General features: G+C 57.1%; 1 protein-coding gene across 1 annotated transcript; it reads left to right on the top strand.

Annotated features, from left to right (window-relative positions):
- The first annotated feature begins 11,860 nt into the window (after positions 1 to 11,860).
- On the top strand, positions 11,861 to 33,507 carry FGD2 (FYVE, RhoGEF and PH domain containing 2). Its single transcript, XM_004619352.1, has 16 exons — positions 11,861 to 11,928; positions 16,371 to 16,560; positions 18,039 to 18,119; positions 19,431 to 19,579; positions 20,539 to 20,695; positions 20,803 to 20,941; positions 21,554 to 21,612; positions 21,750 to 21,896; positions 22,412 to 22,504; positions 27,190 to 27,269; positions 27,341 to 27,371; positions 27,927 to 28,016; positions 28,809 to 28,940; positions 32,009 to 32,155; positions 33,015 to 33,161; positions 33,292 to 33,507. Exons 1-16 carry the CDS (start codon positions 11,861 to 11,863, stop codon positions 33,505 to 33,507), a joined length of 1,926 nt encoding a protein of 641 aa, XP_004619409.1.
- The last annotated feature ends 27,441 nt before the right edge of the window (positions 33,508 to 60,948 follow it).

Here is a 60,948-nt window from a genome sequence, read left to right as displayed (position 1 = left end):
TTCCTTCTTTCTTTCTTTTTTTCTTTCTTTCTTTCTTTCTTATTCTTGGGCCACATCCAGTGGTGATCAGGGCTTACCCTATGCACTCAGGGATCACCCCTAGAGCACTTGGGAGCCAATATGAGGTGCTGGGAGAGTAAACCTGGTTGCTGTGTGCAAGGCAAACACCCTCCCCACTATACTATTGCTCTGGCCCCAAAATTGCTGTTTTCAGTCCTCGTGATGTGTGCCGGTCCTCCCAGTGTGAGATGGTAGCTCCTTGTTTTGGCTTGCATTGCCCTAATGATCAGTGATGCAGAGCATTTGTTTATGGTCATCTGTACGTCTTCTTTAAGGAATTTTCTGTTTTTCTCTTCTCCCAATGTTTTAATGATTTTTTTCTTGTAAAGGTCTACCCATGTGTTATATACCTTGGATATTGTGGGTGGGAAAATATTTTCTCCTAGTGTGTGGATTATACTTTTATTCTGATCAACATTTCTTTTGCAGTGAAAGTTTGATGTAGTCACATTTTTTATCTTTGCTTCAGCAATGTCATTCAACCAATGACATTGAATGATTCAAGATACCACTGGATTCAATGTAATATTGAATATAATTTGCTCCTATAAGTCCATAAGGGCCGGAGCAATAGTCCAGTGGGTAGGGCGCTTGCCTTGTAAGTGGCTGACCCAGGTTCATTCCCCGGCATCCCATATGGTCTCCCAAGCACCATCAGGAATAATTCCTGAGTTCAGAGCCAGGAGTAAGCCCTGAGCACCGCTGGATGTGATCCAAAAAGAAAAATATATAAGTCAATAAATCTATAAGTCAATCTCAATTTGATTTATAGACTCACATCTTATATTGAGGTCTTCAAGAGAATATTTGGAGAGGTGTTGTGTGGAGAGCCTCCATGGGACCGTGCTTCGTGAACACCTGTTTCTTGTTGGTTGCACCGTGCTTTGTGAACAACACCTGATAGGGAATCAGGATGTCTTGTCACGCTCACAAGTTATGGCTAGTTTATCAGCTGCAGACACTTGAGGGCAAACAAGCAGGGAGAGGTAGATAAGGAGGGAAGTCACCTAGCTAGTCGGTTCCCCCCATGCATCCCCCTTTCCTCCTCCTCGTTCCCCCTCGTTCCCGTTTCTTCCCTAATGCATGAGAAAGTTCCTGAATAAATCGCAGCCAGAAGGATCTCCGAGTTGCGTGTTTCTTCGCTGGTCGAAGAGGCGCGAGACAGTGTTGGGCCACATTTCGCAGTGCTCAGAGCTTGTTCTGGCTCTGTGCTCAGGGCTCACTTCTGCTGGGTCTTAGGGGACCATATAGGGGACCAGATCAAACCAGGCTGGCTGCGTGCAGAGCAAGTTTCCTGCCTCCTGTACTATCTCTCCAGCTCTCTTTAATCCATTCTGAATGAACTTCTGTACATAGTATGACATAGGGGTCTGATTTTTAAATTTTTTTATATGTAATTGACTAGTTTTCGCAGGACTGTTATTTGAAGAGGCTTTCCATGCTCCATCACACGCTCTCAGCTTCTGTATTGAAGATTATCTGACTGTATGCCTGAGCATCTGTCTTTGGGCTCTCAATTCTATTCTATTGGTCTGAGAGTCCAACTTTATTCCAGTACACAGTTTTGATTACTATAGTTTTGTAAGATAATTTAAAGCTGGTGAGGGAAAAGCTTCCCATCTTTTCTTTTGCTGAGACCTTTGTGACAACTCCCCATTCTGTCTCAGCCAGAGAGGATGTGAGAGTACAAAAGCCCATGTCCAAGAAGTGTTGCGATGTAGCCCCTGACAGCCGCTGCTTATTTCCCCCAGGATGGTGACTGACTGGGGCTGCGGCGGCTCTTACCTGGTGCCACAGAGACTATTGCGTTGTTTGTGTTGCACCATCTACATTAGCCCAGTTCGAGATTCACATTCATAGTCTGCAGCATCAGGCTGGAGAGATCAGACAGCAGGTAGGGCTCTAGTCCAGTGAGATTTGGAGTCAGAGAGATAGTACTAGGGCTAAGACACTTTTCTTGCATGTAACCGACCCCAGCCTAATGTCCAGTACTATGTATGATCCCCAGGCACTGCTGGGTATGGGCCCCCAGAAGCCCTCAAATTCAAACATTTAAATAACCTTTCAGGTGGGGGATCCGAGAGAGTACAACGGGCAGGTCAGTTGCCTTGCAAACCCACCTGAGTTTGATCCCCAGCACCACAGGAGAGAGCCCTGAGCACAAAGCTGGCGTAAGCCCTGGCGACCACTGGGTGTTGTCCCCAAACAAAACAAAACAATAATGAAAAAGCTTCAAGTGAGGTTTTTTTTTTTTTGGTACAACTGATTGGCTGAGAGCTCACTCCTGATTCTGTGCTCGGGGATCGGTCATGCCTGGCTGTGCTTGGGGGACTGTCTGTGGAACCAAGCTGGGACTGGCTAAGCTACTCATGCCCCTGCGCGCTCTCTCGGACCTCTTTGGGTGGGATTTAAATAAAATATCTGTGGGCTTCTTCAGAAACATGGAGAAGAACTTAGAGAAGGGGCTGCTGGCTGTGACTGGTGAAATCCCACACAGAACTCCTGCTTTGTAGCGGGGCTGGGGAGTGGGTCACAGGCGAGGCACCAGTGGGCAGCGTGGCTGGCAGCGGACACATCACAGAACAGTTTTCGGCCTTGGAAAGCTGTCTCTCACCCTCACTGCTGTGATGCCACCCGCAGCTGTGGAGATGAAAGGAGGCGCCACCGGGTGAGTGCAGGCCGCTGGCTCCCTGCAGGCGCATCCCTGCCCAGGCCCCTTACTCTAGTTCTGTGGGAGCCCCTCCACCCCCCAGAAACACAATCCCTGCCCCTCAGGCACAGCCCGGCATCCAGGCCTGCTGCCCTCTTCATGCCCAGGACACCTCCCCTCACCCCACCTGGCACCACGTGTCCTTCCTGAACCCTGGGGTGGCTGCCAGGACCTGGCACAAGCCTCTGCCAACCCCCAAGAATGCCAACTCTGACACCACAGTCCACACGCAGAGAAGAGAGGGCTGTTTCTGCTCCACACAGACGCCGTCCCACCACCCAGCCCCGCAGGGCTGACCCTGCACTGTCTTGTCGTCCACCATCTGCACACCTGGAGGGCAACCCCCAGCCCCCATGTGCCCATGCAGGGCGCTGGGTTTTGCCTCCTGTGTGCCTCACGACACGGAAGGGCTCTGAATAACGCCCTCCCTCCAGCTGACAGCACAACACCAGGCCAGAGCTCAGCGGCCACAGCGGTGAGGTGTGGAGCCGTTGTGGGAAAGCCAAGGGCAGGATGGCCAGGGTCGCCGAGAGACCTCCCTCGCCACTGCGAAGGGGCAGGTGGCAGCAGGCCCAGAAGAAGGCCCCGGGAGTGGGGAGCTTCTGCCAGCAGAGGGAGAGAAGGACTTGCTGGCCGGTGGGACACGCCAGCACCGGAGAGGGAGGCCTTCTTTCGCCAGCGCAGGTCACCCCTCCCTCGGGCAGGGCTGGGTGGCCTTGGGAGGGCCCCAGTCACTAGCTGGACGGTCCCTCACCAGGGCTGGGAGTCCTGCAAGAGGCGGTGTTGGGGAGGGCAGCAAAAGCCCCACCAGGACAGGAAGTTTCCACCAGATGCCTCGGCTCCCGAGAGCCATGACAGCCCTGCCTGCATGTCACGGGGGCTCTGGGGTTGGGGCCACCCCCCCCATCACACACACACTCACAACCACATACCACACTCGACATGCACCTCTCACATGCACAGCTCACACACAGCGCATGCCTATACACACCATACACCTCTCACATGCACAGCTCACAGTTAGCACACACCTATGCACAGCACACGCCTCTCACATGCACAGCTCACACACAGCGCACACCTATGCCCACCACACACCTCTCACATGCATGGCTCACAGTTAGCACACACCTATGCACAGCACACGCCTCTCACATGCACAGCTCACACACAGCGCACACCTATGCCCACCACACACCTCTCACATGCATGGCTCACAGTTAGCACACACCTATGCACACCACACGCCTCTCACATGCACAGCTCACACACAGCGCACACCTATGTACACCACACACCTCTCACATACATAACTCACACACCACACATACATACACCTCTCACATACATAACTCACACACCACACATACATGCCTGACATGCTCATAAATACACTATGGAGATATACCACTTTGTATATATACCACACATATACACCATACACATATACACACATGATCCATATACACAAGTCATATAGGACACATACTATATACATATGCATACCACATGTGCACACCATCAAAACACATTAAGTCCATATGCACTCACAAACATATACCTTACACGTTCACATATTGCCACATATATACATACCACATGCACAACATACTCACCACATGTATATACAAACCACACATACAAAGCCCATGCACACACAACATCCCTGACACACAAACACATATATATACCTGCAGTATTCAGGCCCTCAATCCTGACAGTCCCTAGAAGCCCCTGAACGCGCCCTGCTGCCCCACGGCTCTGATGGGAGGCCCCGGAGCGTCCAGCCGGTAAAGCCTTGTCCTCCAGACTCTGAGTCGGGGCCTGGCGCTAAGGCAGGAGCAGGGGTGTAGCACCAGGCGGCTTTAAGTCACCACCCCTGGAAGAGGTAGCCAATCAGAAGGGAGAATGGGATGGCCGGGGGGTGGGATTTGGCTACATATAAAAGAACGACCTCCCCCCACACCGCACCAGCTCACCCCCTTCTCCCTTTCAGAATATGAGTTCCCTGGACCCCCTCTCTATGGGACCCCCCCTCTATGAGACCCCTCTCTCCCCAGGACCCCCCTCTCTCCACGGGACTTCCCCTGTTTCCGGGACCCCCCTCTCTCTCCACAGTACTCCCCTCTCTACGGGACCCCCCTGTACTGACCTCCCCCCTCTTCGGGGACCCAGATCAGGTAGGGCTGCGTGAGCCGAACAGGGCCCAGTCCAAGCAGGCGCCAGGGGCCAGCCGGTCTTGGAGGCCCTGCGGGATAAGGCCATGCGCTGGGGCTCAGCCTCCACCTCGGGCTGCTGCTGGAGGGCGGGAAACCGGGACAGGCAGCAGGAGGTGCTGGGTGCAGGTGGGCAGCACAGGGCCCTGCCCAGGGAGAGGACAGTGTGGGACATGAGGACAGTCATGGGAATCGGGCAGCACAGGGCAGGACCTGGTCATCGGTCACGGTAAAGGAGACCCTGCACCTCTGGGGAGGGACCGTACATCTTTTCTGTGCAATAAACTCATGCTCAATCTTCGAGCTCTGTATGCAAATCCTTCAGACAGTTCTCAAGAACCCACCAGTGCAGGAAAATTCTCTGACACGAGTTCCAGTGTGTCTGTGCCTGCGGGAGCTGGCAGGTGTAGCCAGAACAGCTGACCACTGACCACAGGCCACACCACCTCCCTCAACAATAACAACCTGCAAAATTCACAAATTTAGCCATCAAATTAGCTTTATTTAACAATCCCTGAACGGGACCAGAGTGACAGTGCTGAGGGTCAGGCATTTGCCTTGCATGTGGCTGACCTGTGTGGCCCCAGGCGTGCAGTGCTGGGGACCGACCCCTGTGCTGCCAGATGCAGAACACACCGCCCTGCCTGTGAGCATCTCCACGGGCCGGAGGGGCCTCCTGACCCAGCCTGGAGCTTCCCGAGTAGCAGAGGTGATGTGGTGCGGCCTGGGCTGGCCCTGGTTCTGCCTCGCTCCCTGCGGTGCCTTGCTGCTTGCTGGGTAGTGTGCTGCCGTTCACGAACTGTGTGTTTGTTTTTGAGCCACACCCAGCAGTGCTCAAGACTTACTGCGCAGGGCTCACTCAGTCCTGGTGGGGCTCAGGGATGCCGGGGATCGGACCTTCTCAGACACGTGCCAGGCAAAGGACTGCTACTGCTGGACTATGGCTTCAACCCCCGCCATGGTCAAGAGCCCAAGTGGACCAGGTATGGGGACCCCCAGCTCCAGGCACTCTCCCAGCTGTGGTACACCAGCCCGGCCCTCCAATCTCTGTCTCGCTGTGCCCGGTCAAGAGGACTCCCAGCCCCGGGGGTGGAGGGGGATGTGCAGGAGACTGTTGGCTAAGACGTGGGGACCCTGGCAGGTAAAAGCAAGTTGGCCAGGCGAAAAGCAAGCGGGCTGGCTGGGGAGGGCCAGAATCCAGGAGGCGACCCCCTTCCTGCACCACGCAGCTCTTCAGCCAGGGGCCTCCTGCTGGCGCCTCTGCCCTGCCCCACCCTCTGAGAGGCAGGTCCTGCTGAGCCCTTGCTGGGTGGGGACACCCAGGCCCTGTCCTAGAGGGATGCTGCAATGTGGTGGGAGGCTGAGGAGGGAGGTGGGCGCTGCTTTCACAGAGCCCCCAGGAGGGAACCCCCAGGCTTGGGAGGACAGCCAGGAAGAAAGACTTAAGAAAAGATTCCACTCAAGGTCGGGTCAAAGTGGGCAAGGAATGAGGCAAGACTCCACGGGCACTCGACGCAGGCCCACCCCGACTCCTGGGGGGGGGGGGCACACAAGGAGAGTGACGAGACCCCCAGAACTTTAGAACACATGGAGCTTGTTTGGATCCTGATGTTTATTTTGATTTTTAATCATGATGCATCGGTCTGCTCAGGCTGCCATAACAAAATACCACAGACTGTAAGGCTGAGGCCACAGAAATGTGTTTCTCACAGGTTTGGAGGCTGAAGTCCCACACCATGGTCTGGCAGGTTCTGCTTCTGGCGAGGATGCTGCTGGCACAGAGATGGCCTCAACTGACCGCACATAGCCCTTCCCCGAGAGTGCTTCACGTGAGTGTGTGTGTGTGTGTGTGTGTGTGTGTGTGTGTGTGTGTGTGTGTGTGTATGCATGCATATCAGAGGGACAGGGACAGAGAGAGAAAGGAAGAGACAGAGAGGCAGAGAGAAAGAGAGAATGTGAGTGAGAGAGCACTCTTCAATGGCCCTGGGGTTTGGACCCCATTTTCATTTCTTTTAGCCTTAATTATTCTGAAAGGAACTACTTCCAGACACAGGTAGGTTGAGGGTGAGGAATTCAGCAAAAATGGCAGGTGGACACACCTCAAACCATAACGTGACATTTATGAGAAATTGCCACTTTGGTGACTAGATACTTACTTATGTTGAGAAATTATTGCTAAATTTCTTTTGGGGTATGTAAAGGCACTGTTGCATATATTATATGTATATATGTATTATGTCATAAATCATATGCATGTAAGTAGATATAGAAAATAATATTACCACTATATGTACTCATCTCTATATATACCATTATTATTTTTGCTCTGTTTTGTGAGAAACTGTGGGATTTTTTTACTTAAAACCATTAAAATGAATATGAAAATTTATTTATTTTGAATTTTGCCATTACTCAAAAATCTTTTTAAATTTATTTTATTGAATCACCGTGAGATATAGTTACAATCTTTCATGTTTGAGTTACAATCACACAATGATCAAACACCCATCCCTCCACCAGTGCACATTCCCCATCACTAATATCCCCGGTATACCCCCCCCTTTCCCACCTTCCCCCTGCCTCCATGCAAACAATACTCCCCACACTCTCTCTCTACTTTTGGGCATTATGGTCTACAATACAGACACTGAGAGGTCATCATGTTTGGTCCTTTATCTACTTTCAGCACACATCTCCCATCCTGACTGATTCCTCCAAGCATTATTTTCTTAGTGATCCCTTCTCTATTCCAGCTACCTTCTCCCCCAGCTCATGAGGCAGGTTTCCAGCTATGGAGCAGTCTTACTGGCCCTGGTGTTCTGAAAGTCTACTGTCCTTGGGTGTCTTGTGTTAAGTTATTTTATACTCCACAAATGAGAAACTGTGTTTTGTGAGAAACCACATTTCTGTCTCAGTCCCCTAATCTGTGGTATTTTGTTATGGCAGCCAATTCATCATCATTGAAAATAAAAAATAAGGACCTAGTGATTCTTAGGCCTTAAGATCTCAGTGCTCAGAGGATCATTCCTGGTAGGACTCTGGGTGTGGTGTCAGGGATAGAAGCAAACCTGAGTTGAAGTGGCCACACAGAAGGCAAGGCTTTACCTCTAGTACTGTCCCTCTGCCCCATATTTGATCTCTTACATACACACCAGAATATTTATGGACAAAATCATCTGATGCTGGGAATCGGCTTCAAGCTAATGCGTGATGGGGAGGCGGTGTGGATCTGGCCGAGTCCTGGAGGCCCTGGTTTTGGTCCATCACCCAAATCCCAGACAAACACAGAGACAAAAAACCTAAATTGCTACTCGGGCATGGTGCGCATGGCAGTCGATAGAGCAGGACTGACCGTGAGTTGAAGGACTGGCGGGATCTGTCCAGAATCACTGTATCGCTGTCATCCCGTTGTTTGTTGATTTACTCAAATGGGCACCGGTAACGTCTCTATTACACTTAGCAGCCTCTCCTTACTCATCTTTTCCAACATTTGGAGGCTCTTTCAGGGTCAGGGGAATGAGACCTATTGTTACTGTTTTTGTCATATCGAATACGCCACGGGTAGCTTGCCAGACTCTGCCGTGTGGGCGGGATACTCTTGGTAGCTTGCTGGGCTCTCCGAGAGGTGTGTATATATTTGTTACTGTATTTGGGATATGAATACACCTCGGGGAGCTTGTCAGGCTCTTCCGAGCAAGCAATAGATTCTCAGTAGATTATCAGGTTCTCCAAGAGGGAGAACTAGGCTATTAGATTCTGGGAGCTTGGTTTTACAATCTCTGGATGTTGGCCGTTGATGGGATTACATGGCACCAGGGACGGAATAAGAGGGGAAAAACCAAGCAAGAGGCGAGGGTGCCTATTGATGAAGCTTTGCACAGAGGTCTTGTTGGCATTCACAAACATGTGTAGAGAACAGATTTGAATTATTGTGAATTTTGAGCTGAAATAAACGAGTTCTCAGGAAAATCAGCATCCATGTGTCTGGGCAAGTGTGTGCACGGACATGCACGTACAAATACTCTTGTTTTCTAGGTTGAAAATGGCAAGTGGGTGCAGCACTGAATTGCTGACTGGTGTTCTGAAGGAAAAAAAATAGCTGTAAGCTATCTTATAGTTGTCTTTTATTTTGTGGGGTGGGGGGGCACACCCAGTGATGCTCAGGGGTTACTCCTGGCTCTGCACTCAGGAATTACTCCTGGCGGTGCTTGGGGGACCATATGGGATGCTGGAGATTGAACCTGGGTCAGCTGCATGCAAGGTAAACGCCCTCCCCGTGCTATCATTCCAGTCTCTCAGCAGTTATCTTTCTAAGAAGATGAATTGTTCTACATGTGCTAAGAGCAGAATTTCTCAAGTATTGAATGTATTGAATACATACCTATAAATACAACTATAGCATTTGGAAAGAACCATTGGGGGAAATTATGAAGAGAGTTAAAAGGAATTACAAACTTTACACAAAGAGTATTTTCACATGGAAAATAGTCCAATAAAAATTTTCCTTCTTGGTGCTGGAGCAATAGCACAGCGGGTAAGGCGTTTGCCATGTGGCCCACCTGGGTTCAATTCCCAGCATCCCATATGGTCCCCTGAGCACTGCCAGGGGTAACTGCTGAGTGCAGAGCCAGGAGTGACCCCTGTGCATCGCCGCTGTGACCCAAAAAAGCAAAAAAAAAAAAAAAGATTTCTTCTTTTAGAAATGTAATAATAATCTATAACAAAATAAAGATTTCCATAATCTAGAAATCTAGAATAAGAGCATCTAAAGTTTCAGATTCTAGGATTTAAACCCTTACCACAATATCTTCTTTCACTTTCTTATTTGTATTTTCCATTCAACTGTGTTATCTCCAAAATGAGATATATTTGACATATATTATTTTCAAGTGTACAAGAAAATTAACATATAGCACACTAGTTTCAAGTGTAGATGATGACCTAACATATGTATGTGTGATGAGAGTATTTTCTGATAAAACTGTCTGTAACATCATGTCATCTGCAAATTGGTCTAATATCCTTGTTTTGAAGTGATAAGACCAATTAAAAGTGAAGATAGACATTTTTGATTAGCATGTTTTTATTTTTAAAATTAAAATACTGTTAAAATATTAGAATAAAGGTATTAATTTTTAAAAAAAGAAGACAGGGAAGTCTGTAAGGCCTGGGGGTGGAGGCCCCGGTGTCCGTAGGGAGGGAGGTGGTGTGCCTGCACAAGTGCCGGAGGCCTGTGACGAGTTTCTACCCGAAGCCGGGACAGAGTGGGTGGACAGCAGACTCGAACCTGAACGGCGGGTCTGTGAGGCTTCCCAGGGGCCAGGGCCAGGTCTGCTCTCTGGAAGGGTCAGGAAGCCGCTTGGTAGAGGAGGCACCAAGCAGGGACGACTCCCGGCTGGGGCTGGGGTGGAGGGTCAGGAAGCCTGAGACAGACAGCAGGGGTCCGGGCGGTGCCCGCAGGAGGGCTCTGACATTGTCTGTGCGAGTGCCACCAGGAAAAAGGAGACAGGGGCCAAAGTGAGTACAGGGGGTAGGGCACTTGCCCTTCATGCAGCTGACCAGGGTCCGATCGCCTGCATCCCTTCTGGACCCCCAAGCCCTGCCAGGAGTCATTCTGGGGGCAGAGCCAGGAGTAGCCCCTGAGCGCAGCTTGGTGTGGCAAAAGGGTGGGGGGGTGAAGGTCCTCTGGGGCTCTTACTAAATCTTTGGAAGATTTCTAGAACTTTTTACTTTAAACTTTTTCTGTTTATTTTTACTTTGAAAATCTGAGTACTGCTATGTTCTTGTTGAGAGATTTTGGGCAAGTTCCTCTACCTCGCCGTCCTCCGTTGTCCTGTGGAACGGGGCCGCGGGCCAGAGAGAGTCCACCAGGCTTTGCATACAGCAGGCCCAGGTCCGAACCCTGGCACCACATACAGGCCCTGGGCACCACAGGCGGGAGTCGCCCCGAGCATTGCTGGGTGTGGACTCCCAGCAGAGAAATAGCAAGAAAGAATTTCCTGAGAAGACGGTATTCAGCGCTAAGATGAGAGCACAGAGCCAGTCTCGCTACAGGCGTGCCAGGGAGGAACTGAGAGACAGACGAGGCCTTCTAGATGACAGACTTCTAGACCCCTGGGGCCGTCCCTGGCTCACTGCTGATGGGGCCACAGGGGCCACCGGGATACACAGTACTGGGCATCCAACTCAGGGCCCAGAACGAGCCGGCTGTGTGCTCGGCCACTTGAGCCACAAAGCCTGTTCCTGGGATATTTTTTGCTGTTGTTGCACCACATCCGGCTGTGCTCAGGGCTTACTCCTGGCTCTGTGCTCGGGGGACCACATGTGATGACAGGACCAAGGTGGGTCAGGTGAGGCCAGGCGAGCACTGTCTGCCACACTCGCTCCAGCCCCTGTAACCTTACGTGAGTAAAGAGCCACTGTTGACAACCCTGCGCCGGCTAAGACACAGGGAAGCTGTGGCGAGGATGCGGAGACCTGGGTTCAATTCCCACCACCAAACAGCCCCCGGGGCTCTGGGAGCAGCCCTCCAACACCTCCAGATGTGGCCCGAAACCACACACAAGGCTTGTTGAGAAGGAGCCGGTGTGGAACCCTCCGACCGTGGAGGAGTTCAAGCATGGTCGGCCGGAGACACTCGGGCGAGAGGTCACCGTTGGCAGAGGCAGAGCCTGCTGGGCGACCGCAGAGGTCTGCTCCCCCACCCGGGGCGGGGTCGTGCTGCTCCTCCCCTCTGCCGGGCCCAGGGCCCACTTCCTCCAGCCAACCTCTGAGGCAGAAGCAGCGGCAGGAGGTTCCAGATGCCCTGGCAGCACCGTGCCCTCGGGTGGGGCAGGGGGAAGGCCGTCTGAGGGGCCTCCGTGGCGGATCCGGAATGGAGTGGACAAATGAGGAGAAGGTGGCCTCGGTGTCCAGACTGGTGACCGAGTTTGAGAGCGGCAGGTACAGGGCGGCTGGGGAAGGGTCACTCTGATGGGCCAGTAGCGTCACCCCAGCTCCTGTGTGGGGGGGGGGGGCTCGGACAGCACAGGTGCCCCCAGACCCTGGCGGAGGCCCCGGCCGCTCCCTCTCCTGCCCACATGGTTCCAAGTGCCATCCCGGGTTCCTTGGGCAGAAGAGGGTGGTGAGGGCTGACCCGGGCTTGGTCGTGGGGTTGAGCTGCTGGGGGCGGCACGGGGACAGCTGCTCGCAGGGATGATGGCGGGTACTTGTCAAGCCTGAGCTCGGACACACTGGCACGGACCTAAGCTAAGGCCTTTCAGGAGTGGGGCGGTGTGGGCGCCAGGGAAAGCGACACTGTCTCAGCCCCCCGGGCACTTCTGGAAGTGTGTTTGTGCTTTCACTTCACCAGGCCGCAGCTCCATGGCCGCTGCTGTTCCCATCTTACGGGTAGAAAGTGGAGGCGGAGGGCGGGGGTCCACACTCACAGGCGGAGGGCCAGTGCTGGGCCGCTGGACTGACCTGTGGAGGGCCTTGGTCTGTCAGGGAGGGGCGGGGTTGTGTGAGTGTGTATGAGTGTGTGTGAGTGTGTGTGTCTGTGTGAGAGTCCGTGTGTGTATAAGTGTATATTTGTATGAGTGTGTGTTTGTAAATGAATTTGTCTGAATGTATATGTGAGGCTGTGAGAGTTTGTGTGTCTGTGTAGATGAGTGTGTGTGTGCACGTGAGTGCATGAATGTTTGTATGAGGCATGCTTGTGTGTGTTTGCATGTTTGAGTGTGTGTGAGTGGTTGTGTGTTTGTGTATGTGAGTCTCTGAGAGTTTGTGTGAGTGGGGGAGGCGTGAACCCACTCTTCAGGCATTTCTCACTCCAGGCTGAGTTGGGAAGTGTCCTGTGAGGAGACTGGGAGAGCCTGGGGACGCTTGGAGCAGGAATAGCTCTGGGCAGGGAGCATCTATTCTGCTGCCATTTGCGGGGCGGCCAGGGCAGCCCTGGACTGGGAATGCCCCCTGCTGTCCCACATTCACTAGTCCTCGGGGAGGAGGCTCCCTTCCGGAAAGGCGCTGCCCAGAGAAGGTGCAGCTCTGCCCCTGTGCAGCTGGAAGGGTGCGCTGGTCTTGAAAACTTCTCAGGGAACTGTGATGCAGGGCCCACTCGAGTTATCCCTCTGGAGTGAAGGCACTGCCTTGCATGTGCCTGACCCCCGTGTATGGTCCCCCGAGCTTCATCAGGAGTTAACCCTGAGCACAGAGCCAGGAGTCAGCCTTGAGCACTGCCAGTGTGCCCCCAAAGCAAAACACAAACCAGAAAAAGAATGATTCCCGTGGGCCAAAGAGGCATCTCAAGGTTGAGCAGATACTTTACACACAGGAGGCCCAGGTTTGACCACCAGCAACACACAGGCCCCCGAGCACCGCCAGGAGTGATTCCTGAGTGCTGAGCCAGGGGCAACCCCTGAGCATTGCTGGGTGTGACCCAAAAGAAACAAAAAAGAAAGCAAGAGAGAAAGAAAGGAAGGAAGGATGAAATGAAGGAAGGGAGGGAGGGAGAGAGGAAGGAAGGGAGGGAGGGAGGAAGGAAGGAAGGAAGGAAGGAAGGAAGGAAGGAAGGAAGGAAGGAAGGAAGGAAGGAAGGAAGGGAGGGAGGGAGGGAGGGAGGGAGGGAGGGAGGGAGGGAGGGAGGGAGGAAGGAAGTTGCTGTGAGAATTTTTGTCTGTGATGGAAAGGTGCCACGGTGCCAGTTCACGGACGTGATCCCCTGTGAGGGGCCCAGATACCATGTGAGGGCACCCAGAACAGAGAGGGCTTCCTGTGGGCTTCCTGGTGGAAGTGTCAGGCTGGTGGCCCTAGACTAGTTTCTGTTTCCAAGCTGGTGCCTTAGCCACACTGCCCCTCCGAGACCTTTGTGGGCCAAGCTCTGTTCAGCACCGGGGACAGCTCTGGGTACCCCTGCCAGCCGCCAGCCCCCCCCACACACACACAGAGAGGGCGCCGCAGCCGACAGCCCAGGCTGCTGGAGAGGAGCCCCTCAGCATGTGAGCCCCAAACAGGGTAGGCAGCCCGAGGGCCAGAGAGAGACGGAGAAGGTGGGTGGGGAGGAAGCGTGCCACCCTGGACAGTTGCTCGGGCAGCTGCATGGTCTCTGCAGCTCAGCTGGTGTGAAACTGGGGTTGAAGAGGAAATAGAAGCCTGCCCGGGTAGTGGAGAGAAATGCAGAAGCTGAACCCAAATGTAGAACAGAAAGCCAGGGGCCAGCGCCCGCTGCGAGCATCAGCCCTGGGCAGGCGCAGGGATGGGAGTGCAGAGGGCTGTGCGACCTGGGGCGGGCCATGCGGGTGCTCTGCTCTGCCTCTACTTGGCTCAGACGGGGAGGAGCAGTGAGGGGTCCAGGCTCAGGGAGTCACCCTGCTGTCTGGACCCCAACTGGGTGACTTCCTAGGTGTAAATTACTTTTTCACTCTGGACCTCAGTTTTCTTAATGGCAAAATGGGGGTAACAGAAACCATTCTCACAAGAGCTTCTGCCCTGTGCTGCCCATGCCAACATATCCATACTGAAGACAGAGGGGCATGGTCCCTGTCATTACATAGGCTCAGAGCAGGAGAGACTCAGTGTGGGAGAGACTATGTGGGAGAAACGCTGTGTAGGAGATACGCTGTGTGGGAGAGACTCCATGTGGGAGAGACTGTGTGGGAGAGACTCAGTATGGGAGAGACACTGTGTGGGAGAGACTCGGTATGGGAGAGACTGTGTGGGAGAGACTCTGTGTGGGAGAGACTGTGTGGGAAAGACTCTGTGTGGGAGAGACTGTGTGGGAGAGACTGTGTGGGAGAGACTCCATGTGGGAGAGACTGTGGGAGAGCCAGTGTCAGAGAGACTCGGGGTGGGAGACTCGGAGTGGGAGACTCAGGGTGGGAGAGACGCTGTGTGGGAGAGACTCTGTGTGGGAGATACTGTGTGGGAGAGACTCTGTGTGGGAGAGACTGTGTGGGAGAGACTGTGTGGGAGAGACTTGGTGTGGGAGAGACTGTGTGGGAGAGACTCTGTGTGGGAGAGACTGTGTGGGAGAGACTCTGTGTGGGAGAGACTGTGTGGGAGAGACTCTGTGTGGGAGAAACTGTGTGGGAGAGACTGTGTAGGAGAGACTGTGTGGGAGAGACTCTGTGTGGGAGAGACTGTGTGGGAGAGACTCTATGTGGGAGAGACTCGGTGTGGGAGAGACTGTGTGGGAGAGACTCTGTGTGGGAGAGACTGTGTGGGAGAGACTCTGTGTGGGAGAGACTCGGTGTGGGAGAGACTGTGTGGGAGAGACTCTGTGTGGGAGAGACTGTGTGGGAGAGACTGTGTGGGAGAGACTCTGTGTGGGAGAAACTGTGTGGGAGAGACTCGGTGTGGGAGAGACTGTGTGGGAGAGACTCTGTGTGGGAGAGACTCCATGTGGGAGAGACTGTGGGAGAGCCAGTGTCAGAGAGACTCGGGGTGGGAGACTCGGAGTGGGAGACTCGGGGTGGGAGAGACTCGGTGTGGGAGGCCTCTCTTACCTAAGCCACATAACTGTCCTGTGGAGCTGGGATAAGGAGAAAACTCCTTCTGAGCATGATGCTGCCCCACACTGGCCCCAGACTCACCCAGTGTGCTGAGGCCACAAACCTCACTAAAAAGCCAAACCATTAAGTGCAACAAAACAGGGGCTGGACTGATAGTACAGTGGGTGGGGGGAAGCGTGTCATGCACAGGACCAATATAGGTTCAATGCCCTCCACCTCATATGGTCCCCAGAGCCCTGCCAAAGAGCAAAGATCCAGGATTGCACCCTGAGAACAGGTGGGTGCAGGCAAAACCCAAACCCAACAACAGCAAATCAGCTTTTGCCGGCCAGCCTGCAGCTGCAGGCACGGCTCCCACCTTCTCTCCAGGTCCAATTCTAAGGTCTCAGCCTCGCCTGCTGCAGGTGTGAGCATGGGGGAGGCTGCAGAGGGGAGTGACCTCCTGGACAGGGACCTCAGTTCTGTGTGCGGAAGGAGGGGTCCTCACCTCCCCTTGGTGTGGCGCTCACTCAGCTGTCACTCAGCAGGCTGCACAATGCTGAGGCCCAGGCCCCGTCTAGCCCTGCTGGGAAGTTGAGTCGGGGCCCTGTGTGTGCCAGATTAGCCCTCCGAGCTCCCTCCGAGCCCGGCTCACTTCACACGAAACAGAGAAGTAGGTGGTTCCCCAGAGGGAGGCGTCGGTCCACACTGACTCATTTTGGAAGCTGGAGTTCCCGCTAAGGAAAGGGTCAGGGACAGAGGGAGCATTCACCCGGCAAACTCCCCTCATGGCAGCCACGCGGGCCCTGGCACGCAAGGGATCTGCCTCAGTTTCCCCCAGGCCCCCACCAGGGAGCCCCTATTTCATTCCCCACTCTGCAGACAGACGGGAAGCCCTCGGGTCTGCTCTGTCCTCAGGACTCCTGGATTGGCCCCTCAAACCCACGGGCAGGAGGCCGGAGCACCCCAGCCGGAGCAGCCCTGGGAGCAGCTTGGCAGGCAGCGGACGGTCAGCAGGATTTACCTGAACTCCCTGAAGAACAAGCTGTCCGGCGGGGCCTGGAGGAAATCATGCCAGCCTGAAACTAGCCCCAGGCCGGGGCTGCAGGTGCCCGAGGGCGGGGTGGTGGTCCCCTCGCCCATCTCTGAGTGCACTTCCTCCCTGCCAGTACCTGTGTAGCCCCAGGGCTGGGGCAGCAACGGGCTTGGACGGTGCTCCCCCCCACACCCCTGCCCATGTCCCTCCCTGGAGAAGGCCGCACAGGGCAGGGGACTCGACTGGCTTGGACCCGGCTCACTGTGGGAAGCTGGTCTCCTGCCCAGCCTGGCCTGTTGACTCGCTGAATGGGCGCAGGCGCCACCTCCCTGACATGGACACCCCCCCCCACACACACACACAGGGTCCTGTCCTTCCTGGGGGCTCCTGGCACTCACAGGGTACGTCCTGCTCCCTGCCTTCCCGTGCCTCAGTTTCCTCATGTGTAAGCAGGGGCAGGGCCTGTTGCAGTACGTCCTGGTCACTGCCAGCTGCATGGTAGACCGGCCCCCGTGCCCCCACTCCCCAGTGGTCACTCTCAGCTTTCTATTTTTTTTTTTTTTTTTGGTTTTGGTTTTTGGGCCACACCTGGTGTTGCTCAGGGGTTTTTCCTGGTGGTGCTCGGGAGACCCTAGGGATGCAGGGATCAAACCCGGGTCTGCTGCGTGCAGGCACACACCCACCCCGCCGTGCTGTCGCTCCGGCCCCGTGCTCGGTTCCTGGCATTCACCATCCGTGTACTGGCCCCACGAGAGACAGGTGTTTGGTTGGGTCACCTGGGGACTATGCCCGTCAGTACGGGCGGCCACAGCAAAACGCTGTGACAGGGTGGTGTCAGCAGCAGATGCTGATTTCTCACCGTTCTAGAGGCAGGGGGCAAGACAGAGGTTGGCTTCACATACTGATCAGCACCACGCCCCGAGGTGTCTCTCGGAGATGGTCCTTTCACTGTGCTTGCACCTGACCTCTGCCTGGGACATAGTGCCTGGGACCTCCGCACATCCGTGTTCTTGGTGTGGAGCCTCCCAGCAGTGCTCAGGGCATCCTGCAGTCGTGCTCAGACCATGACGCAGTGCGGGCCCCGAGGCCAGAGCCAGCATGCTGGGGGGACCACGCAGAGCGCCTGCCAGGCCTGTACCCCAGCCCCCATGCCCTCCTGGCCTGGGAATGTGGTCCCCGTCTCAGCCTAATGTCCACCATCACCCCGTTTGAAGTCCAGCATCCCCGACCACAGTCATGGTGTGGCCAGGGTGTCCGCGCAGGGATAGTGCCTGGGTGGGTGCGTGGTGCCAGGTGGGCAGGAAGCCTGAGTGCGCGCAGTCACCTGCTGCCTGGCCGTAGGGCCCTGGCTCTCTCCATGTTGTCCTGGAGTCTCTCGTTCCCCAGGGGCCTCTCCACGGGGCCTCACCCCGAGCGAACACATATGGGGCCTTCCAGGCTTCTTCAGGCTCAGCCAGAACAGACCTGCCTGTCTTCGGCCCGGCCGGCCGTCGGTCGTCTGTCAGGACCGCTCAGACGCTGCCTCTCTTCCCCTCTCCCGCCTGCCACAGGAGCCTGCGGAGAAGAGGGTTGTCCGGGAGCTGCTGGAGACAGAACAGGCCTACGTGTCCCGCCTGTACCTGCTGGACCAGGTGACCCCCCCTTCCCGCCTCGCTGGGCTCTCACACCACTCCCGCTCTCGGACCCTCCCCAGAGTCGGATTTAGGACCCTGGGACTCGGCAATGGCTGGGGCAGGATCAGAGCCCAGTGCAGGGTGGCTGGGCTGTGCCTCGCACATGTGAAGTCCTGGAGAGAGAAGAACCAGGCCAGGCCACCAGTGGTCTCCCCTGGCTCCACCCCGGGCCTGGCTGGCTTCAGAGTCAGAGTCCTCACCAGCCAGTCCCTGCCCCCACAGGCCCCACCTCCCCTGGCACGTGTCCTCCAGCACCTAAAAGCCAATTATTGGGGGTGGAGACAGCACAGAGGTAGGAGTTAAGGCACCTGCCCTGCACGTGCCCTCCCATTCCGACCCCGGCACTGCATAAGGTCCCCAAGCCTTCCAGGCATGGTCCCTGAGCACAGCCAGGAGCACTCCTGAATATGCCCAGGTCCGGCCCAAAGCCCCCCAGCATTTTATTTTTAGGGTTCAAGAGATAGCTCAAAGGTCTCTGTGCTTTGTATGAAGTGGGCCTGGGTTTGGTTCCAACACCACCCGGTCCCCTAAGCACCACCCCTAGGAGGACCCTGAGCACCAGGCCAGAAGTCAGCCTTGAGTGCCACCAGATGTGATTCAAGAACCCCCTCCAAAAAAAAAAAACAAACAAAACAAAACACCACGAAAGTGTCTGGGGCCAGAGTACAGTGTGTAGGGCGCTTGCCTCGCACGCAGCCTATCTGGGTCCGATTCCCTGAATCCTAGTGCTGGGTGTGGCCCCAAAACGAAACAAATACATTTTTAAAATGTACCTGGAGCGCCAGAGCCATAGTCCAGCGGGTAGGGCATTGCCTTGCATGATCGACCTGGGCTTGATCCTCGGCATCCCACATGGTTTTCTGAGCACTCAGTAATTCCTGAGTGAGAGCCAGGGGTAAATCTTGAGCACTGCCGAGTGTGACCCGAAAGCAAACAAGCAAGTAAACAGAAGTACCTGAAGAACCTGGCTTTCCTTCAGGGCCGTGGTCGGGAGCCCACTGGACAGCCGCATCAGAGCGCGTGCGCTGGCCTTCTGAGCCGTGCCCCGGCCCAGAGTGATACTTTTCCTCAGGCCTGGAGAGACGCCACAGGAGCTGTGCGACCCCAAACAAACAAAACCCCAAACCAAGTGACCCAAACCCCAAGTGCCACACTTCCTGCTGTGGTGCTGGGATTGAAAGGAACCGCCTCAGTGTCCTGGGCGAGGGTGGCCTCGAGAGAGGGAAGCAGCAGGGCCACAGAGGCCGCGGGCTGTGACCCCGGGCGCAGGTGTTCTTCCAGGAGCTGCTGAGAGAGGCCCGCAGCAGCAAGGCCTTCCCCGAGGATGTGGTGCGGCTCATCTTCTCCAACATCTCCTCCATCTACCAGTTCCACGCGCATTTCTTCCTCCCTGAGCTGCAGCGGCGGCTGGACGACTGGTGAGTGCCGGGCGCCCCACTGGACGCCGAGGATCCTGTGTGTGAATGTGTGTGTGTGCGTGTGTGCGCATAAATCATCCCTGGGAGGGTGTGCATGTGTCTGTGTGCACGTGCGTTCCTGTGAATGAGTGAATGTGTGTGCATGTGTGGGTGTGTATATGTGCTTGTGTGTTCACGCACATGTGTGTATTCGTGTGTGCATATCTGTGCATCTTTGTATACGACAGTTTGCAAATCTGAGTGTGTACGTGCATGTCTGTGCTGCGTGTGTGCATGTGAGTGTGTGTGCATGTGTGCATACGTGTGAGTGTGCATGTGTGTGTCTATGAGCACATGTGTGCATACATGTGCATGCATGTATGTGACTGCGTGTGTGTGCATGTGTGTGTCCTTGATAAGAAGCAGGGGTCCTCACTGAGCCAAATGATTCTGGGGACTGCGGGAACAGAGGATGAGAGCTGAGTACCTGCCACCCTCACACCCGTGGCCATCACCCACTAACATGGCCCCCCGTGATGAGGTGTGCGTCATGCAGGAGGTCCTTTGTTTCCAGAGGTGCCCTGTAGGTACCAAGGGCCTCCCGCTCTGTGAGTCGCTGCCCAAGTGCTCCACTGCTCAGTGCCTCAGGCTTACTGAGGCAGAGAACGGTGCTCAAGTATTTTGAGGCAAAATTTCTTTAGATATTTTGCCAAGGATACAATGTCTGGGATGTCTTTTAAAATTGTCTGGTCTTCCCAGATAGGGGCTGGCGAGATAGTGCTCTAGTTAAGGTGATTTCCTTGCACACAGCTGACCTAGGTCTACTCCCAGGCATCACATATGGTCCCCAAGCAGAGCCAGAGTGACTCCTGAGCGCAGAGTCAGGATAAGCCCTGAGCACTGCCCGGTGTGGCCCCCAGATGAAACAAAATAAAAAGAAAAGCAGCATCTGCAGCTGAGGATGGGCCTGCCCCCTGCAGGACCAACACGCCCCGAATCGGGGACGTGCTGCAGAAGCTGGCCCCCTTCCTGAAGATGTACAGCGAGTACGTCAAGAACTTCGAGCGGGCGGCGGAGCTGCTGGCCCTCTGGGCTGACAAGTCCCTGCCCTTCCAGGAGGTTCTCACCCGGATCCAGGTAGCGGAGCCGCAGCTGCCCGAACCAGGCATCTCCAGCTCAGGGGTGTCCCCTGCCCAGTCCCCTGACACCCCCTTGCTCACCCCCCTCCTGTCCCCCCCCACCAGAGCAGCGAGGCCTCGGCCAGCCTGACCCTGCAGCACCACATGCTGGAGCCCGTGCAGAGAATCCCCCGCTACGAGCTGCTGCTCCAGGAGTACCTGCAGAGGCTGCCTGCGCAGGCCCCCGACAGGGCGGACGCAGAGAGTAGGGCGGGGGCGGGGGGACTGGGCAGGGCTGATGTGCAGAGTAGGATTGGGGGGACTGGACAGGGTGGACATGCAGAGTAGGACGGGGTGGGGCCCAGGCGGGGCGGACACGCAGAGCAGACAGGGGCTGGGGCGGGGGAGGGGTGGGGCATCGGTCCCTCCCACGTGTGAGCACTCACTGGACAGCAACGGGTCAGTAGCTGGCTACGTGGATGCAGGCCTGGGGGACACTCTAGCAGTCCTTACAGCCCAAGCCCAGAGGGTCCAGCTGCTTCTTCAAGGCCATCCCATGGCAATGGGCAAAGTGAGGCTGTCTCTGCGCCCGCGTCAGCAGGAGACCCCCCGCACTTCCTGCCTCGGCTGGGCCTAGGGAGCAGCGAGGGGCCGGGGAACCAAGGCCCAGGGCCTGTTTTGGGGGGTGGTTTGGACTGTTCCCGTGGCAGGAGGATGGCCCCTCACACCGTCTGTCCTCGGGCCAGGCTGGCCAGGCAGGAGGCTCCCGGGTGCTCATTGGGGGTCTCCTTGGTTAAGCCTCAAAGACCCCCTGCCCTGGCCTGCAGCCCCGGCTGCCAGGGCTAACTCTGGCCCTTCCCCCCACACACACCCTCAGAGGCCCTGGACATGATCTTCTCGGCTGCCCAGCACTCCAACTCGGCCATCTCTGAGATGGTGAGCTGCCCCCCTGCAGCCCCAGGCCCTCCCCACCTGGGCCTCAGCCCCCTCTGTCCTGCTCGGCCAGCCCTCCCCCTGCCCACCCACACCCCCAGCCCCGCACCCAGCCAACCTGCCCAGCCTCGCCTGTCCAGGAGCGGCTGCAGGACCTGTGGGCAGTGTACCAGCGCCTGGGTCTGGACGATGACCTTGTGGACCCCTCCAACACGCTGCTCCGTGAGGGCCCGGTCCTCAAGATCTCCTTCCGGCGCAGCGAGCCCCTGGAGCGCTACCTGTTCCTGGTGAGGATGGCCCCCATTCTGGGATGGAGCTGTGGGGGGAGGGTGGGGGATGGGGAGGAGGGGCCCCTCCTCAGCCCCAGGGCTGGGCCCTGCAGCCGCATCCCCACCTAGTGAGAGGGGCCAGGCCGAGTAGGGGTGCCCAGCCCGCTCAGAAAGTCCTGGCCGCCCTCTTTTGCCCATGCACATCCCGTCCATCTCCCTTCCCGTCCCCTTGTCTGTCCTCCCTGCCCACCCCCTGTCCACCTCTGTCCATCCCTTCTCATTCCCTGTCCATCCTTTCATCCACTCCCTCCCCAGGCCCCACCCACCACCCCTGTCCATCCTCCCTCCCTTCCTCTGTCCATCCCGTTCGTTCCCTTTCCCCTCCCCTAGTTTGACCCCCTCCCACTCCCATCCATCTTTGTCCATCCTTTCTCATTTGCTGTCCATCCCCTTCCTATCCCCCCTGTCCGGCCCCTGACCATCCGTGCCCATCCCCAACCCACCCTCCATCCCCCTGGTGTCTGTCCCCACAGTTCAACAACATGCTGCTGTACTGCGTGCCCAGGGTCATCCAGGTGGGGGCCCACTTCCAGGTGAGGACCCGCATCGATGTGGCTGGGATGAAGGTGAGCAGCACCCAACCTTCAGAGCGGGCCCACTGGGAGGGTCCTGGCTCTGGTCCCGGAGCAGGTCCTGGACGGGCGGGGACGGGAGTTTGGAGGCAGCTTCCCCCTGCTCTAGCCCCCACTGGGCCCTTCCCAGGCCCTGCTCAGCTGACCGCTCCTTGGCGCATCCCTGGGGCTCCCTGGTCCGAGGGGCTGCTTTGGGAGCGGCTCCGGGCTCTGGGGCCTGACAATGGGATGCTGCTGGCGGTAAAGAGAAACAAACTAGCAAGTCAAGCAAAGACAGGCAGGAACGGTGATAGGAAGAGAGCCAGTCTGGAAACCGCTGACCAGCTTTCGGAAAAGGCAGATTAGGGGGACAATTAAGGTCAGCTCGGAGCACATCACCAGCCTTCATCAGGTCCTGGGAGGGAGGGAAGGACGGAGAGAAGTAGGGCGGGAGGGCAGGTGGAGACCAGCAGAGAGATGGACAGGCAGGCAGGCCAGGAGCAGGATCACAAAGGGCAGAGACAGGGGTGGGTGACTGCTGGGCTCCCCGATGGCCCCCTGAGCACCCTCAGAAGTAACCCCTGAGCACAGACCCAGGAATCAGTCCTGAGCCCTCTGGGTGTAACCCCAGAGCCCCAACACAGACACTGCCTAGTGGGGGCGGAGTGCCCTGGCCCCGGGTCTGGGGTGGGGGTCCCAAGGCTCCCGGACACGTGGGCTGGCCTGTGCGTCCCCGCGTGTGCCCCACCGCTGTGGTGGACCATGGCTTACGTGGCCAGCCCCTCCTGGGGCAGCCGGGAGGTCTCAGCTCCATTCTCCCCATGGGGTCCTAGCGGGCCACCCTGCATGGCACCAGCCTGGGACGGGACAGGAAGGGCGTGCACCCAGGCCGGGGGCTCCATGGACAGCTGTGCGTGCGGAGCACTGCAGAAGCGTGCATTCCAGGGATGAGCAGAGTGCAGGGGGTCCGTTGGTGCTCGCACTGGACGGCAGGGGGCAGCCACGAGTTTCCTGCCAGTGAACACTGCCCACGCGTTCACCAAGAGATACCATAAGGGTTTGGAGCGAGGGGGTCCCGCTCTGATCAGGGAGTGCCGGAGAAGGGCCTGTCCCGAGAGCCCCCACCCTCCCCGCTTCCTCGCCCCGACCCTCCACGGATGCAGTTTCCACCTGTGTCCCTGGAATTTCCTGTTGAGCAAAGCTGCTCTAAGGCCCCTCGCCGATCCAACCCTCTGCAGAGCAGTGTGTGTGTGTGTGTGTGTGTGTGTGTGTGTGTGTCCTTGTGTGTCTACGTGTGTCTGTGTGTCTGTCTGTGCATGTCCACATGTCTGTGTGTGTCTCTATTGCCTATGTGTGTCCGTGTGTCTGTGTGCCTGAGTGTCTGCGTGTCTGTGTGTGTCTGTATTACCTGTGTGTCTGTGTGTGTCTCTATTGTCTGTGTGTGTCTGTGTGCCTGTGAGTGTCTGTGTGTTTGTGTGTGTGTGTCCTTGTGTGTCTATGTGTCTGTGCGTGTCCACGTGTCTGTGTGAGTCTGTATTGTCTGTGTGTGTCTGTGTGCCTGTGAGTGTCTGTGTGTTTGTGTGTGTGTGTGTCCTTGTGTGTTTATGTGTCTGTCTGTGCGTGTCCACGTGTCTGTGTGAGTCTGTATTGTCTGTGTGTGTCCATGTGTCTATGTGTGTCTGTGTGCCCATGAGTGTCTGTATGTGTGCCTGTGTGTGTGTGTGTCCGTGTGTCTGTATGTGTCTGTGTGTCTATGTGTATCTGTGTCTCTGTGTGTGTGTGTGTGTGTTTCCCTCAGAGACCCTCATCACCTTCCTTCCTCCTTCTGTTACCCAAACCTTTTCTCTTTTCTGACCCTCTCCGAGTTCTGCCAGGTTTCCTCCGGGCGGGCTCCTGCTGCCCCTCCTTGCTGGCCTTGGGGCCAGTGCCCCATCCAGCTTCTCGCGACCCTGCCCTTCACTTCGCATCCCTCCTTTCGCCTGACCCCCAGGTCTCTCCTGCAAATGTGCAGCTTCTGCCCTTGCCCAGGGCCCTGGTCCAGGCACATCCGCCAGGCTCCTCCTCGAGGCCACAGTCTGGTTCTGAGGGCCCAAAGGGTGGGCCTGGCCCGCCTGGCAAAGGAGGTGCTACATGGTGCTTTGGGGCAGTGGCGTGCAGGGCTCAGGAGGCCTGAGGGGCCGCGTGAGCAGGGCTCGGCCAGCAGAGGGCAGCAGTGTCCGTGCTAAGATCTCTCGGACTCCAGATTCTGGTCTCAGCCTCCTTTGTGGCTCTCCATTGGCCTGCACTCCCAGGGGGATGGAAATGGTTTTTTCCCACCTAACACCAAAACCCCAAGTGTGGATGCACATTCTGTTCTTTATTTCTTAATTTTAATTAAAAAGTTGTTTTAATTGAATCACAGTGAGCATTCTGCTCTTCAAGTGCTGCGCAACCTTAACCAAGTATCTTGCCCTCTCTGAATTCCCATTTTTCCCTTGGGACTTGAGGGTTATAAACAGGTGCCTCCCAAGATTGCTATGAAGACTTCTCTCTGCACCCTTTCTCTCCTTTCCTCTTCTTCCATCCTTTCTTTCATCCTCTTTTTTCTTTTATTCCTGTCTTTTTCTGTGCTGCAGCTGCAGTGCTCAGGGACTTCCACTTGCAAAGCACGTGCTCAGTCCTCTGGGCCATCATCCCCCCCTGAAGGTTTTCCTAACTTTGATGTTGCACAGTTACTTTGCATGCATTTGGCCTGGGTTCGATCCCCGGCGTCCCCTAGGGCCCCTGAGCATGCCAGGAATCAGCCCCGAGCGTCTCTGGGTGCGGACTCCCCCCCCCCCCCCCCCCCCCCGCACGGAGAAGCCCCCAGGGCTTGGTTGCTACAGAGTCGAGTGTGCCTCTCGCTTCGGGGTCACACACTGGCTGTGCTGCTCCCGCGCTTTGGACGGTTCCTGCCGTGCCCTGGGCAGAGCCTGCAGGGGGACCCAGCGCTGGGGAGCAGACGTGGCCTCACGCCTGCAGGTCGCACTCCACCCTGGCTCACAGCCCAGGCGTTCCTTTAGCTTAGGAGATGTTGGGGTGGGCTGGCTTGGGCACACCTGGCCGGCTCAGGGCCTGTCTCTGCACTCAGGAGCCAGCCTGCAGGGCCAGGGCAGACTCAGACTGGCTGCATGCTCGCAACCTCCTCCTCACAGACATGATCTCTCCGGCCCCCTCGCTGTGGATAGTCGAGAAAATGGCCCAAAAAATCCTCACCCCCATGTCACACACCTCTACAATGGTCCACACTCGCAGGGAGTCGTGTTTCATCAACGTTTCCTCTGGCTTCCCCTCCTCTGTCCCCGTGTGTGTGCCTGTGTGCCTGCGTGCGTGTGTGTGTGTGTGTGTGTGTGTGTGTGTGTGTGTAGGTCTCATATAAACAAGGCATGTACTTACCTCTGAGCCATTCCTCAGCTCTATTTCTTTAAAGCTAGGGCCACCCCTCCCGTACCCAGGCACGTGGGGGCGCGGATGCGGGGATGGGACTCACACATGCTGAGAACATGCTTCTCCCACTCGTGCTATTTACCGTCCCTGCCTCGCGCCCCTGGATTACTCAGAGTAAATCTCAGATAAAAATAAGTCCTCCACCTATAAATACCCCAGGATGTCTCTGTAATAGATAAGGATGCTTTTTCTTGTCTTAGAGGGTAGCATGACGGAGCTAGAGAGAGAGCGTGGGCAGGCACTTGCCTCGCACACAGCCAACGGGGCTCAAGCCCCAGTACCCCACAGGGTCGCCAGAACCCACCAACTGTCAGCCCTGAGCACTGCTGGGTGAGGCACAACCAACACTAGTGCCAGGCCACCTCACCTCACAATCCGTGACTTAGTTATGAAAGACCCCTTCGTCTTCCCTTTCGTCTTCCCCGGTCTCTGAGGTGACTTCTCACGGCAGACCCCCTTGAATCATTTCTGGTCCGCTCATTCCAGACCCTTTGCTCCACCTCACTTCACTTTCCTCCTTCCCTTATTTACTCCTTTGAGAAAGAGACCTGTGGGCAGGTGCTTTCTCTGCCTGTGTCTGAACGGGTGCAACCCCCGGCACCTTCATGCACTGCCAGGAGAGTCCTGACTCACGGGGCCAGGAGAATCCCTGGGCACTGCCAGGTGTGGCCCCTTAACAAAACAAGACAAAATAAGAAATCAGATTCCGATTTTGCTGCCTGTGCCCACGTGGTGCCATCTGACACGTCCCCAGACCCCCACACTTCTCGTGAGCTGATGGGTGGTGCGCACACTGGAGGGGGGCACGGCAGGGCCGCCAGGGCAGGGCTGGGTCAGTGGGCTTGGCAGTGGCTCCTGTTGGGAAGGATGGCAGAACCTGGGGGAGGGACAGTGAGCGCTGGCGCTGACGCCATTCCCTGTGTCTAGAGGGTGGGGCACGGGAACTGGGGAGAGGCTCCCAGGGGGTCTGCTGCCTGGTAACAGCGCCCCATTACTGTGATGGGCATCGGACCCCCAGCCCCCCGCTTTGAGCTGTGATTTCTGCTTGGGCGGGTCCTATGGCAGCGTCTGCCCCCTCTACCCCACCGCTCACCCACTGGGCTGCCGGGAGGGCGGGGGCTCGAACACGGGTGGGCGCGGGGGCCATTCCGCTAGCTCAGCTGTTCTGAGGCATGTCCAGTGCCTGGTTTGGGCAGGTGGGTGGGTGGGTGAGGTGACCCCCATCTCCCTTTCAGGTCCGGGAGTTGAGTGACGCCGAGTTCCCCCACTCCTTCCTGGTGTCGGGGAAGCAGCGAACCCTGGAACTGCAGGCCCGGTAGGCAGCGGGCAGCAGGAGAGGGTGGGGTGGCGAGGGGCACCCCCTCAAGCCGTTCTCCTTCCAAGCAGGTCCCAGGAGGAAATGAGTTCCTGGATGCAGGTATCAGAAAGCCCAGGGCCCTAGCAAGGTGTGCATGCACGTGTGTGTGCATGTGTGTGTGTGGGTGCATGTGGGCGGTACGTGTGTGCATGTGTTTGTGCATGTGTATGCATGTAGGTGCATGTCTGCATGTGGGTGCCCATGTGTACACATGTGTATGCATGTGGGTACATGTGTGCATGTGAGTGCATGTGTGTGAGTGCTTGTGTGCTTGTGCGCATGGGTGCATGTGTGTGCACATGTGGGTGCATGTGTGTGTGGGTCCATGTGTGCATGTGGGTTCATGTGTGTGTGCGCATGTTTGTGCGTGTGTGCATAGGACGTGGTGCTTGTTCCTACCTTTCTGTCACTCTGCCTAGCTGGACAGTGCTGGGACAAGACACTTTAGCTCCTGAAACTCGTTTTCATGCCTGTAGTATGGGGGTAATGGCTTCTCCCTGCTTTAGTCAGCCAGTGGGCTTAGAGCCCACTGCCTGGCCCAGAGGGTGTCGCCTGCTTATTGGGGGGGGGTGCAGAGATGCCGAGTGAGTCTCATGCCCAACCCCCCCCCACCAGGCCTTCCAAACCGCCATTGATCAAATCGAGAAGAGAAGCGAGACCTTCAAGGCTGCGGCCCAGGGCCCCGAGGGAGACCCCCGGGAGGAGGTATGGGGAGCCTGGCTCCCGCCGTTCCTTGCTGTGTGCGTCCTCAGCAGGGTTTGCTGCCCATCCCACTCTTCCTGCGGCGTGGGGGGCTGGGGATGGCCACCGTCAGGAGGGACCACCAGAAGCCCCTCTACCCAGCACGCCTGCCTCGGAGACTCGGTGCCAGAAGAGCTTGTTTAGCAGAATCTTGTTCTTTTTTATTTTGGGTCCAGAGAGATAGTCCAAGGAACGATTCATATCTTGTTTGCGGCTGGCCCAGTCCTATGCCAGCACAGCAGCTGGGCCCCGAGCACTGCCAGGAGAGACCCTGAGCACAGAGGCAGGAGTGAGCTCAGGAGTGCCCGTGATGAAATACATTTATTTGGTTTTGGGCCCACGCCTGGCAGTGCTCTGGAGAGCGGGTGCTGCGGGCATCGGGCTGGGGCTCCCGCCTCTGAGCTGTCTCCCCGCCCCCTGGCTCTAGGGTTTTGCTTCCTGTTTGTAGTGATGGGGGGGCCCCGGGGCCTCCCATGGACACATCCTGGTCTGGGGGCCTCTGGTGGTCCCTTCTCCCGGAGGCATTTCCGTCTGGGTCAACGGCGTTGTGGGGGATGCAGGAGTCTGGGCTTTGTTTCGATCTGAGCCCTGCGTGTGAGGCGCCTTCACAGCCACTGGCTCCCCGGCCCTCAGTGCTCTCACGCCTGGAACAGGGGTCCTAATGCCGCTCTCCACAGCTGGTGCACAGGGCCAAGGTCAGGAGGGAGGCCTCGGGAGGGGAGCAGGAGGGTCAGAGCTGCCTCTCCCGCCCCGCAGCTGCAGTCTGAGGAGCTGGGCCTCCGGGCGCCCCTGTGGGTCCGGGACAAGAGGGTGAGCATGTGCATGCGCTGCAGAGAGCCCTTCAACGCCCTCACGCGCAGGCGCCACCACTGCCGGGCCTGTGGCTACGTGAGTACTGCTGCTGTGGGCACCTGACACAGCCCACGCACTAACGCAACCCACCAGTGCATCTCACGGCCATGCACCCACCAATGCAACCTACCACTAATGCATCCTGCCACCAATGCACCCCACCCACCAGCGAAGCACAGCTATCAGTGTACCCCATCCACCAGTGCAACCTACCCACCAATTCATCCTACCCACCCACAGTGCCACCCATGACCAATGCACCCCATTCACCAGTGCCACCCACCATAATGAGGCATAGTACACTCACTGTACCTGGCACATGGATCACCTTACAGAGCCCCACAGCCTCGGGTTGGAGTGGGGTCTGCTTTGCCCCTCTTCTGCAGTTCAGAGAGGTTGGCCGTTTGCTCTCTGCACTTCCCAGGGTGCCTGTGCAGGCTGCCTTTCTATCCTTGGCTTTCTGGGCCTGATCCAAGGCCTCTGGTCACAGAACAGATAATGATCTTCCAACATCTGTGGTGTCCCAGCCTCTGGGCCCCACTCTGACCTTGCACCTACCGCCCATCGCCCAGGCCTGGTAGTGCTCCCCCGATAGCTCCTGTCCATAACGGTGGTTGGCTCACAGTCCCCTTCCCTTCCGGACAAGCCCTCAAAAGCCCAGCCCCGGGACAGCTCAGTGGTGGTGCCAGGCTCAGGCCTCAGGTTCTTCACAGGTGCCATGGGAATCCAGGCAGAGGGGGTGTGTCCCGTAAGAGCAAGTCCAGCCCTTCCCACTCCTCCACCCACCCATAGCAAGCAGGCAGCCCGGGGCCCCTCACCCGCCTGGGCTGCACCCTCCCTGCTGGCAAGCACCAGAGGCCTCTGTGAACTCAGCTTCATGACCAGGGGAAGGGAGGCCACCAGCTGGGCAGGTTGGGGCCAGCCGGGGTGGCCCCAAAGTGTGTGAAACTGCAATCGGGGCCTCATTTCTAGAGCCAGGACACACCTTGGTGGATCTGTCAGTCACGTCCTCAGGCAGCTGGGGAGGGCTGGGCTCCTCCTTGTCTGCTGAGTCGGGATCCGGCGGCCAGAGGCTGTCGGGGAGGCGCCTGCTCAGGGGCAAGTGCGCTAACAGCGGGAGGAAGTGGGGGAACCCAGGCAGAAAGCAAAATAATCAAAATCAGGGCAGGGGATGGAGCTCGGACTAGAGGCTTGTCTTCCTGCTCAGGCCCTGGGCCGTGCCACACAGGGAAAACAGAACAAACAGGCAGGTCAGCCGCAGGGGTGGGGGCCGGCTGCAGAGCTCCAGGCGCGGCCCTGGGCGGAGTCCCGGAGCGCAAGCACACCACAGGTTGATTCTGGGCTCTATCGAGATGTTGCACCTGTGCTCAATCCCCGAGCGCCAGCCTGACACGACAACAGAGAGAAAACGTGGCCACAGAGTTGACGACTGGAGGAGCCCTGACCTGCAGGAGACCAGGCCCCTTGAAGGGCACCTGCGTCACACACAGCCCCTTGAGTACCAGCCGAGACCCCTGGTCTCCCTTTGTCTCAGGAACACACCAGGCAGCGCTCAGGGCTTCCTTCTGCCTCCACAGGCAGGGGTCCCTCCTGGTGGGCTTTGGAGATTGGCCCCGGGCCAGCTGCATGCATGCAGGTGCCTCCCCCTGTACTATCTCTGCCCCAGAAGAGATCTCTGTGCACAGGGCGAGGCCCATGCCCCATCTACCCACACCCCCGGAAAGAGTTTCAGCCAGAGGAAGGCTCAATGGACGAGGCTCTGCTTCAGTGAGGCCCAGGGGCCAGCCCCAGCTCGGTATGGTCCCCTGAGAACCGCTGGGAGCAACCTTCCAGTGTGGAGCCCGAGCTCCATGTCACATTAGGAAATAATATATGCTAATCTAAACACTGGGCCCTTCTTCATATGCATGCAGACATGAAACCATCCTCCCAGCACCGCTGAGGCCCCGGTCCTGACTCGGGCACCTGTGTGCGAGGTGAGTCACCCTTTCGGTGGTTCCCTGCCAGTTTCTGTTGCCTCGCCTGCCAGGCGGGAACCCTGGTGCGGGCGGGGCTGCCCAGCCTCCGCCGGCCCCTCCCTGGCCCTCCCGGGGCGCTCCTCCCTTACCTCCCACCCCTGCTGGACTCCAGCCTTCCTGGGAGTCCTACCAGCTGCTCCTGGTCTCTCCTTTCCTACCGCTCACCCAGCCTCGAGCCACGCTGACCTTCTTGGCATGGGCTGGGCACTGGGGTCCACTCCACAGGCACACATGCAGGTCGCAAGGACAACCAGGTCTTCATTTTCATATTAGTTCTCAGACTATGGTGGATTCTGAATCAGTGAATGGCAAAATTTGCAGGGAAAGTGTTTTTTCTCTTCTTTAGGTCATAGCCGGATGGGACCCCGGGCCTCACACAAGCAAGGCAAATGCTCTGCACTGGGCCTCCCCACCCTGGCACGCATTTCCAACTTGAAACTGGGGCTCTTTGTGAGAAGCACGTCTTGTCATTGGAGGATTTGCTTCCGGTTAGCTAGGACCCCCTGCGAAGCCCCCTGCACCTCGGCTGTGTCAGCCATTGCCCTAGCCAGGGCGGCTGGAGAGCCGGGGGTGTGGCAGGGGCATGAGGACAGCTGCACGAAGGGGTCAGGTGCAGCCGGGCGAGGCCGAGCCTGGCACCAACTGGGGAGGTGGAGGCACCCACCCCAGAAGCCTGGACTGACTCCCCATTGGGGGATCGTGAGCATGTGCCCCCCCACAAGCAGCCCAGGCAGCACAACCCCTCCCTCTGCCTCTGTCCCCACAGAGGCGCCCTCCTCCTGTCCCTGTGGGTCACCCCCGGCCACGGCGCAGACACAGCCATGGCGCACACACAGCCACAGTGCACACACAGCCACGGCGCACACACAGCCACAGTGCAGACACGACAATGCAGACATAGCCACGGTGCAGCCACGGCCACAGTGTAGACATGTCCATTGTGCAGATACAGCCAAGTGCACACTCAGCCATGATGCACACTTCACCACAGTGTGGACACAGCCACAGTGCAGACACGGTCACGGTGCAGACTGGTCCTGCTGTGGCTCTGCTCTGGGCTCAGCCCCTCCTACTGTGCTCACTCAGGTCGTGTGTGCCCGGTGCTCTGACTACCGGGCCGAGCTCAAGTATGATGACAACAGGCCCAACCGCGTCTGCTCCGCCTGCTACACCTTCCTCACGGGCAGCGTGCTCCCCGAGGACAAGGAGGACAGGCGGCCAGGCATCCTGGAGGTGAGGGTGCCTCCCCGGGTGTGCTGGCAGGCCCTGCTCCCCCTCCTCTCTTGGCCCATCACCTGGCCTCTCTGCCCCCCGCCCCCCCCCTAGCCATCCTGGGAGACCCCGAGCCAGCGCTGCTGGCGCCATTCCCCAGATGGAGAGCCAGTGCTGGGAGAGTCATCTGGGCTGCAGGGGCTCCAGGGATGGGCTAGGGGGTCTCCTCAGAGGTGCTCAGGGGCCCTCACCCCCACCTTCGCAGCCAACCAGGCTGCGGTCTCTGTGCCAGCCCCAAGGAGCTGGCGCCTGGGCGTGCAGGGCATGGGGCGTCTGGAGGCTGCCAGGCAGTGTGTGGGGGCCGGGCCGGGGAAACTCCCAGGCTGGGGGCGACGGTTAAGTTCCCGAGCGGATAGGCTATGCCAGCCCTGGGGAGGAGCTCGCAGCTGCCCCTGAGGCACCGGGGCCGCACACTGCATGCACTGGACCCAGCTCCCCAGACGAGGGGCCCCTGCCAGGGAAGGTCCTGGAAGGTCACGTCCAAGGCCCTGTCCCGGCCAGCCCGCAGCCCTGCCTCGCTCCACCTTCCCTGCCTTCTCTTCTCTGAGGGGCAAGGGCTGGGCCACAGTGCTCAGGGCACCATACGGGGTGCTGGGGGCCGAGCACGGGTGGCACCTCCTCCGACTCACCACAGCCCGGGAGGGTGTCAGCACAGGGGGTTCCTCTGCAGACCCCGCTCCGTCTAGGGGCAGCCTGCTGACGCTGAGCCCGCCACCCGCCCGAGTCCAGGCCAACCAGGGTCCAGCCGTGGGGCCGGGGTCTGGAGGGGTCCACCAGGCTCACTGCCGGCCAGGCACACCTCCGCCCTCTCTGCTTCCAGAAAGGCTCGGCCGCGGGCGCCGAGCGGAGCATCATGTGCGGCTTCCTGCAGCTGCTGGGGGACCGCTGGGGCAGGAGCGGCCCGAGGGGCTGGTGCGTGATCCCCTGGGACGACCCCCTGGTGCTCTACATCTACGCCGCCCCTCAGGTAACGGGGGCTGGGGGGCATTGGCCCGTCTAAGATCGGGAGATGGGGCCCCTGGGGCTGAGGGGCTTTCAGGGCTCCATGGGGTCTGGGCTCAGGGCTGAGCCCGGGCCCGGCCCCTACTCTCCTCCAGGATGTGCGCGCCCACACCTCCATCCCCCTGCTGGGCTACCAGGTGGCCTCGGGCCCACAGGCCGACCCCCGGCTCTTCCAGCTGCAGCAGTCGGGCCAGCTCTACACCTTCCGGGCCGAGAGTGAGCCGCTGAAGGGCCGCTGGGTGAGGGCCATGCAGCGGGCGGCCAGCGGCTGGGGCCCCGAGGAGGCGTCTGGGGGGGACCTGTCCGACTGAGCCACAGCCCCCCACCCCGGCCTCGGCCTTACTGTCACCAGCGGAGCTTTCGACGGTGTCTGTGTGGGGGCCACACCCAGCTGTGCTCAGGGCTTTCTCCTGGCTTAGTGCTCACTCCTGCCGGGCTCAGGGATCGTCCAGGCAGCAGGGGGTCGAACCAGGGTCGGCCGCGTGCAAGGCAAGTGCCCCCACACAGTGCTGTCTCGTTGGCCCCATCCACTCATCCTCGGCCATCTGGGTCCTGGTAGGGCTCAGAAACAAACATCTGTTCCTGGGTGGGGGGCTGTGCTGATTTCCCCAGGGGCTCCTGGGACACTGGGACAGGGATGCCTAGCACTGATGTCAGCAAACCCCAGATAACCCGCCCCGAGGTCGGGCTGGGCTGTAAGGAAACTCCGGCGCGTGGGAAACCCCGAGTGTGACCCTGGTCTCCCCAGCTGCTGCGTGTGTCCCCACAGCTGATCGCAAAAATAAATAACACAGAGGGAAAAATTAACAATCACCCCAAACCCAGCTGCACTGATCTGGGGCGGGGTCCACATGGCTCTAACGTGGCTCCCGGGGTGAGGCGTGGGCAAGCAAGACGCTGGGCACAGCTGAGTCTCCAGCCTGGAGGAAACAACTGAAGTGGGAAATACACACCCACTGGGATAGACCCGGGGTCCGCGCCTCAGGAGTTAGGGTCCACACTCCCCAGAGGTGCGAGTTGGGACCTGAGGACCGCCAGCTGGAGGGGTGGGGGGGGAGGGGGAAAGAGGAGGGTGGGAGGGAGGGAGGGGAGAGAGAGGGAGGGAGGTAGAGGGAGAAGGAGGGAGGGAGAAAGAGAGAGGGGGAGGGAGAGAGAATGAGAGAGATGGAAAGAGAGAGGGGGAGAGAGGGAGAGTGGGAGAGAGAGGGAGAGGTAGAGGGCGAGAGGGAGAGAGGGAAAGAGAGGGAGGGAGAGAGAGGGAGAGAGGGAGAGAGGGAGAGAGGGAGAGAGGGAAAGGGGGAGAGGGAGAGAGGGAGAGAGAGGGAGAATGGGAAAGAGGGAGAGAGAGAGGGAGAGAGGGAAAGGGGGAGAGGGAGAGGGAGGGAGAGAGGGGAGAGGGGAGAGGGAGAGAGGGAAAGGGGGAGAGGGAGAGAGGGAGAGAGAGGGAGAGGTAGAGGGCGAGAGGGAGAGAGGGAAAGAGAGGGAGGGAGAGAGAGAGAGAGGGAGAGAGGGAAAGGGGGAGAGGGAGAGAGGGAGAGAGAGGGACAATGGGAAAGAGGGAGAGAGAGAGGGAGAGAGGGAAAGGGGGAGAGGGAGAGAGGGAGAGAGAGGGAGAGGGAGAGGTAGAGGGGGAGAGGGAGAGGGAGAGAGGGAAAGAGAGGGAGGGAGAGAGAGGAAGAATGGGAAAGAGGGAGAGAGAGAGAGGGAAAGGGGGAGAGAGAGGGAGAGAGGGTAAGGGGGAGAGGGAGAGAGAGGGAGAGAGGGAGGGAGAGGGAGAGAGGGAGAGAGGGAGGGAGAGGGAGAGAGGGGAGAGAGAGGGAGAATGGGAAAGAGGGAGAGAGAGGGAGAGAGGGAAAGGGGGAGAGGGAGAGGGAGGGAGAGAGGGGGGAGGGGAGAGGGGAGGGCTACTCAGCAGGCAGAGCATGTGCCTTGCGTGCAGGAGCACCGAGTCTGATTGATTGCCAGCACCGCAGGGTTGTCCAAGCACCTGGGACTGAGCAGTGTTGGCAGCTCCTGACACACACCTGACACACATGTGCCCCCAGTGTGTGACGATCGGGTCTGAATCCAGTGGGGAAAGGGACACGCACGGAAGGGAGGAAAGAGGGAGAGGACAAGCCTCTCAGCCACGAGGGACGTGCTAGTCCCGGCAAAGCGCACCGGAAGCAAAGCGAAGGGAACAGCAAGAAAGGTGGCAGGTGGGGGGTGGGGGTCTTGTGTGTGGGAGTGGACATGCACGCATGTCTTAATTTTGGCATCTGTGTGGGGGGGTGGGGGAGCAGAGCATGCCTGGCTGTGCCCTGGGGAGCCATGCAGAGCCGGGATTGAGTCTTGACCGCCCATGTCCCGAGTGTGTCCCTTTGAAAGGGCCAGGCGGTGGCTTGGGCGAACTCTGTGTGAAGAGACGGGGAAAGAGGGCAGCAGGGAGACAGGAGCTGGCTGCACGCAGAGGCCAGAGAAACGAGCGGGAGCTCAGGGGAGAGGGTTCCAGGGCACCAGCAGAGCAGGGGTGAGGCCAGGAAGAGAGCACAGTGGGTAAAGTGTGCCCTTGTGTGTAGCCCGACCCCTGCATAGGTGAGCACTGTAGCGGTGATTCGGGGACAGACAGCAGCCCTGAGCACCACCCCAGGTGGAGAGACCCCGAATAATAGACTAAGGGGATGTTGAGGAGGTGGTCGTGGAGGCCTCTGAGCCCCAGTGAGACGGGGGTCTGGCGGAGTCTGGGAGCCCGTCCTTGCCGAGTGGGGGCGGAAACAGGGCTGGGGGCCCTGCCCAGGCTGGAGCGGGAAGGGGGGAGGGGAATTGCTCGGGTGCTTTTGGGGTGCTGTTTTGTTTGGGGCCACACCCGGAGGTGCTCAGGCTCACTCCTGATGGTGCTCCAGGAACCATATGGGGTGCTGGGGATCGAACCCCGGTCAGCCGTGGTTGCTCAGCGGATGCTCCGCCTGCTGCACTGTCGCTCTGGCCCCAGGGGAAGGGTCTTCTCGGGGTCTGGGCTGGCGGAGAGACAGAGGGACTCGAAGGTGACGCTGGCCCGTCAGGCGGCTGGGAGACGGCCAGGGGCAGCCCCGGCCCTGCTGGCAGCTGGGCTCTGGCACCAGCCTAGACTGGGCAGGTGTCCAGGGCCAGGGCCAGTAGCAGAGCATAGGCCAGCGCGACTACCTGGGGCAGACTACCTGGGGCAGTCCATGCCACTGAGCACTGTGGGGTCAGAGCAGAGGTGTAGCGGGAAGGGGCCTTGCACGGAGCCAACCTCGCTCAAGCCCAGCACCCCAGATGGTCTCCCAAATCCCACCAGGAATGACCCCTGAGTACTGAGCCAGGAGTAAGCCCTGAGCACTGCCTTGTGGAGCCCCAAAACCAAAGGGAAAAGTGCAGGGTTCAGGCGCATCTGAGCCACGCACCCACTCCCCACAGAGGGTAAGGATGCGCCCCACCCCCACATTCTGACCATGGCCCCTGGCCTTAGAACTGTGGTCCCCTTGACCTGAGAATACCCCAGGAATCAGGCCGGCTGGCGAGACTCTGCCTCTGTTTGCCGGAGTTGCTCCCTGCCCACGCTGCGGCACCCTCCCCGCCCCAGTGGTGACTCAGATGTGGCACCTGGGTTCTTCACATGCAAGGTGATGGCCTTAACCCTTGGACTGTTCTTCCAGCCCCTCGTAATGCTGGTGTCAGGCTTTGTGCTCAGGAGCGACCCCTGGTGGTGCTTGGGGGAACCACGTGCTGCGGGCACCGTGGGAGCAGGCCCGGCGGCCCTCACCCTGTGCCCTGGGTGACGACGTTCGAGAGCTTCCTTATTTCCCGCGGCCCTCGCTCCGGCTGTGCACGCCTGAAGGCTCGAAGTGTCCGCACTTCTCTGTGAAAGCTGGCCCCGGTCAGCGTGGGGACCTGGCCCCACCCCAGGGTATGGCAGGGGCCAGGGTGGGGTCATCTAGACTGGACCTCAAGGAGGTCTTGTCTCCCTCAGGAAGCCCCTTCCCTGACCCCGGAGCTGGCTCTGCTGCCTACACCCTGGGGCTCTGTTTAACCTTCATTCATTCATTCATTCATTCATTCATTCATTCATTCATTCCACTATGCATCCCCAATACCGTGACTGGGAGTTTCTCTCCTCACACCTGGCGGTGCTCAGGGCTTCCCCGAATCACTGCTGGCAGGCTCCGGGGACTACATGGGCTGCCAGGGACTGAACCGGGGTGGGTGTGTGCTCGGCAAGCGCCCTCCCGCCGTGCCACCTGGGGCCTCATGACTGGGAGTGTATGGTTTCTTCCACTTTGTTCCCTGACAACCTTTGCCATGCCAGGGATTGAACCCAGGGCCTCAGGCCTGTTGGACACTCTGTGGAACCACCTTCCAGCCCTCTGTAACAGTCTTTTGTTTCTTTGAGACCCTCCCAAGCAGTACTCAGAACCGAGTGGCTACTGGGCACACTAGGCCAACTGGACTAGACAGTTCTTTTTTCCATTTTTTTTTGGTTTTTGAACCACATCCAGCGATGCTCAGGGGTTACTCCTGGCTCTACGCTCAGGGGTCACTCCTGATGGTGCTGGGGGACCACATGGGATGCCGGGGATTGAGCAAGCACCCTCCCCACTGGACTGTTGCTCCGGCCCCAAGGATGGGCAGTTCTATGCTCAGCTGGGCAGTGTTCAGGCCCGTATGGTAGTGGTGCCCAGTGTCCACCTTCCATGCCGGTGCATGTCCAGGAGTGGCTGCGAGCTCTCTAGTCTGTGACAGCCTTGGGACCCCAATTTCACCGATGAAGAAGGGGAAAGAATCCAGGTGAGGTAATCTGGGCAATCACACAGCCTGTAAGTCACTCCTGTACTTGGCTCCCCCAAGGGTGCTCAGAGCACCGTATGTGGTGCTGGTGACAGAACCAGGGTTGGCCACGTGCAGGCAAGATCCCTACCCCTGTTGTCTCTCTGGCATGCAGCCTGCATATCACAGACCCAGACTCGGTCCCGTTGTCTGGCTCCGAGCCAGCCCGTCCAGGCCCCCATGCAGCTGTCACCTCACCACTCCACACTCGAGTCTTCTCCACGTCCAAGGGGGTGACCATGGGGCGAAGGGAGGTGGGGTCCTGCACCCAGGACCCGGCGTGCTCTCAGCTCCTCACACCGAGCACTGCCTGTGGAGTAGCTGGGGGTGAGGTGAGGGAGTCCTTGTCCTGGCTTTAGGGAGTGCCACTAGATCCCTTGGGGACATTCTGGAAGACTCCCAGGATGCACGCTACTTCACAAGCCCGTTAGAGCAGAACCCTAGGCTGGGGCCACGGTACTGGCAGTGCTCACGCAGTGGTGCTCAGTGGTGCTCCTGTTGGTACTCAGGGACCCGACATGGCTTACCACCAGAACAATCTTCCCGATCTGCTATTGGCATTTAAAACTTTCTGAGTGGGGGCTGGAGCGATAGCACAGCAGGGAGGGCGTTTGCCTTGCATGTGGCTGACCCGGGTTCTATTCCCGCATCCCATTTGGTCCCCTGAGCACCACCAGGGGTAATTCCTGAGTGCAGAGCCAGGAGTAACCCCTGTGCATCGCCGGGTGTGACCCAAAAAGCCAAAAAAAAAAAAACCCAACCCTTTTTTTGTTGTTGAAACTCAATCATAAATATCTTTGTAACTTTGTAATTCATGGTGATTCAATTAAAAAACCAAACTCCCTGATGAGGGCTGGTGAGATGGTACAGCAGTTTGGGCATTTGCCTTGCATGCACCAACCATGGTTCGACCCCCGATATCCCATACAGTCCCCTGAGCACTGCCAAGGGCAGGCCCAGGAATAGCCCTGAGTACTGCCAGGTGTGACCACAAACTAAACTAAAACACCTCCTGGTGAGGGCCAGAGAGATTGTCCAGTGGGCAGAGCGCTTGTCTTGCACATGGCAGACCCAGGTTTGATCCCTGGCATATCATATGGTCCCCAGAGGCCTCCAGGAGCGATCCCTGAGTACAGAGCCAGGAGTAAGCCCTGAGCACTGTCAGGCATGGCCCCCAAATACAAATAAAGCTCCCTGGTGAGTCTCCTGCCGAGCCCCTCAGCCAAGCTGACGCCATTTCTTGAGCCCAAGCGCCCATGCTTGAGCCCCCAACTTTCTCGAAGGTGAGGGGAGGGGAGGGGGGAAGTTGATCCACCATCAAGTCGGTTTCTTGAAATATAATCTACACAGCACAAACCCTGCCCCATGCCGGACTGTTGGTGGGTCCTAGCCAAGGGCGTGGGGGGCACGTTCTCCCTAGCATCTGGGTGAGGGCTCAGGGCTAGAGCTCATGCTGGTACGGGAAGGCCGCGGGCTCAAGCCCGGTGGCCCCCAAGCACTGCCCGGTGGCTCGGCATTCCCTGAGCAGCATGGCGCTGTCGAGCCGAGCACAGAGCCGAGAGCCAGGAGAGACCCTGAGTCCTGAGCACAGCGGGTGAGGCCCCAAGGACGAAGACAAGCCCCAGCCTCCAGCTAACCCACTCCCAGTCCCTGGCCCCTAGCCACTGGCCATCTTTCTTTGGGTGTTGTGTATTGTTAGGAACTCACCTGGGACACACAGAGCATGTGCTCAGCCCACTATGTCTCCCTGACCACATCACGCACAGTGTGTGCCAGACATGGGGACAACACACTCCTAGACATAAGGGCACACCAGGAGCCCTCCACACGCCCAGGCCCCATGGCACGGCCTTGTGGGGACACCACCATGGGCAGAAAGGCCTTTAGGCCAGGTGTGAGTGTGTGGGGACTCGTCCGTGTTACTGTGTGGGTCACTGGGAGACTCTTTTTCATGACTGAGTAGTGTTCCCCTGTGTTGTTGATGCACCAAACTGGTTAGCTATTTATCACCTGAGGGCCATGTACGTTTCTTTTTTATGCTTGGAGCAATTATGAATAATAGGACCACCAATTACCCCCATTCATGTTCAGGTGTTTGCATGAGCTCCTTCTCTGGGGTTCATAACTAGAAGTGGGTCTCTGGGTCACACAGTAACCCCGTAAGGGTCTTTCCAGCATGCCTGTACCACTGTACATTCTCACTGAGCAAAAGTGCCCATTGCTTATGCCCTGGCCAAAGTTTGGTATGGTTAAGGTTTTTGTTGTTTGCTTTTAATTTTAGCTATTCTTGTGGGTATATAATACTTACAGCCTCTTAAAAGTTTATGAGTGTTTTAGAAAAACATCACATTCCATTCCAACCCTTAATATGTACAATTAAGGTGGTTATTTTTGGTCACCAGGGTCTGGGGAGGAGTGAGGAGTATGATTTGCTTTGTTTGGGTTTGGGGTTTTGTTTTGGTGCCAGGGAGCAAATCCAGGGCCTCACATATGTGGGCACGTGCTCTGCCACCAAGCGAAGCCTGGGCCTTGTGCAATTTCTGCCTGCTGGCTGGGGCAAGAGCTCTGTGACCAGCAAAGGCTTTGCATGTGAAAGGTCCAGTTTCAGCCCCTAGCACTGCAGGGGCCATCCCTGAGCACAGCGCCAGGAGGAACCCCTGAGCACCGCCAAGTGTCCAAAACTCAGAAAGCAAAATTCTTTCTGTTTGTTTGGGGGCCACATTCGACCGTGCTCAAGACTTACTACTGACTCTGAGCTCAGGAATCACTCCAGGAGGGGTTCAGGGAGCCACGCGGGGAGCCGGAGATCAGACCCAGGGCTGCGTGCAAGGCAAGCGCCCCCCACTGCTTTCGCTCCCTTGTCCTGAATGCAAAATTTGATTGATTTGTCAATTATAGGTAGAGTTGGGGGAGAGGGAGTTTATGAATGTTATTAAATAGGCCTGTAATGCTAAATACATCTTTGCAAATTATACTTATAAATTATACTGGGCGGTGGGCGGGTGTCGGACAGGGGCAGATGGGAAGACCCCCACAGTGGGGTGTGGGTGAGTGAGCCTCATGAGCAATGCCCTCTCCCTGCCGGTCTGTGAGGACAGTGTTCAGGTAAAGCCCCGGCCAGCGTCAGGAACGCTTTCCAGCTACGTCCCGGGGGAGGGGGGAGGGGGGCTTCCACCTTCAGGGCAGACCCACCGCCCTCCATCGCGCTCACGTCCCCCCGCCCCCGCCAGCGCAACGTCCAAGACCCTCCCCAGGCTCTCCCGGTGCCCGCGCCCCCTGGCGGTCATTTTCCAAACAGGCAAGAGAAACCCTATCCAAGGTCCTGGCCCCAGACCCTGCCCCACCTTTCCCCCTCCCCACGCACGCATGCACGCACACACACGCACAGACAAACGCACACAGGCACACACAGGCACACACATGCACACATGTGTACATGCACTCGCGCACACATGCACAACACTCCTATATGCAAAGGTTGTATTCAACTCATCCAGCCCCAAATAAGAGAGAATGTCTGAGGAGCACTGTGACGTGAGTAAGAAGCTCCCGGCTCTGCCCAGGGGCCTGCCCTGTGCGGGTGAGCATGGACAGGCCAGAGAGATTTGGCCACTGACCGGAGCCGGAATCACTCTCGATTCCCTGAGCGCCTTCTGGGAAACAGAAACATTCCACTTAGGATAGCCAGGGTGCCTGCTGACCTCCGCTTCCTTCCTCATTCATAAAGTGGGGTGACCAGCATGTGCTCTGCCCATTCATAAGGCTGCTTCCGGGCCAAATGATAAAATGGGTGCAAAGGGCTTTGGAAGTGCTGAGTCAAGGGGCGGCTGCCCAGTAAACGGCTGTTTTCCAGTGCTTGTTTCTGTGTGGCTTCCCGGGCCGGGCGGCCGTAATGCAGTAAGTAACTCTCTTCCTCGTCCTCCCCACAAGCTGTCCAGGGAAGGCTGGGGGCAGGGATGGACGAGGGGCCCTAGCAGACCTCCACTGCTCAGACCCAGACAAGCTCTGCCGAAGGCCACCAAGAGGTCCCTTAGAAGTCCTGCCTTGCTTTCTGGAAACCTCTTTGGAGAAACTGCAGAAGTGAAGCCACAGCTAAGGGAAGGGCTTGTGCCTTGCCTACAGGCCCTAGAGCAGTCACTGGCATCTCACAACCCTCCCACCCAGAGCACCCTGGACTGGCTGTGGTGCCTGCCCCGCCCCCGCATCCTGCTGCGGGGGAGACCCAGGAGTCTCTGATAGACACTGCTTGAGAAGCAGCACCCCTTCCCCCCAATAAGCCTTTTTCGTTTGTTCATTTGTTTGGGGGCCACACCTGGTGGTGCTCAGGGCTGACTCCTGGTTCTGCACTCCTGGCAGGCCTGAGGGACCACAGGCGGTGCGAGGATTGAGCCGGGCTCAGCCACATGACAGCCTCACCTGCTGTAGTAACTCTCCTGCCCAGGGCCATCTTGGTGCAGCTATCCAAGTATGCGGACTCTGTGGCCAAGTGCTCACTCCATACGCAGGCCTCAGCTCATGCCTCTCCACATGTGCTCAGCCACGGAGGACAGACCAACCTCTTTCCGTCCCCACTCAGCACCAAGACCCGCACTTTCCCAGCACCTTCTGCTCACCTTCCCACACCCTTGGGCTTCCTCAGGCAATCCTGTGCCCACAGCGGCGGTCATGTTTTTGAATCAAGATTCAAAAGGAAAAGGCACAAAGGATAAGCTGGAATGTCTCCCTCACTCTTGTCCTGCGGCCAGAATCTTCTCTACTGGGCGTAGTTGGATAGCAGTAGACAGGGTGGGTTTTGGTTGTTGGTTGTTTTTCCACTTCATATATTTAAATTGAGATACACTGTTGCAAAGTTGTTCATGATTGGGTTTCAGTCATACAATGTTACAACACCCAATCCTTCATCAGTATACATTTCTACCACCAGTGTCCCTGTTTCCCTCCCGACACCCACCCCTCTATGCCAGACACTTTGATTCTCCCTCCCTCCCTCCCTCCCTCCCTGTCTCTCTCTCTCTCTCTCTCTCTCTCTCTCTCTCTCTCTCTCTCTCTCTCTCTCTTTCTCTCTCTCTCTCTCTCCTCTCTCTCTCCTCTTGGGCCTTATGGTTTGCAGTACAGATAGCAGATAGATCACTGTCATTGTATCATTGTATCCCATTGCTCATCGATTTGCTCGAGGGGACACCAGTAACATCACCATTGTGAGACTTATTGTTACTGTTTTAGGTATATCCAATATGCCACGGAGAGCTTACCAGGCTCTGCCATGCGGGCAGGATACTCTCCGTAGCTTGCCAGGTTCTCCAAGAGGGATGGAAGTACTGAACCCGGGTCGGCCGCATGCAAGGCAAACGCCCTACCCGCCTGTGCTATCGCTCCAGCCCACAGATAGATTCTGAAAGGTTATCAGGTATATCCTTTACCTACTTTCAACACTCAGTTTCTGTCCAAAATGATCATTTCCAACTATTATTTTCATACTGGTCGCTTCTCTATCCTAACCACTTCACATCTTAAAACATGAATCATCGAGGTGGGGGGGTGGTAGTGGGCTGGAGGGCATGCCGAAGGACTGAGGGCAGCCCTGAGGAGCCTGGAAACAAATGGCAAAGACACACTGAAACCACTGAAGCCAGCGCACGCACTGGGCGCTCCAAGGGTGCTTAGAAGGCAAGGCCTGTGCTTTGTGCACGTGTGTGATGCCTGTGTTGATGACAGACATGAGTCAATTAGGAAAACGAAATTCACGGAATCCCACAGCCCTCTAATAAGCCAGTCTGCGAGGCCCCTTCTTCCCGGCGCTGTCTCTCATCTGGAGCTCTCATCCTCCATAGAGGCAGCACGCACTTAGGGTCTCTGTAACTCCGGGCTCCGGGGATGGGTAGAGACCCTGCAGTCTGAAGCGTGGCATGTCTCCACTGTGTGCCTTACCCGGCATGGGAGGCCAGGGTGTATGTAAAGGAGAGGCATGTTTGTGCTTCTCGAGGCCTTCAGCGGCTTTCCTGGGAAATCGGTTAACAGGGTCCGCCTCTTTGCTGTGAACTTCCTCAAGTGCAGGCAGGTGGACAGCAGGGCTGGGCCAGGGACCTGAGTTCCGAGAAGCCCGGCCAGTTCGGGGAAGGAAGGCCTGGGGTGGATTCGAGTCAAAGTCCTCCCAGTACCAGCAGGTCAAATGGCACGACAGGGCCCTGCGCCAGAGACACAGCTGAGGGCAGGAGTTTTGGCGCTGCCGGGACGAATCAAGAGCTGGGAGGCACCAGTCGGGGACAAAGGGCACGGGGAGTACGTGTGTGTGGCCTGTTGACTCAGAGACAAACCCTGGCCCTTCCCTGTGGTGATGGTGCCAGGAAGGGCCCAGAGTTGCCCCCAGCCACATCTACTCACTTGCCACGTGGCTGTGCAGTTTCAGCCCTCCACGGGCAGAAATGGTTTTACTTCCCCTGGAATCGAACTGTGACTTGCTTTGACCAAAACAACATGGCAGAAGTGGTGTGCCACTTCCGGCTGCCTCCTGCTTTTACTCTTGATAGCTGTTTCTACATCCCGGGAAAAGTCGAGGAGGTCACAGCTCGGGGAGAGGTGCTGGCATCGGAACCCTTCTTTCTTTCTTTGGCTTTGCTTTGGGGCTATCTGGCAATGCTCAGGGATTCCTTCTGGCTCTGCATTCAGGAATCACTCCTGGTTGTGCTCAGGACACCGTACGGGATGCCAGGGACTGAACCTGGGTTGGGCTTGTGGAAGGCAAACGTCCTCTCTGCTGGACTATGGCTGCAGTCTCAGCATCTAGACCTCCTAGACACACGGTCAGAGCCAGGCCACCAGTGGACCCCAGCTCCAGGAACAGAACACGTGGAGGAAGCGCCCAGCCAAATCACAGGCCTGCAAGAAGCAACTGATTGTTGTTTTAAGTCTCAAAGGTGGGGTCTGGTTTGTTCCTTCAAAGATAACCAAGGCACTCTCCACCGGAAACATCAAGTCCCTCGGGCTATCAAGGGCATCTCCTATTACTTAGCAAACAGGATTGTGGAGGCCAGAATCATAAATGTCTTCGTATGGAGACCAGTGACGCTCAATAGCTGAGGTCATGCTCAGTGCAGGCGCCCTGGGTCCACCTCTGCGTCTCTGAGCACAGGGTCCTCCCCGAGCACTGCCAGGAGCAATTCTGAGCACAGATCCAGGAGCACCTCGAGCATCACAGGGTGTGGCCCCAAAACAAACAAAACAAACAGTAAGAAAGAAAGCTGAGGCAGAGAAAGATACGGACCGTCCAGAATTGCTCAATTCTGTGGAGATGATATGATGCTCCCCTTTCAAATCACATAGTGAAGCCCCACCACAAATGACTGTATCATTGCATTTATTTTTATTTTATGTTAGATTTTTATTTTATTCTTATAAAGTTATTCACAATAAATTTATTGCATTCATGCACGAGTGTGAATCCAGACCCAGCAAAACCTCTTTCGGCATGGGCAATTCCTCGCAGAATGTCTCCAGCCTGAGAACTAAGCCTCGGCCCCGTGCCCGCCCAGGAGGGGAAAGGTATTTCTCTCTCTCGCCTCTTTCTCTCCGGGGATGAAGGGCGCGGTGTCCGCCATACTATGACGACCACAGATTGGATTTTCAAGCCAGCAATGATCCAATATCTGGTAGAAATCTCCCTGGACTTAGTTTTTTTTTTTTTTAACTTTTTATTAAATCACCATGTGGAAAGTTACAAAGTTCTCAGGTTTATATGTCAGTTATACAATATTCAAACACCCATCCCTTCACCAGTGCCCATATTCCACCACCAAAAACCCCAGTATACCCCCCGCCCCCACCCCCTACCCCCTACTGTATAACTAATGAATTTCACTTCATTTTTTCTTTACCTTGATTACATTCCATAATTCAACACAAAACTCACTATAGTTGTTGGAGTTTCCACCCAAGAGAGACAGACCTACTACATTTGAAAATTAGTTTTCCATTGCTGGAAATGAAGAGATATGTAGCCCCACTGCTACAAGTACATAACTCTCTCTCTTTTTTTTTTTCCTTTTTCCTTTTCCTTTTTTTTTTTTTTCCTTTTCACCCTCATCCACCTTCCCGCGCCTCATAGTATGGTGTACGCCACGCCGCGTCGGCCAGCGTGGGGTTTTTGCTTAGTTCACAGTCCAGAGAGGTGGCTGCTACATTAAAAACCTTCAATATTTCAACAAAAACTTACTGTTATTATTTGGAGTTTCCCCCCCAAGTCAGACTTGTTCAAAAGGAACCGTTTCACATTGCTGACAATTATAAATATTAAGTCGCGTGGACGCAGTGTCCGCACGGTTTTGGATTTCTGTATAAAGTCCAGGGAAAATTCTGCCAGAAATTACATAGCCCAGCTCACAGTCCCAGTGCATTGCTGTAAGAAGTCTCTGAACTCAAAGTCTTTAGGCGCAGAGGGTCTGCTTCATGCTCAGCGGCTCCGGATTTATCTGGGCCGAGGGCGTGCCGGTTACGCCCCCTTCCCATGAGTTCCTGGGAGCCCCAAAAGTAAAAACCGAATACCTCTGGGTTTGGAGTCTAGAAGATGGCGCCTGCCACATTGGGTGCCGCCAGCCCGCCGCTTTCCATGCAGGAAGACAGGGTGGGGAGGAAAAAAAATCCACCCCCGGCAGTACAGAATTGTAGCCCAGTTTGCAGTCCCAGTGCATTGCTATCGGATGCTGCGCTGGATGCCCGAATGTGTTACATCTCTGGAATCAAAGTCTTTAGGCGCAGAGGGTCCTGGACTTAGTTGTTAAAGTATGGAAATTCAAAACCACGTGGCCGCTAGTGCAGCCGCGCAACCTAATTTGTCTTCACAGTAGGTCTGAATCTAGTGGGGTACTCCTAACAACAATAGTGAGGTTTGTGTTGAAATATTGAATTTAACCAAAGTAAACAGAAAGTAAAATGAAACTGATCAGTTACAAGGCGGGGGGTTAGGGGGGCGGGATGGGAGGTGTACTGTGTGGTTTTTATTATTTATTTATTTTTTTGGTGGTGGTATATGGGTGCTGGTGAAGGGATGGTTGTTTCAGCATTGTATAACTGAGACCTAAGCCTGAAAGCATTGTAATCTTCCACATGGTGATTTAATAAAATAAAATTTTTATTTAAAAAAAATTTATTGCATTCACTATTTCAACACCAATCCCACCACCAGTACACCTTCCCACCACCAATATTTCTAATTGACCCAATCACCACCCAAGCCTGCCCCAATAGCAGGTCCCTAATAATTTACTCTGTATTCCTTGTTAAAAATAATCCGCTTGGGGGCTGGAGCGATAGCACAGCGGGTAGGGCGTTTGCCTTGCACGCGGCCAACCCGGGTTCGAATCCCAGCATCCCATATGGTCCCCTGAGCACCGCCAGGAATAATTCCTGAGTGTAGAACCAGGAGTAACCCCTGTGCATCGCCGGGTGTGACCCAAAAAGCAAAAAAAAAAAAAAAAAAAGAATGATCCGCTAAAGGGGCTGGAGCAATAGCACAGCAGGTAGGGCATTTGCCTTGCACGCAGCCGACCCGGGTTCAATTCCCAGCATCCCATATGGTCCCCCAAGCCCTGCCAGGAGTAATTCCTGAGTGCATGAGCCAGGAGTAACCCCTGTGCATCGCCGGGTGTGACCCAAAAAACAAAACAAAAAAAAAGAATAATCCGCTAAAGGGGCTGGAGTGATAGCACAGCGGGTAGAGCATTTGTCTTGCATGCGGCCGACCCAGGTTCGAATCCCAGCATCCCATATGGTCCCCTGAGCACTGGCAGGAGTAATGCCTGAGTGTAGAACCAGGAGTAACCCCTGTGCATCACCGGGTGTGACCCAAAAAGCAAAAAAAAAAAAAAAAGAATAATCCGCTAAAAATGATCAATGAGTTTTTTCTTTTGGAAAAAAGTGTGTGAAGATTGTTGTATCTCAGTCTGGACCCATTAAGCCCTTGTCTAAGAGATTTAATAACATGTTGCTACAGGTTGAGCCTTGCGTACTTATGTGTGTGTGTGTGTGTGTGTGTGTGTGTGTGTGTGTGTGTGTGTGTGGAGAGAGAGAGAGAGAGATCAGTTGTCTTCTACATTACACCCCATCCAATGTGGTGTGATACTCCTGGTATATCTGTGGTTGTAGAGTATTAGATATCACAATCAGTTCAAAAATTTTAAATAGGTTAACACAGCTGGGGTTAAAATTTTAACTGGATGATGACTCTGGATAATGGCCCTGCAGCTGGTGGCTCTATTCTGAGATTTATTTGTGAGTCTCTGGATCATGGCCGTTAGTGAGCAGATATGGTGCCAGAGGCGTGGGTGGGGCTTCCAGGCTCCTAGAAGCACAGGGAGATGGGGGAAGTCGTCCATTCCTGACTCCGTGTGAGCCTGGAGATTTCAGTCACAAACCACAGACCTGAGTTTGTCAGCGGATTTGCTCATGGATGAGGCTCTGGTCCGAGCCTGTGGAGAGTGACCATGAGCATGGCAATGAGAGTTCTGGAGGTTTTCAGCTGCCGGGGCTCTGTTGGGACGAGTGAGTCCCTCTACCCACCCCCCTCTGAGCTGCCCTGGATATGAGTTTCAGCCTGAGCAGGGTCCAGGGGCATCTCTGCTGTATTATGAAATTTAAATGAAGTCATTCAAGTAGCTCTTGGGCAGGGCAGAGAACTCAGTGCTTTGCATGTGTGAGCACCTGGGTCTGCTCACCAGCACCAGATAGAAGATCAAGTGTTCACCAACCCAGTAGGTGTCCCTCCACAAAGGGGAGAGACAGCAGGGATGCCCAGGGCAGAGAATGGGGCAGTGAGGATGAGGTGAGAGGTGCTGAGAGGAAGCTCTGTTCCGGCCTCAGGGAGAGACCTCAGTCAGCCCAACCAGGACAGCTCAGCTCAGGTAGACTTTCAGTTCCATAATTAGCAGAAAGCTTCCCCCTGCTGTTGAACTAGTTTGTGCTATTTGGTTAAGGCAGTTCTAGCAAATTCACGCACCGGCTCCGGTGCGTGAACATAAGCCTTCTGTCTCAGAAGGGGTCTCTTCCAGCCATTTCTTGCATATCAAATTGGCTGGGATTTTCACAAGCTAAACTTAGTACTCCTTGTAAGGAGAAATAAACTTCTGAAGGAAGTTTGGTAATAACATCACAGCCCTGAAAATGTACTTAACCAACACTTTTTGATAATAAAAAATTATTGAAAATGATTTTATTGGAAATCTATGGAAGATTTCATTTTCCAAAGATGGAAGCATAACTATATTTTATTTCCCATGATTTTTTTGGTGAGGGGGGTTTGGGGTGGGGGTTGGGGTCATACCCAGCGGTGCTCAGGGGCTGTTCTTGGCTCTGTGCTTAGAGATCGCTACTGGAGGTTCTCAGAGAACCATGTATGCTGCTAGAGATTCAAAATTGGTCTGGCCACATGCCAGGCAAGCTTCTTACCTCTTGTACTACCTCTCTGGCCTTTGTTGTACTTTTCATGTCACAATGTTTTGGTATAATTTATTATATAATAGATAACTTGGGGCTGAAGTAACAGTACAGTGGGTAGGGCATTTGCCTTACAAGCAGCCAATCCAGGTTTGACCCCTAACACCACATATGGTCTCCTATGCCCTTCCAGAAGTAAGCAGTCAGGAGTGAGCCCTGAGCATTGCTGGGTATGGAACCCCCTCAAAAGATGAGTTATATAGAGCCTATACGACCACCAGTAGGGGACTTGTAGGATAAACTACAGGGCCTGAAATGTTAGTACAATGAGTCAAATACTTACCTTGCATGTGGTTTACCGTGGCTCAGCCCCCAATATCGCATATGGTCCCCTGAACCCTGCCAGGAGTAAACCCTGACCACCACTAGATGTGGCCCAAAAACAAAACCTAAAAAAAAAAAATGACAGCTCACGCACACAATAAAATACTATTAAGAATAGTTCAAATAGTTTTTTCTTATTTTCCTGTTTTAGTGCTTGGAGGACCATATGGGATGCTGGGGACTGAACCTGGGTCGGGTGTGTGCAAGGCCTTTCCCACTGTACTACCTCTCCACCCTCTCAAATAGCTCTTAGGAAATGACAAAACTGGATTGGACAAATAGTACAGAGGGTAGGACATTTGCCTTGCATGCAGCCAACCCAGATTCAATCCCCAGCACCCCATTTGGTCCTCTGAGTCAGCCCAGAGTGATTTCTGAGTGAAAGAAGTGATTTCTGAGAGGAAGAAGCCCTGATCACAGCTCGGTGTGCCCCCCGCCCCCCCCCCCCAAAGAAAGAAAGCTATCCAAAAGAATTTGTGACAAGTACTGTGTGGAATAGCAGATCTGTGCATCTGTGGGGAATGTGTGTGTCTCTTTGTCTATGTATATGCTTAGAGAACTCACCCTAGAATATTTGTATGAACAAACACAAATGAATCTGGCTCACATCAGTAAGAGTGGAAGACATTGGTAATAGTTATTGTCTCTGGTAGAGGAGTGGGTGATTTGAGGATGAAAGGGGTCTTGTGCCTCTAAAGCTTAGTGTTTGGGGACCAGAAATAGAGCTAAGGCGTTTACCTTGCACCGTGGCCAGGTGCACCCCAGTCATTAACAGAGAGAGAAGGTAGAGTGAAGAAGAAATGAACTGAAGTAAACGAATCAAACTCTGAATGTCATCAACATATTACCTACAAAAGCAATTAAAATGTTAAATACTGGACCAGCAAGATAGTACAGCAGGTAGGGTGTTTGCCTTACATGGGACCCACCCGGGTTCTACCCCCAGCACCCCGTGTGATGCCCTGAGCCCTCCAGAAGAGACTGCCAAGTTCCTCCAGGTGTGATCCCCCTTCTTCCCAAAATAAGAATTTTGGGCAGGTAACTTGGGGGTTAAAGGCTGCTTAGTGTTGGGGGGCCAAGTCCTTGGAGCAACAAGGGCAGTGTCCCCCAAGGTCCCACTGGGAGTGACCCCTGAGCTGACAGGTGGGATCCAAGAATGAAATCAGAATAGAAAAAGCAATTTCACTTCTAGGAACTTATCCTCCGTGAAAATTAAGATTAAAAAATATATTTTTTGCTTTTTTTGGGGGGGTCACACCCTGAGATGCACAGGGGTTACTCCTGGCTCTGTACTCAGGAATTACTCCTGGCAGTGCTCAGGGGACCATATGGGATGCTGGGAATGGAACCCGGTCAGCCACGCACAAGGCAAACGCCCTCCCCGCTGTGCTATCGCTCCAGCCCCTAAGATAAAAAATTTTTGCCATGAGGATGTTTTCACATCTACATTTAATATCCTGAAAATATTAAAACAACCTAATTATTTAATACTAGAAAATTTGTTAAAGCCCTTAACAATCCCGGAGTAGGCACCCTCTTCTTGACGAACCTGGTGTGTGACCTTGTGCAGGGGCCCCTAGGCTATGGTGAGGCTCAGAGCATCCCAAAGGAAGTTGGACCTTAGCGAAGCACTCACGGTGCGTGTGGCTGATCTGGCTCTGTCGATGGACCCCTGAGCACTGCTGGGAGTGACCAGAGCCAGGAATCAGCCCTGAGCTCTGAAGAACAGACAGATCTTCTGGGGGACGGAAGGAGGGAGGAGCTGGGAGGCCGAGTGTCTGTCTCCGGGAGGCCCAGTTACTGTTCACTTTGTTTTCTTCTTTTTCCTCCGCATTTCCAACAATAAATAAGTGTTCTTTCCTAATCTTTCATAAAAGCAAGAGCAGCAGAAGTTAGGTCTTTTTTTTAAGATGAATCTATAAATAGAGGCTCCAGGTAGAAAACGGAAATGTTGTTATTAAAGAGAGGCAGTTTTTCACGTACAAAGACCACCTGAGCCCTATTGCTAGGTGGAGAGTTTTCTGGGCTGTCCAGAATCAGCATTTACTGGCCTAATCACCCTCCCAGCTCACTGGGCAGCGGGGCCCAGGAGACCTTCCGGGGCACCCCCACCACGCCCGTCAGCAGGTCAGAGAGGACAGGGGCCGACCCAGGAGTTCCCTCAGGCGCAGTCTCCAGGCTGTTTCCAGAGCCTCTGCTGTTCTCCACATCGCATCTTGAAGGTCACCAAGCAGGGGCCAAGAGATGGCACAGGGGTCGAGCTCTTGCTCCGAGTGCGCTGTGGCATCGAGAAGCCGGGCTGGATCCCCAGTGCCACATGTGGCCCCTGAATTCCAGCAGGTCCCTCCTGAGCACAGCCAGGGGTGTCTGTGGCGGGGGAGTCACCTAGCAGGGTGGGAGGGGGCATGGGCTTTGCTAACACCAGCCATGGGGGGTGTGAGGGCGGGGGTGTCCTTGAGTGATGCTGGGGCATCACCGCTGCCCAGAGGGCACTCAGCAAGGACTGGGTGTCCGATCCAGGGGAGCCCTCCAGCCCCCAGATCCACTCCATGTCCTGGGCCCTTCTGCTCTGGGGACTTGGCTCAATTCCCACAGGGCTCCCCTGGGGCCTGAGCGCCCCCTCCTGCTCCCGGGAAGGAGAGGGAAGGAGGGGGAGGAGGGAGGGAGGGAGGGGCTGCCCCTCTTGCTGGCCACTCAGGCATCCGCTGGGTGGGTGAGGGTTGTGGCTTGCCAGACCTTTGCCCTCCACGCCGCTGTATCCGCAGGTGGCCGGATACAAAACAGGATGCCCGGTCACATTTGAATTGCAGAAAAACAACAAATAATCGCTTTGGATGTTCCAAACGGTGTTGTGCAGAAACCCTCCTTTGACTGGGAACCCTGTGTTTTTACTTACTGAGCCCAGCCATTCACTGGGCACCCCTTCCTTAGGCTCTGTTCCCCACTCACCCCCACACAGTTGACTCCCAGGCTGCAGATTGCCGGGGAACCCCCTCAGGGCGGTGTAAAACCTGCCCCAGAGCCTGTGTGGGGAGGGCCCCAGGCTCCAGTGCACCAAGGCGACTTCACTAGTGGCCCTTTGCGTCTGAGAGGGCTGACCAGGAGAAACTGGGGACTGCTGGGGCCCCGCCTCCCCGGCCAGCTCCCCTGCAGGCGTCCTTCCTCCTGCGTTCTGAGAAGAGGTCTCCCCGGAAGAATGGGCTGGCTTCACCTCGGGGTGGTCACGGGGCGGCCTCCAGGGGGAAACGGGGCCATATGCTGGCAGATGCCAGACACTTGGCAGTGGGCCCCGCTGTCAGGACCAGAGCAACACGTGCCCGCAGGAACTGGAGAAGGCGAGCTCTCAGTTTCCCCAGCTGGTCTCCAGGAAGCTTCTCTGCTCCTGAATGGGAGGACCCCCTAGACGAGAATTCGAAAACTCCAGAACTCGCACAGGACAGATGCCCCCTCCCAGCCTCCTGTGGGTTTGGTGTCCGTGGAGTGGCTGGGCCGGAAATCAGGGAGGCTGGAGCTCTGAGGACGCAGGAGGGCCCGGGGTGTCCCTAGGGAGGCAGCGCTGGCTTTCCTGGAGCATGCCTGGTGTGTGTGGGGGAGGGCAGGTAGAGGGATTTTGGGGGGTGCAGGGAAGGCCTGCAAAACCCCGCCTCACTGCCTCTTCTAGAAACCCCCTCCCTAGGAGCATGCATACAGGCTCACATGCACATGCACAAGCATGCATACACACTACACACACATGCACAACTGACCTGCCAACAGTGACCCAGCCTGGGGTGTTGTATGTATGTGTGTATGCACATACGCATGCACATACACATGTGCTAATAGGCTTATTAACAAGCTCATGCTCCTATGCACACACATTCATATGCACACATGCACAAGAGCACACACATGTACACATGCTTATATGCACACACATGGCACTAACATGCATCCAAGCGCAGGTGCTCACATGCACATGTGCCCATGTGCATACATATGGGCACACATATGGGCATTCATACATATGCACATGCTCATGCACACACACACACACACACACACACACACACACGCAAACACTTCCCTGGGGCTGAGGGGAAACCCTGAGGTGAGGCACTCTTCCTTCCAGCCTTGTCTCTGGCCTGCTGGGCGGGACCCCCTGCTTCCCAGAAACTGAAAGGCCGGGTAGAAACACCGTTTCCCTTTCCTCGGTAAGAGGAACTTGGAGTGGCCCTGACAGGACAGTCTCGCGCCTTCTCGGAAACTGCCACCGCAGCACTCAGGGGGAAAACCGCAGGCCGGGCGGCCGGGCCAGGCCTGGGAAGGCAGTGGCCGACAGAGGGTCTGGGCTCCTCAGAGCGGGCCCGACACTGCCACCTCCCGGCGAGTCTCCACGTGGCTGCCCATCTCCTCCCGACACCCCCAGCCCAGCCCGTCCCGCTTGGGACACCCTCCTGGGAGTCACACCCACAGCCGTCCCACTCAGAAGCACTGACTGGGGGTCCTGGGAGGGCACAGGCGCTGTCTGGACACCTGCGCATCCAGGAGCAGGTGGGGCCCCTCTGGGCCCGGGGCGAGGGAGTCTGGGTCACAGCTGGGCTGCCTCCACGACCCCCCAGGTCATCATTGGCAGGTCAGTGAGGGAATCAAGGGATCCCTCTCGCCGCCTCCAGGCAGCCCACTGGTGTTGCCAGCCCCAGAGGCTGCTGGAGTCCCAGACAGAGAACCTGCATCTGAGGTGAGTTTCCAGGGAGCTGCCAAGGCCCAAGTGGACGCCCCTGGGCACCGCGGCCGCTGGCTCCTGGGGGACGTGCTCCCTTTCTCCTTTTGCCTGTTCCGGACACCACCTTTGACCAGATGCCCGCAGCGGTGATGTGTCCTGAGGACAGGGGGGTGTCCTCCCTCTGCCTGCCTGGGGTCGCCAGGGAACCGCCCAGAGGGGGCTGCAAGATCCCAGGGCTGAGTGAGGCTGTGCCCGTGTGGCGAGTCATGCCCAGCGCATGCGCAGTGCGTGCCCAGGGTCCGCGCCCAGGCAGCAGTGGGGGGACGAAGGGGAGGTGCGGGGAGGGTAGTGCTGGTCAGTGCAACGGCCCTGCTGCTCCAGCACCTGGCGGCGGGGTTCTCAAAGGGACTCATCAGAGAGTGCACAGTGGGGAGGGCGCTCAGCAAGCAGCGGGTCCGTCCCTGGCACCCATGTGGTCCCTGAGCCCTGCCTGGACTCCCTCCTGAGTGCTCAGCCGGAGTCGTTCCGAGCATCGCCGGTGTCACCCCGAAACAACCACCAATAAAATGAGCTCGTTTAAGACCTTTACTCATTTTGGTTTGGGGCCACACCTAGAGTACTTGGGCTACTCCTGGCTTCTTACTCGGGGGTCGCCAGGGGGGTGCTCAGTGGCTCACGAGATGCTGGGGGCCCGACTGGGGCCCCTGGAGCGCCCAGTGCTCGGCCCATTGAACTCTCTCCCGCATGGCCTTTCAGCTCTTGTTCTGTTGGGGGGGCGGGGCGGGGTGAGCACACCCGCTGTGCTCAGGGCTCACTCCTGGCTCTGCACCCAGGGGTCAGGCCCGGCGGGGCCCAGGGGCCCTGGGTGGCCGTGCGGAAGGCGAGCGCCCTCCCCGCCGTGCTGTCTCTCCAGCCCCACCCCTTCTTTCTTGTCTAAGGAGGGACCAACGCCCGTGCAGTGACGCCGTGCTGGGGCTGGACACGGGGCCTTGCACGTGCCAGCCAGGTGCTGCAGCGCGGGCGATGGGCCGTGCTTGCCTTCCCTCCTCCCTCACCCCTGCTCACCTGGGGCTGCGGGCCGGAGGCAGTCAGAGATCTGGGCACTCGCGTCCCTCAACTTGTCCCCCCAGAGCCCACAGAAGGAGCCCCCTCTCCCCCCCAGCACTGGTGGGTGTAGCCCCCAGACAGCAAGATGATACGCCCTGACACTCTGCCCTGGCCCCCAGCCCCACCCCGCCCTCCGACCCCCGCAAAACCACGCACATCCCCTACCCCAGCATCGAGCTGCAGGGGGCACGCATGGCAGAGTGCCCATTGAGTCTCTGCTCTGGGACCAGAGAGCCTGCCCAAGCACTGCTAGGAGTGGCCCCCAAATAAAATGCACACCCAAAATAAATAAAACTAGGTTTGTCCTTAACTCAAGACCCTGCACAAGTTCCCATCTCCCTTCACTGGTCTGTGCTACCCTCCATTTCCATTCTAGCTTCACGCCCCTTCCCTTACCTCTTCAGCTAGAGGCATCTCAACTTATCCCAAACTCAACTCCTGCCCCAGGGCCTTTGCACTGGCTACACGGTTTCCCAGCCCACTGCCTCCTCTGCTCAAATGCCCTCTCCAACAACATCACAGCCAGTACACCCTTTCCCTTGGGACCCACTGCCCAAAATAGCCCCCTCTGCCCCTGCTGTGTCAAGCAGCGCCCACAGACCTGAGTCCCATCTGCTCCCTGTGGAAGAAAGCCTGGAGACAGGTAGACTGTGCCAAGCACGGGAGCGCGGGGGGTGCTGCACACACCACAATGGAGAGAATTTCCATAATGGCAGGGGGCCAGCTGAGGTATAGGTGGACCCAGCGAGAAGACCCCCTGCCCAAACAGTTCAGGCCCCAGAATAGCACATTGACTCTTGGGACCTTAGTGTTGTCATCCCTGAAATGGGTGTGATGGAGCCTCCTGCACCTCAGGGCTGCTGTGAGGGAGGAGAATGCGAGGCAGCCCACACTGCTACTCGCCCCCAAACACTCTCTGGGAACCGGAGGGGTGGGGAGGGCAGCGTATGAGAGCATGTGTGAGTGTGGATGTGTGGATGTGAGTGTGTGTGTGTGTGTGTGTGTGTGTGTGTGAATGTGAATGTGTGTGGGGGTGTGTATGTATGTGAATATGTTGTGTGGGTGTGTGTGTATGTGAATGTGTGTGTGTGGGTGTGTGTGTGCGTGTCGGGGGCCATTTGGCTGGTGGGCTCACAGGACTTCCCGCCCCTCCCTGAGAGCATACACCAGAAGACTGGGCCCAGGCCTCGCCCCCTCACAGCCACCCCCTGGGCAGCTGGGCAGCCCCGGGGACCTTTGCTGACAAACCAGGACATTTATTGGGAGTTGCCAATGTGTCCCCAAGGGCAGGGCTGAGAGTCCAGATCTCAACCCGGGGCCAAGGCTGGCTGAGGCTGACCATGGTAGAAGGGTAAGGGGCGCTCAGGGGGCTGACCTGACGGGACGCAGGCCCTTGGCCCTGGCCACTCTGGGAGGGCCAGCTTCTGTCCCAGATATCTGCCACTGCAGCCACATCCGGGCTGCCCGCCTGCATTCCTCTCTGCGTCCCCATGACCTCACCTGGGCCGTCAGCCACCCACAGAGGAAGTCGGGGCGCCAGGCATGGAGGGCTGCTCCCAGGGGTCAGCTGCAGGGGCCCAGACAGGAGTCCCAGGGCACGAGGCCACTGCCTGAGCCTGTCCACAGTAGGGCCCGCTTACTAAACGCTGTCCATACACTTGCTAAACGCTGGTCAGCTGAGGCCCCTGTGGCAGCCCTGGGTGTCCCGGGTGCCAGGGCCGGCTGCCGCCCTGCTGCCCAGGAGGGCGTGGGAGGAACAGAGAGAAACTCCCTTTAGGAAGGAAGCGAGGACAGCGTAGCTCACGGGCCGGGCCGGGCGGCGGGGGAGACAGGGGCTCCGACTCAGGGCTCAGGAACGGGCGGGGCCTGGGGCAGTCACTCCCTCCCGCCCCAGCCCACGTCCTGCTCCTTCTTCCCAGTTTCCTGGGGACAGGCAGTGACCTGTCGGCCGCCCGTGTGGGAAGCGGCTTGGCGTGGCCCTCACCATCTCATTAGCGGTGAATCACCCAGCACTCACCTGGCTCTGGGACCTGTCCCACTGCCCTTCAGAACCAGCTGGGCCGGCCCCCCGGAGGGCCAGGCACCACCTTAGCTCTCAGTCCTCTGTGGCACCTGCAGAGTGTTCATTCAGCCCACAAATACGTGTTGAGCCAGGTGCTGTGCGGTGCTGGTGACAGGAAACAAGGGCTGACCCAAACCCCCGCTGCCCCGGGATCCCTCCTTTGGGGGAAGAGTGTAAATAAGTGTGGCTGGGCTGTGAGTCACACACACCTGGGCAGGAATGCGAAAGGAAGCTTGAGATGTTGTTGTTGTTTGTTTGGGGGCTGCACCACGGTGCTCAGGGCTTACCCTGGCTCTGCACTCAGGGATCACTCCTGGTGGGGCCGGGGGAACCACTGGTTTGCCTGGTTGGCCATGCGCAGGGACTGCCTACCCGCTGTATGGCTGCTCTGGCTTGCGACCCCCAGTAGGGTGTCTCCGATGGGTCTTGAGGGAAGCCTGATGGCGGACGAGGGCCAGGCTGCTGTGCAGAGGACGGAGGCGCCCAGAGCCGGGCAAGCCCTCTAGGAGACCTTTGGCCTTTGGTTAGGTCATGGGGCCTGGGGCCACACCCAGTGGTGTTTGGGGACTCCGCCAGGCTCCTGCCTCTCTGTGGTCGCTCCTGGTGGGGCTTGAGGGATTGAGCCAGAGTGGGTCCTGGCGCTCTCCAGCCCCCGACCTTCAGCTCCTGTCCCCTGAACTCTGCAGAGGTTTTCTCCGTCCCCCCCACCCCTCAGCTGTGCCGGCTTCTCCTGCCTGGCAGAGTGTGACAGCGAAGGCCAGGGCCAGGCCTGCTTCCCTGCAGAGGGTCCAGAGGAACGAGTTGGCTGGGCTGAGGGCTGCTCCGGGGAGGAGGTGTGAGCTCGGGAACAAGTGCTGACTGCACAGGGCCGCCATGAGACAGAAGAGACTCGAGAGGCTGGACAGAGAAAGGCGAGGACCGGAAGCAGCCTGGCCCAGTTCCCGCACCCCCAGCCCCGCCTGAGCCTGTCCTTCAAGACTCCTTTGGAACAGCCCCACCTGACGCTGTGCCAGCCTCTTTCTGCTCTGGGCTCTGACTCCCTGGCATCCTCATCAGCCTAGACTGGGGAGGCCACTCATCCTTCCACCCTGCCCCCTGAGACCCCAGAGAGGGTGCTCCTCCCAACGTTTTCCACTCTGTTCCCAAGGGTCCTCATTTCTCTGTGACACACACCACCTCACTCCTACTCGCCTTGGATCCTCCATGTCCTGCACGGAGGCTCCGAGGGTCAGAGCAAATGCCCGTGAAGTTTGGGGACAGATCCAGTTTGAGGATGTGGCTCAGTGCGAGGAACTGAGTTTTGGGGTTTTCCTTTCCTTTCTGGCCAGCGGTGCTCAGGACTCACTTGGGGCTCTGCACTCAGGGACCACTCCTGGAGGGGCTCATGGGACCATATGGGGTGCTGGGGATTGAACCCTGTTTGGCCGCGTGCAAAGCAAGCTCCTTATCTGCCGTCCTATCACTCCGGCCACCCAGAGAGAACGTGTACTTCCCTCCCTCCTTTTGGGTGGGGGGAGCTGGGCCACACCCGGTGATGCTCGGGGGTTACTGCTGGCTCTGCACTCAGGATTCACTCCTGGAGTGCTCGGGGTCCCACCCAACTCAGGTCCCGGGACCCCTGGTCGGCCTCTGGCTGTCTCTTTACCCCTAATAATGCCAGGAGGACAGCTGAGGAGTGGGTGTTGTCATTGACTCAAAGATTCCTGTCTTCACCTTTGGGAACTGGGGTGCACCTTGGGAGGCGGTGTGCCTCTGCCGTGGAGCCCAGGTCACTGAGGACCCCACTCCCCTCCGCAGCCCGAGGTGGGGGTGCCGGGGAGCTTCAGGGCCAGCCTTTCTGCCCCTCACCATGGACAACAGCGTCTGAGGAAGGGGCTCAAAGGTGGAAAATGGGGCCAGAGATTCTCCAGCCGCTAAGGCCTGAGCCCCAAAGGCAGCAGGCCACCCCTGGCGCCCTGTGCGGCCCTGACCCCGCCAGGGTGACCCCTGGGTGCAGAGCCGGAAAGCCCCAGGGACCTCCAGGTGTGGCCCAAAACAAACAAAGCAAAAAACTTTTGGTAATTTCCCTCCTAAAAAACACCCCCTGCCTGGAGTTTCCTCTGAAAGATCCCGTAGAATTCTGCCAGAATTCCCGAGAAAACTTTAGAAATTCCTGCTGGCCGATGGGGAATCTGGGCGCCCCTGGGAGTGTTCCCTGCGTCCTTGTGAATTTCCCTGAGTCACCACTACTCACGGCTGCAATCAGGGCTCAGCCACCTTCTGACCCGGCCACCGAAACCCTGTGACCAAGGGCCTCCCGCGAAGTGTCATTCTAGAGGGTTCAGGCTGGCCACTCCTGTGCAGCAGGCAGGCGGCCCCCGGCTGGGGACACCTTACTTGTGGCCCCTGGGGCGTGCGCTGCCTCCTGACCCGCCTGTTTTCTCTCCTAGCTTAAATACAGGTCTGGAAAAACCGCCACCCCCACAGGCAGCGCTGGGTGTGGAGACCGGGACAGGCCCACGGCTGGGGCAGACTCGGGCATCTGCTCAGGGCCCTGGGGGGTGGGGGTGGGGGGTCCGGGCCAGCTCTGCCTCCTGTGCTGCTCTGGGCCCTCGCCCGGCTCTTCTCTCCTGCTCTCCAGGACACACTGAACCCGGCCTGGCCAAGTGGCACGGGTGGGACAGCACGGGTGGGTGGAAGCTTCTCCCTCCTCAGCCCCACGCCCCGCCTGCTCCCGCCAGAGCCAGGCAGGTGAGAGGCAGGAGACAGGCGGCTTGTTTGCTTTGGGGACACACCCGGCCACACTCAGGGCCCTATCTCAGGGTCACCGTGGTGGTGCTGTGAAGGGACCCTAGATGCTGGGGCTCAGTCAGCACTTGTGGAGGAAGCCCCTCACCTGCCGTCCCGACTCTCCCCAGCCAAGGACCGGGAGGGACCAAGTGTCAGGGAGTGAGAAGGGGTGGGGGCCCTCTGGGCAGGACGGCTGCCTCTGACAGCTCAGGGAGGGGGCTGCCCTCACAGAGGACCCAAGTCCTCACAGATTCACGGGCCTCTCTCTGGCCTGCGGCAGGATACCTTATCCCATGCCTTGCACCTAGATAGAGATTTTTTTATTAATTATTTTACTTTTAATTTTTGGGTCTCACATGGTGATGCTCCTGGGTTACTCCTGACTGCGCTCAGGGAATGCCGGGGATCAAACTTGGGTCAGCCGTGTGCAGGCAAACGCCCCACTGCTGCACCATTGCTCTGACCCCTATTCATACT

This window comes from Sorex araneus, chromosome 5 (assembly GCF_027595985.1).
Source record: "Sorex araneus isolate mSorAra2 chromosome 5, mSorAra2.pri, whole genome shotgun sequence".
In the NCBI taxonomy this organism is placed as follows: domain Eukaryota; kingdom Metazoa; phylum Chordata; class Mammalia; order Eulipotyphla; family Soricidae; genus Sorex; species Sorex araneus.
This window is presented reverse-complemented; position numbering and strand designations above follow the sequence as displayed.

What these genes read in the sequence shown, in the direction of transcription:
- FGD2 (XM_004619352.1), top strand. Translation starts at nt 11,861, where the DNA reads ATGGAGTGGACAAATGAGGAGAAGGTGGCCTCGGTGTCCAGACTGGTG. An exon ending in ACCCTGGAACTGCAGGCCCG is followed by an intron (nt 27,270 to 27,340) that starts GTAGGCAGCGGG and finishes CCTTCCAAGCAG; the next exon opens with GTCCCAGGAGGAAATGAGTT. An exon ending in GGCGGCCAGGCATCCTGGAG is followed by an intron (nt 32,156 to 33,014) that starts GTGAGGGTGCCT and finishes CTCTGCTTCCAG; the next exon opens with AAAGGCTCGGCCGCGGGCGC.